This window comes from Salmo trutta, chromosome 5 (genome assembly GCF_901001165.1).
Source record: "Salmo trutta chromosome 5, fSalTru1.1, whole genome shotgun sequence".
NCBI lineage: Eukaryota > Metazoa > Chordata > Actinopteri > Salmoniformes > Salmonidae > Salmo > Salmo trutta.
In genome coordinates, this window is record NC_042961.1 from 260331 (window position 1) to 332419 (window position 72089).

The window sequence follows — 72089 nt, forward strand, 5'->3', positions numbered from 1 at the left end:
GTAGAGGTGGTGGTGGTGTGTAGAGTAGTGGTGGTGTGTAGAGTAGGTGGGGGTGTGTAGAGTAGTGGTGGTGTGTAGAGTGGTGGTGGTGTGTAGAGTAGTGGTGGTGTGTAGAGTAGTGGTGGTGTGTAGATTAGTGGTGTGTAGAGTAGTGGTGGTGTGTAGAGTAGTGGTGATGTGTAGAGTAGTAGTAGGGGTGTGTAGAGTAGTGGTGGTGGTGTGTAGAGTAGTGGTGGTGTGTAGAGTAGTGGTGGTGTGTAGAGTAGTGGTGGTGTGTAGAGTAGTGGTGGTGTGTAGAGTAGTGGTGGTGTGTAGAGTAGTGGTGGTGTTTAGAGTAGTGGTGGTGTGTAGTAGTGGTGGTGTTTAGAGTAGTGGTGGTGTGTAGAGTAGTGGTGATGTGTAGAGTAGTGGTGGTGGTGTGTAGAGTAGTGGTGGTGTGTAGAGTAGTGGTGGTGTGTAGAGTAGTGGTGGTGTGTAGAGTAGTGGTGGTGTGTAGAGTAGTGGTGGTGTGTAGAGTTGTAGTGATGTGTAGAGTAGTGGTGGTGGTGTGTAGAGTAGTGGTGGTGTGTAGAGTAGTGGTGGTGTGTAGAGTAGTGGTGGTGTGTAGAGTAGTGGTGGTGTATAGATTAGTGGTGTGTAGAGTAGTGGTGGTGTTTAGAGTAGTGGTGATGTGTAGAGTAGTGGTGATGTGTAGAGTAGTGGTGGTGTAGAGTAGTGGTGGTGTGTAGAGTAGTGGTGGTGTGTAGAGTAGTGGTGGTGTGTAGAGTAGTGGTGGTGGTGTGTAGATTAGTGGTGGTGTGTAGAGTAGTGGTGGTGTGTAGAGTAGTGGTGGTGTGTAGAGTAGTGGTGGTGTGTAGAGTAGTGGTGGTGTGTAGAGTAGTGGTGGTGTGTAGAGTAGTGGTGGTGTGTAGAGTAGTGGTGTGGTGTGTAGTGGTGGTGGTGGTGTGTAGAGTAGTGGTGGTGTGTAGAGTTGTAGTGGTGGTGTGTAGTAGTGGTGATGTGTAGAGTAGTGGTGGTGGTGTGTAGAGTAGTGGTGGTGTGTAGAGTAGTGGTGGTGTTGTAGTAGTGGTGTGTAGAGTAGCGGTGGTGTGTAGAGTAGTGGTGGTGTGTAGAGTAGTGGTGGTGGTGTGTAGAGTAGTAGTGGTGGGTGTGTAGAGTAGTGGTGGTGGTGTGTAGAGTAGTGGTGGTGTGTAGAGTAGTGGTGGTGTGTAGAGTAGTGGTGGTGGTGTGTAGAGTAGTAGTGGTGGTGTAGAGTAGTGGTGGTGTGTAGAGTAGTGGTGGTGTGCAGAGTAGTGGTGGTGGTGTGTAGAGTAGTGGTGTGGTGTAGAGTAGTGGTGGTGTGTAGCGTAGTGGTGTGTGTAGATTAGTGGTGGTGTGTAGGTAGTGGTGGTGTTTTTAGAGTAGTGGTGGTGTGTGTAGAGTACGTGTGGTGTGTAGATAGTGGTGGTGTGTAGAGTAGTGTGGTGTTGTAGAGTAGTGGTGGTGTGTAGAGTAGTGGTGGTGTGTAGAGTAGTGGTGGTGTGTAGATTAGTGGTGGTGTGTAGATTAGTGGTGGTGTGTAGAGTAGTGGTGGTGTGTAGATTAGTGGTGGTGTGTAGAGTAGTGGTGGTGTTGTAGTGGTGGTGTGTAGAGTAGTGGTGGTGTGTAGAGTAGTGGTGGTGTGTAGAGTAGTGGTGGTGTGTAGATTAGTGGTGGTGGTGTGTAGAGTAGTGGTGGGTTGGTAGAGTAGTGGTGGTGGTGTGTAGAGTAGTGGTGGTGGTGTGTAGAGTAGTGGTGGGTGTGTAGAGTAGTGGTGGTGGTGTGTAGAGTAGTGGTGGTGGTGTGTAGAGTAGTGGTGGTGTGTAGAGTAGTGGTGGTGGTGTAGAGTAGTGGTGGTGGGTAGAGTAGTGGTGGTGTGTAGAGTAGTGGTGGTGTGTAGATTAGTGGTGGTGTGTAGAGTAGTGGTGGTGTTTAGAGTAGTGGTGGTGTGTAGAGTAGTGGTGGTGTGTAGAGTAGTGGTGGTGTGTAGATTAGTGGTGGTGTGTAGAGTAGTGGTGGTGTGTAGAGTAGTGGTGGTGTGTAGATTAGTGGTGGTGTGTAGAGTAGTGGTGGTGTGTAGAGTAGTAGTGGTGGTGTAGAGTAGTGGTGGTGGTGTGGATAGTAGTGGGGGTGTGTAGAGGTACTCATGGTGGTGTTGTGTAGAGTAGTGGTGGTGTGTAGATTAGTGGTGGTGTGTAGAGTAGTGGTGGTGTTTAGAGTAGTGGTGGTGTGTAGAGTAGTGGTGGTGTGCAGAGTAGTGGTGGTGGTGTGTAGAGTAGTGGTGGTGGTGTGTAGATTAGTGGGGGTGTGTAGAGTAGTGGTGGTGTGTAGAGTAGTGGTGGTGGTGTGTAGAGTAGTGGTGGTGTGTAGAGTAGTGGTGGTGTGTAGAGTAGTGGTGGTGTGTAGAGTAGTGGTGGTGTGTAGTAGTGGTGGTGGTGTGTAGAGTAGTGGTGGTGTGTAGAGTAGTGGTGGTGGTGTTGTAGTGGTGGTGTGTAGATTAATGGTGTGTAGAGTAGTGGTGGTGTATTAGTGGTGGTGTGTAGATTAATGGTGTGTAGAGTAGTGGTGGTGTTTATAGTAGTGGTGGTGTTTAGAGTAGTGGTGATGTGGGCACTGCCACTACTGCATTGAGACATTTAAAATCGCATCATTAAATATAATTATAGCATCTCATCAGCACATCATTAAATATAATTATAGGATCTCTATGTTCACAAGTCTCTCTCATGCGTTTCTTCCTCTTTCTCTCCCCATATCCCCCCTCTCTCTCTTTCTCTCCCCATATCCCCCCCACAAAAGGGGAGTTCTCATGTTCTTACAAGAATAGCTTACTCTGGGGTCTGTGGACAGGGTATGCTCACTCTGTGGTCTGGGGACAGGGTATGCTCACTCTGTGGTCTGAGAACAGGGTATGCTCACTCTGTGGTCTGGGGACAGGGTATGCTCACTCTGGTGTCTGGGGACAGGGTATGCTCACTCTGTGGTCTGGGGACAGGGTATGCTCACTCTGTGGTCTGGGGACAGGGTATGCTCACTCTGTGGTCTGGGGACAGCGTATGCTCACTCTGTGGTCTGGGGACAGGGTATGCTCACTGTGGTCTGGGGACAGGGTATGCTCACTCTGTGGTCTGGGGACAGGATATGCTCACTCTGTGGTCTGGGGACAGGGTATGCTCACTCTGGGGTCTGGGGACAGGGTATGCTGACTCTGGGGTCTGGGGACAGAGTATGCTCACTCTGTGGTCTGGGGACAGGGTATACTGACTCTGGGGTCTGGGGACAGGGTATGCTCACTCTGTGGTCTGGGGACAGGGTATGCTCACTCTGTGGTCTGGGGACAGGGTATGCTGACTCTGTGGTCTGGGGACAGGGTATGCTCACTCTGTGGTCTGGGGACAGGGTATGCTCACTCTGTGGTCTGGGGACAGGGTATGCTGTGATTCCCCTCTCCGTCTCTTCCCCTGTTTCATTTTCTCCTTCTCTTATTTCAGGTCTTTTCCTTCTTCCTCAGTAATGGTAGCATTGATGTCTTCCTCACTGCCTCTCAACCTCTGTCATGTTACTCTTCCTCACTGTCTCTCAACCTCTGTCATGTTACTCTTCCTCACTGCCTCTCAACCTCTGTCATGTTACTCTTCCTCACTGTCTCTCAACCTCTGTCATGTTGCTCTTCCTCACTGTCTCTCAACCTCTGTCATGTTGCTCTTCCTCACCGTCTCTCAACCTCTGTCATGTTGCTCTTCCTCACTGTCTCTCAACCTCTGTCATGTTGCTCTTCCTCACTGTCTCTCAACCTCTGTCATGTTACTCTTCCTCACTGTCTCTCAACCTCTGTCATGTTGCTCTTCCTCACGGTCTCTCAACCTCTGTCATGTTGCTCTTCCCTGCCTGCCGTATTCCTCCTGTCTGTCCTAGCAGACGTTGGTAGGAGGGGCTTGGACATGCAATACCCCTGTCTCCTTCTCTTTCTCCAGTGTCTTTTTCTTTCCAACCAGATCGTTCTGTTTTTCCTCAGTAGATGTACTGTAGAATGGATGCATTCTTCTCCAAAGGGCAGCCTGAGGTTGTAAGGCAGGCATACTGTACCTGGCCCCAAGTCAGACCAGACCTACCCCACATCAGACCAGAGCTACCCCAGGCCAGACCAGAGCTACCCAAGGCCAGACCAGAGCGACCCCAGGCCAGACCAGAGCTACCCTAGGCCAGACCAGAGCTACCCTAGGCCAGACCAGAGCTACCCCACGCCAGACCAGAGCTACCCCAGGCCAGAACAGAGCTACCCCAGACCAGACCAGAGCTACCCCAGGCCAGACCAGAGCTACCCCAGGCCAGACCAGAGCTACCCCAGGCCTGACCAGAGCTACCCCAGACCAGACCAGAGCTACCCCAGTCCAGACCAGTCCTACCCCACGCCAGAGAACCATACCCGGCCGACAAAGAAATAGAAAACATAGATTTCCCACCCTAGTCACAAGCTGACCTAACCAAATAGAGAATAAAAGGGATCTCTAACATCAGGGCATGACAGACATAAAACAATATAGAGGTATGATAGATATCTTTTTTTATATTTCAGTATACCTATTTTCATATTAATTTGAAATTTATTTTATGAAGATTTCTCACAAAAAACAAGCGTGAAATGTCAACAGAGCACTGAGCGTATATCAAGCTTTTTATTTTCAAAGTCATTCACATTTAATTCAACTCGTGTCATGCTAATTTAGCTTTTTGCGACTTGCGGAAACAGCTTTGAAGACGACAACCACAACATTTAAAATCCTCAAAAGTTGTTACCTGCACCACTATCTCAACAGAGACAGTGCTTATTATGGGATGTATTAGGTTATATTATTATTATGGGATGTATTAGGTTATATTACCATTTTTTTTTACAATTTTTTTATTTAAACTTTATTTACATTTTACATTTTAGTCATTTAGCAGACGCTCTTATCCAGAGCGACTTACATTTCATACATTTTTTTTTCTTTCCGTACTGGCCCCCCGTGGGAATCGAACCCACAACCCTGGCGTTGCAAACACCATGCTCTACCAACTGAGCTTAACTGACTTGCCATTAAATAGGCAAGTCAGTTAAGAACAAATTCTTATTTACAATGACGGCCTAGTTTATGAAATCTGACTTCTTGGCTATGATGTTAATGATAGGTCAGAGAAAAACCACACTGAACCATTCAGAACATGAAGAATCATATTTGTCTTGGTCAAATGTATTTCATAACATATCATCACCAGAGAACAAGGTAAAACCTCCCAGACAGACAACATACACACAACACATTTACAGCCTGTTTTATCCCACCAGGAACACTGTTTTGGCTGGACAAATAAAGAGAAACTGGAGGGCTCCACACACAGGACTGAAGAATTGGTTTCTCAACGCTTCTTACTGTATTGCCTTCCATGGAACTGGGGTCTCAATCTTTCCAAAGTTCTTGGTCTGATTGCAATCTCCAGATGGATCGCTTGCAGTGGTCTGGTTTTCAATGAAGAGAAAAAACTAAAAGGTCCAAACGACAAATATCGCAAGCAGTAATCAGATATGCAGTATGACATTTTCTTTCTCGGAATCCAGAGAACATACGCACGCACGCATGCACGCACGCACGCACGCACGCACCAAGTCATACGCCTTTTCCTCAAACAATCCTTCACTGTTCCCTCAAGTCTAGTAATTGGCTTCACCCAGACACCAACCCACGAGGCCTCGTCACAAATAATCAAAAAGTCCATTGATATTCAAGCAGTCATACAGACTGACTGACTGACTACTATACAGGCATCACATGGGCTTCCAGATCCACAGTGTGACTGATTCATTGACTGACTGACTGACTGACTGACTGATTACTATACAGGCATCTCATGGGCTTCCAGATCCACAGTGTGACTGATTCATTGACTGACTGAAGTTGGCTCCCATCATCTGTGTGTGATTTCAAGTTCAGGTCTTTTTCCACATTTATCTGAATATGGGCTCAACATGAAAGAGCCTGCAGAACAAACGGCCAAATGGGTTTTGGATCATATAAATAATCCTGAGGCTTGCCTTTTAAATAAATATCTGATTCACTCAATATTAGCTCTCCAAGAGGCCTGTTTATTGTTGGACTGCCTGGGGGGTTCAATTGAGTAAGAAACCACTGTCATTATCGCCAAATCAAAGGCGTGTGATTTCAAAGGGAGCTTGACAGAGACTGCGACCGCACTTAACAAATAAATAGTCCCTCCCGTGTGTGTGTGTGTGTGTGTGTGTGCGTGCGTGCGTGTCTGCGTGTGTGCGTGTGTGCGTGTGTGCGTGCGTGCGTGTGTGTGTGTGTGTGTGTGTGTGTGAAAGTGTCAGAGATGGGGGGGGGGGCTCAGCAGAACATTCTGGAAGTGATGACGTCAATGTGCTTGGAAAGCAGAACAAAATCCCTCCATAAAGAGATAATGGATTGAGAAATTGTCTGGAAAACAAACCAAGACTCCAAACATAAGAGTGATATCTGAGGCAGGATGAACACTTCCGTAGACTTGGGTTTAGTTTGTGCACTAGGCACTTACCTACTTGTTTGAACGGTCATTTAACCTATTATAACCTAGAACCTAATATACTGAACAAAAAAAATAGCAACATGCAACAATTTATATAATTTTACCGAGTTACAGTTCATATAAGGAAATTAGTCAATTGAAAAAAATGAATTAGGTCCTAATCTATGGATTTCACATGACTGGGCAGGGGTGGGCCTGGGATGGCATAGGCCCACCCACTGAGGAGCCTGGCCCAGCCAATCAGAATTAGTTTTTACCCACAAAAGGGCTTTATTACAGACAGAAATTCTTTTCAGCTACAAATATACATATATATATAGTTGAAGTCAGAAGTTTACATTCACTTAGGTTGGAGTCATTAAAACTCGTTTTTCAACCACTCCACACATTTCTTGTTAACAAACTAGAGTTTTGGCAAGTTGGTTAGGACATCTACTTTGTACATGACACAAGTAATTTTTCCAACAATTGTTTACAGACAGATTATTTCACTTATAATTCACTGTATCACAATTCCAGTGGGTCAGAAGTTTTCATACACCAAGTTGACTGTGCCTTTAAACAGCTTGGAAAATTCCAGAAAATTATGTCATGGCTTTAGGAGCTTCTGATAGGCTAATTGACATCATTTGAGTCAATTGGAGGTGTGCCTGTGGATGTATTTCAAGGCCTACCTTCAAACTCAGTGCCTCTTTGCTTGACATCATGGAAAAATCAAAAGAAATCAGCCCAAAAATTGTAGACCTCCACAAGCCTGGTTCATCCTTGGGAACAATTTCCAAACTCCTGAAGGTCCACGTTCATCTGTACAAACAATAGTACGCAAGTATCAACACCATGGGACCACGCAACCATCATACCGCTCAGGAAGGAGACGCGTTCTGTCTCTTAGAGATGAGCGTAGTTTGGTGTGAAAAGTGCAAATGAATCCCAGAACAACAGCAAAGGACCTTGTGAAGATGCTGGAGGAAACAGGTACAAAAGTATCTTTATCCGCAGTAAAACGAGTCCTATATCGACATAACCTGAAAGGCCGCTCAGCAAGGAAGAAGCCACTGCTCTAAAACCGCCATAAAAAAGCCAGACTACGGTTTGCAACTGCACATGGGAACAAAGATTGTACTTTTTGGAGAAATGTGCTCAGGCCTGATTAAACAAAAATATAACTATTTGGCCATAATGACCATCGTTATGTTTAGAGGAAAAAGGGGGAGGCTTGCAAGCTGAAGAACAACATCCCAACTGTGAAGCACAGGGGTGGCAGCATCATGTTGTGGGGGTGCTTTGCTGCAGGAGGGACTGGTGCACTTCACAAAATAGATGGCATCATGAGGTAGGAAAATGATGTGGATATATTGAAGCAACATCTCAAGACATAAGTCAGGAAGTTAAAGCTTGGTCGCAAATGGGTCTTCCAAATGGACCATGACCACAAGCATGGTTCCAAAGTTGTGGCAAAATGGCTTAAGGACAACAAAGTCAAGGTATTGGAGTGGCCATCACAAAGCCCTGACCTCAATCCTAAAGAAAATGTGTGGGCAGAACTGAAAAAGCGTGTGCGAGCAAGGAGGCCTACAAACCTGACTCAGTTACACACCAGCTCAATCAGGAGGAATGGGCCAACATTTACCCAACTTATTGTGTGAGGTTTGTGGAAGGCTACCCGAAACGTTTGACCCAAGTTAAACAATTTAAAGGCAATGCTACCAAATAATAATTGAGTGTATGTTAACTTATGACCCACTGGGAATGTGATGAAAGAAATAAAAGCTGAAATAAATAATTCTCTCTACTATTATTATGACATTTCACATTCTAAAATAAAGTGGTGATCCTAACTGACCCAAAACAGGGAATTTTTACTGGCATTAAATGTCAGGAATTGTGAAAAACGAAGTAAATGTATTTAGCTAAGGTATATGTAAACTTCTGACTTCAACTGTATATTATACTCCCTTTTTCTCCCCAATTTTGATCTTGTCTCATCGCTGCAACTCCCCAACAAGCTCTGGAGGTGAAGGTTGAGTCATGAGTCACTTATCTCAATATATGGCTTCATGTCTCAATATTTGGCTCCTTGTCTCAATATATGGCTTCTTGTCTCAATATATGGCTTCTTGTCTCAATATATGGCTCCTTGTCTCAATATATGGCTTCTTGTCTCAATATATGGCTTCTTGTCTCAATATATGGCTTCTTGTAATAATATATGTCTTCTTGTCTCAATATATGGCACCTTGTCTCAATATATGGCTTCTTGTCTCAATATTTTTTATTTTTTATTTTTTTATTTCACCTTTATTTAACCAGGTAGGCAAGTTGAGAACAAGTTCTCATTTACAATTGCGACCTGGCCAAGATAAAGCAAAGCAGTTAGACAACATACAACAACACGGAGTTACACATGGAGTAAAACAACATACAATCAATGATGCAGTAGAAAAAAATAAGACTATATACAATGTGAGAAAATTATGTGAGATAAGGGAGGTAAAGGCAAAAAAAATGCCATGGTGGCAAAGTAAATAAAGTATAGCAAGAAAAACACTGGAATGGTAGATTTGTAGTTTGAAGAAAGTTCAAAGTTAAAATATAAATAATATGGTGCAAAGGAGCAAAATAAATTAAATAAATAAATACAGTAGGGTAAGAGGTAGTAGTTTGGGCTAAATTATAGATGGGCTATGTACAGGTGCAGTGATCTGTGAGCTGCTCTGACAGCTGGTGCTTAAAGCTAGTGAGGGAGATAAGTGTTTCCAGTTTCAGAGATTTTTGTAGTTCGTTCCAGTCATTGGCAGCAGAGAACTGGAAGGAGAGACGACCAAAGGAGGAGTTGGCTTTAGGGGTGACCAGAGAGATATACCTGCTGGAGCGCGTGCTACAGGTGGGTGCTGCTATGGTGACCAGTGAGCGGAGATAAGGGGGGACTTTACCTAGCAGGGTCTTGTAGATGATTGTAGCCAATGTGTTTGGCGACGATTATGAAGCGAAGGCCAGCCAACGAGAGCGTACAGGTCGCAGTGGTGGGTAGTATATGGGGCTTTGGTGACAAAACGGATGGCACTGTGATAGACTGCATCCAGCTTGTTGAGTAGGGTATTGGAGGCTATTTTGTAAATGAAATCGCCGAAGTCGCGGATTGGTAGGATGGTCAGTTTTACGAGGGTATGTGTGGCAGCATGAGTGAAGGATGCTTTGTTGCGAAATAGGAAGCCAATTCTAGATTTCACTTTGGATTGGAGATGATTGATGTGAGTCTGGAAGGAGAGTTTACAGTCTAACCAGACACCTAGGTATTTGTAGTTGTCCACAAATTCTAAGTTAGAACCGTCCAGAGAAGTTATGCTGGACAGGCGGGCAGGTGCAGGCAGCGATCGGTTGAAGAGCATGCATTTAGTTTTACTTGTGTTTAGGAGCAGTTGGAGACCACGGAAGGAGAGTTGAATGGCATTGAAGCTCGTCTGGAGGGTTGTTAACACAGTGTCCAAAGAAGGGCCAGAAGTATACAGAATGGTGTCGTCTGCGTAGAGGTGGATCAGAGATTCACCAGCAGCAAGAGCGACATCATTTATGTATACAGAGAAAAGAGTTGGCCCAAGAATTGAACCCTGTGGTACCCCCATAGAGACTGAAAGAGGTCCAGACAGTAGGCCCTCCGATTTGACACACTGAACTCTGTCAGAGAAGTAGTTGGTGAACCAGGCGACGCAATCGTTTGAGAAACCAAGGCTACTGAGTCTGCCTATGAGGATGTGGTGATTAACAGAGTCAAAAGCTTTGTCCAGGTCAATGAATACGGCAGCACAGTATTGTTTCTTATCGATGGCGGTTACGATGTCGTTTAGGACCTTGAGCGTGGCTGAGGTGCACCCATGACCAGCTCTGAAACCAGATTGCATAGCGGAGAGGGTGCGGTGGGATTCGAAATAGTCGGTAATCTGTTTGTTGACTTGGCTTTTGAAGACCTTAGAAAGGCAGGGTAGGATGGATATAGGTCTGTAGCAATTTGGGTCAAGAGTGTCACCTCCTTTGAAGAGGGGGATGACAGCAGCTGCTTTCCAATCTATGGGAATCTCAGACGACACGAAAGAGAGGTTGAACAGGCTAGTAATAGGGGTTGCAATAATTTCGGCAGATAATTTTAGAAAGAAAGGGTCCAGATTGTCAAGCCCAGCTGATTTGTAGGGGTCCAGATTTTGCAGCTCTTTCAGAACATCAGCTGAATGGATTTGGGAGAAGGAGAAATGGGGGAGGCTTGGGCGAGTAGCTGTGGGGGGTGCAGTGCTGTTGAATGCAGTAGGGGTAGTTAGGTGGAAAGCATGGCCAGCCGTAGAAAAATGCTTATTGAAATTCTCAATTATAGTGGGCTTATCGGTGGTGACAGAGTTTCCTATCCTCAGTGCAGTGGGCAGTTGGGAGGAGGTGTTCTTATTCTCCATGGACTTTACAATGTCCCAGAACTTTTTAGAGTTGGAGTTGCACGAAGCAAATTTCTGTTTGAAAAAGCTAGCCTTGGCGTTTCTAACTGCCTGTGTGTATTGGTTTCTAACTTCCCTAAAAAGTTGCATATCGCGGGGGCAGTTCGATGCTAATGCAGAACGCCACAGGATATTTTTGTGTTGGTTAAGGGCAGTCAGGTCTGGGGAGAACCAAGGGCTATATCTGTTCCTGGTTCTAAATTTCTTGAAAGGGGCATGCTTATTTAAGATGGAGAGGAAGGCATTTAAAAAAAATAACCAGGCATCCTCTACTGACGGGATGAGGTCAATATCCTTCCAGGATACCAGGGCCAGGTCGATTAGAAAGGCTTGCTCGTTGAAATGTTTCAGGGAGCGTTTGACAGTGATGAGTGGAGGTCGTTTGACCGCTGACCCATTACGGGTGCAGGCAATGAGGCAGTGATCGCTGAGATCTTGGTTGAAAACAGCAGAGGTGTATTTAGAGGGCATGTTGGTTATGATGATATCTATGAGGGTGCCAGTGTTTGCGGCTTTGGGGTTGTACCTGGTGGGTTCATTAATAATTTGTGTGAGATTGAGGGCATCAAGCTTGGATTGTAGAATGGCTGGGGTGTTAAGCATGTCCCAGTTTAGGTCACCTAGTAGCACGAGCTCTGAAGATAGATGGGGGGCAATCAGTTCACATATGGTGTCCAGAGCACAGCTAGGGGCCGAGGGGGGTCTATAGCAGGCGGCAACGGTGAGAGACTTGTTTTTGGAGAAGTGGATTTTTAAAAGTAGAAGTTCAAATTGTTTGGGTACAGACCTGGATAGCAGGACAGAACTCTGCAGGCTATCTCTGCAGTAGATTGCAACACCGCCCCCTTTGGTCGTTCTATCTTGTCTGAAAACGTTGTAGTTAGGGATGAAGATTTCACAGTTTTTGGTGGACTTCCTAAGCCAAGATTCAGACACAGCTAGGACATCCGGGTTGGCAGAGTGTGCTAAAGCAGTGAATAAAACAAACTTAGGGAGGAGGCTTCTAATGTTAACATGCATGAAACCAAGGTTATTACGGTTACAGAAGTCATCAAAAGAGAGCGCCTGGGGAGTAGGAGTGGAGCCAGGCACTGCAGGGCCTGGATTCACCTCTACATCCCCAGAGGAGCAGAGAAGAATAAGTATGAGGGTACGGCTAAAAGCTATAAGAATTGGTCGTCTGTGACGTCCAGAATAGAGAGAAAAAGGAGCAGGTTTCTGGAGGCGATAAAATAGCTTCAAGGTATAATGTACAGACAAAGGTATGGTGGGATGTGAGTACAGAGGAGGTAAACCTAGGTATTTAGTGATTATGAGAGAGATATTGTCTCTAGAAACATCATTGAAACCAGAAGATGTCATAGCATGTGTGGGTGGAGGAACTGAGAGGTTGGATAAGGTATAATGAGCAGGGCTAGAGGCTCTACAGTGAAATAAGCCAATAAACACTAACCAGAACAGCAATGGACAATGCATATTGACATTAAGGAGAGGCATGCTTAGCCGAGTGATCAAAGGGTCCAGTGAGATTCAGACAGCTAGCTGAGCCATAGGTAGCAAGCTGGTGGAAGATGGAGGGAGGTCTGTTTTTAGCCACCTCGTGCGTTTCCGTCTGTGGGTTAGTGGGGTTCCGTGTGGAAGGGGGGACCTGTCCAAGTTGGCAAAATAGTTAGTTATAGTGGCCCAAGAAAAGTGTCCGATAGACCTATTCAGATCGCAGCCGAAAGGACAACTAACGATTAGCCGGCCGCAGATGGGCGATCAGGTTACGTCGCGACGGAGGGGCCAGTTGGATAACTCCCTCGGGCAGATAACGTCGGTGGTCCAGTCGTGAAGACCCGATGGGGCTCCGCATCGGCAGTAAAACGGGTCAGGATAGGTGAGTTGTAGCCCAGGAGACACTTCAGCTGGCTAGCTCAGGAATAGCCCAGGAGTGGTTGACAGGACTCTTCAGCTGGCTAGCTGGCTAGCTCCGTAATAATGTGTGTTAATTCCGTGACTGACGTTGCCAATAGTCACAAAGGTAGCAGCTAGTTAGCTGCAAGATCCAGGTGTAAATGTCCAGAGCCTGCGGTAGAAATCGGGGAAAGGAGAGAGAATAGGTCCGATATGCTCTGGTCTGAGTCGCGCTGTACAAAACCTGGTGATAGCTTTTCGAGCTAATGGATAGCTGAGGACAGCTAACCGTGGCTAGCTGAACTTCAACGTTAGCCAGTGAAAATGGCTAACCTCTGGCTAGCTTCTGTTGTGGAATTCAGATGAGGTAAATAATACTTTCTTTTTTTAAATTGGTGAGGCGGGTTGCAGGAGAGTGCTTTGAGGTTGAATATTTAGAATAAAAAATGTAAAAAGATAAGTGAAGAAAAAATATGTAAATATATATATACACGGGACAAGACAGGACGTCTGAACTGCTACGCCATCTTGGATATATGGCTTCATGTCTCAATAAATGGCTTCTTGTCTCAATATATGGCTTCTTGTCTCAATATATGGCTTCTTGTCTCAATATATGGCTTCTTGTCTCAATGCTTCTATACATCCTTCCCTGTCCTTCAATTTCACCTTTACCCTCTGAACCTTTATCCTCTGATCCTTTACCCTCTGATCCTTTACCCTCTGAACTTTTACCCTCTGAACCTTAGCGTGTGTGTAGCTCCTTACCCGACACCCTAGACAACTTACAAATTGCATACCGCCCCCAATAGATCCACAGATGTCACAATCGCCATTACCTAGCCTATCAAATCAAATCAAATTTTATTTGTCACATACACATGGTTAGCAGATGTTAATGCGCGTGTAGCGAAATGCTTGTGCTTCTAGTTCCGACCATGCAGTTATATCTAACAAGTAATCTAACCTAACAATTTCACAACAACTACCTTATACACACTCTTGTCCTATCTGGACAAGAGGAATACCTATGTAAGAATGCTGTTCATTGACTACAGCTCAGCCTTCAAACATCATAGTCCCTCCAAGCGCATCATTAAGCTCGGGACCCTGGTTCTGAACCCCGCCCTATGCAACTGGGTCCTGGACTTCCTGACAGGCCGCACCCAGGTGGTGAAGGTAGGCAACAACACCTCCACTATGCTGATCCTCAACACAGGGGTCCCACAAGGGTGTGTCCCACTAAGCCCAAACCAGATGGGATGGCATATCACAGCAGAATGCTGTGGTAGTCATGCTGGTTAAGTGTGCTTTGAATTCTTAACAAATCACTGATAGTGTCACCAGCAAAGCAACCCCACACCATCACACCTCCTCCTCCAGGCTTCACAGTGGGAACCACAAATGTGGTGATTATTCGTTCACCTACTCTGCGTCTTGCAAAGACACGGTGGTTGGAACCAAAAATTTCAAATTTGGACTCATCAGACCAAAGGACAGATTTCCACTGGTTTAATGTCCATTGCTCGTGTTTCTTGGCCCAAGCAAGTCTCTTCTTCTTATTGGTGTCCTTTTATAGTGGTTTCTTTGCAGCAATTCGACCATGAAGGCTTGATTCACACAGTCTCCTCTGAATAGTTGATGTTGAGATGTGTCTGTTACTTGAACTCTGTGAAGCAATTATTTGCGCTGCAATCTGAGGTGCAGTTAACTCTAATGAACTTTTCCTCTGCAGCAGAGTTAACTCTGGGTCTTCCATTCCTGTGGTGGTCCTCATGAGAGCCAGTTTTGTCATAGCGCGTGATGGTTTTTGCGACTGCACTTGAAGAAACGTTCAAAGTTCTTAATATTTTTCAGATTGACTAACCATGTCTTAAAGTAATGATGGACTGTTGTTTCTCTTTGCTTATTTTGCCATAATATGGACTTGGTCTTTTGCCAAATAGAGCTATCTTCTGTATAGCACCCCTACCTTGTCAAAATGAAATAAATTCCACAAATTAACTTTTAACAAGGCACACCTGCTATTTGAAAAGCATTCCAGGCGACTACCTCATAAAGCTGGTTGAGAGAATGCCAAGAGTGTGCAAAGCTGTCATCAAGGCAAAGCGTGGCCAGTTTAAAGAATCTAAAATCTTTTTTGGTTACTACATGATTCCCTATGTGTTATTTCATGGTTATGATGTCTTAACTATTATTCTACAATGTACAAAATAGTAAAATAAAGAGAAACCCTGAAATGAGTAGATGTGTCCAAGCTTTTGACTGGTACTGTATACTGTATACTGTATATTTATACTCCAGACTCCAACCTTGCTCGTACTAATACTTATATATTTCTTAATTCCATTCTTTTACTTTTTAGATTTGTGTGTATTGTTAGATGTTACTGCACTGTTGGAGCTAGGAACAAAAGTGTTTCACTAAACCCGCAATAACATCTGCTAAGTATGTGTATGTGACCAGTGAAATGTGATTTCACTCCCTTCCAGGATATAGGAATGGGAAATAAAGTGTATAGCATGTGTGTGTTTTGAGAGGGGTCTCACCAGTGTTAGTATATACGTGTGTGTGTGTGTGTGTGTGTGTGTGTGTGTGTGTGTGTGTGTGTGTGTGTGTGTGTGTGTGTGTGTGTGTGTGTGTGTGTGTGTGTGTGTGAATATACGAGGTGTGTGTGGAGATGAGCTGTGCATGCCAGTGGGGAGAGCAGGTGCAGCTGTCTCAATAGCACCATGTCCCAGAATGTAGAGAATATCCTGACCCCCACCAACCTCATGCCATCTCAGCTTTCCCACCCACCTCTTTGCTCTTCTCCCTCCATATAACTAAAAACAGGCACATCTCTTGGTGCCAAAGATCAGCAGGGGTCCTCTGGAGCAAGGGTCAAAGGGCAAGACTGGGTTTGGCTTAATTACCAACAGGGAGGAGTCCACGGTGAAGTTCCTCCACAGTTTAACATATCAGCTACAGTATACACATCATGTGATATCCAAGTAGCTGACAGAATAAAGGAAACCCCAACATAAAGGGTCTTAATAGATCGTTGGGCCTCAACGAGCCGTCAGAACAGCTTTCTGGAACTCTGTTAGAGGGAAACAGCATTGGAAAACGCTGTCTCAGGCGCCGCTCCAGAATCTCCCATAAGTGTTCGATTGGGTTGAGATCTGGTGACTGAGACGGCCATGGTATATGGTTTACATCGTTTTCATGTTCACCATTCATTGACCCCTCGTGTTCTGTGGATGGGGGGCATTGTCATCCACTCCCATCAGGGTTTAAATGATTCAACATAGGTTGAAGGTCCCTCAGAATGGCTGTGTATTTACTGGTGTTAATCTTTCCCTCTAAGGGGCTGAGCAGGCCAGGAAAATGAACCCAGGCCATAACAGTGCCTCCAGAACACCCATTATTTTGGCCCTACCTGTAGGTGGTGTTCCCCTGCTCAGATGTGCTGATGCCTGTCAGATCTTACAACACCTGGATAGGTATTTTACATATCAGTTAACCACATCATATGTTATAGCATTCTGGTGCCAGACGGCACAGCCGATGACGTGGCGCGCAACCATTCGTTGAGCAGGGGAACACGACTCATGTGATGCACACACTAAAAACCAATTGTTCTGTATAGTGCCAAACAAGGGTTCTTTGGCTTGTAATCATAGCGGAACCCTTTTTGATGCTATTTGGAACCTTTTTTTGAAGGTTCTATAAAGAACACTTTCATAAGATTCTAAGAAGAACCATAAAAAACAAGGTTCCACATTTCCACTGATGTTTCAGGCCTAAGTCTAGATAATACCCTTTTGGTTCCAGGTAGAACACTCTTGGGTTCCATGTAGAACACTTTCCACAGAGTGTTCTACATGGAAGCCAAAAGGGTTCTACCTGAAACTAAAAAGGGTTCTTCTATGGGGACAGTCAAAGAACCCATTTGGAACCCTTTTTTCTAAGAGTGTGTGATATTCCTTGTGTACCATTTTCCAGGTCATTGTTCATAAGGGCAATTTGTTTTGAATTACTCAGGTGACTTACCTGGCTTGAATAAAGGTCAAATAAATGTGGAATACGTTTTTTTATTTAACTAGGCAAGTCAGTTAAGAACAAATTCTTATTTATAATGACGGCCTACTAGGGACAGTGTGTTAACTGCCTTGTTCAAGGGCAGAACGATAGATTATTTAATTGTCAGCTCGGGGATTCAACCCAGCAAACTTTCAGTTACTGGACCAATGTCTTAACCACTAGGCTACCTGCCACCCCAGTTGTATGGCTGTTATTTGGGCCTTCACATGTCATATAGCTCCCTCCTCTTTCACATGTCACATAGCTCCCTCCTCCTTCACATGTCACATAGCTCCCTCCTCCTTCACATGTCATATAGCTCCCTCCTCCTTCACATGTCACATAGCTCCCTCCTCCTTCACATGTCATATAGCTCCCTCCTACTTCACATGTCATATAGCTCCCTCCTCCTTCACATGTCATATAGCTCCCTCCTCCTTCACATGTCACATAGCTCCCTCCTCCTTCACATGTCATATAGCTCCCTCCTCCTTCACATGTCACATAGCTCCCTCCTCCTTCACATGTCATATAGCTCCCTCCTCCTTTACATGTCACATAGCTCCCTCCTCCTTCACATGTCATATAGCTCCCTCCTCCTTCACATGTCACATAGCTCCCTCCTCCTTTACATGTCACATAGCTCCCTCCTCCTTCACATGTCACATAGCTCCCTCCTCCTTCACATGTCACATAGCTCCCTCCTCCTTCACATGTCACATAGCTCCCTCCTCCTTCACATGTCATACAGCTCCCTCCTCCTTCACATGTCACATAGCTCCCTCCTCCTTCACATGTCACATAGCTCCATCCTCCTTCACATGTCATATAGCTCCCTCCTCCTTCACATGTCATATAGCTCCCTCCTCCTTCACATGTCACATAGCTCCCTCCTCCTTCACATGTCATATAGCTCCCTCCTCCTTCACATGTCACATAGCTCCCTCCATCTTCACATGTCATATAGCTCCCTCCACCTTCACATGTCATATAGCTCCCTCCTCCTTCACATGTCACATAGCTCCCTCCTCCTTCACATGTCACATACCTCCCTCCTCCTTCACATGTCACATAGCTCCCTCCTCCTTCACATGTCACATAGCTCCCACCTCCTTCACATGTCATATAGCTCCCTCCTCCTTCACATGTCATATAGCTCCCTCCTCCTTCACATGTCACATAGCTCCCTCCTCCTTCACATGTCATATAGCTCCCTCCTCCTTCACATGTCACATAGCTCCCTCCTCCTTCACATGTCACATAGCTCCCTGACGTGATGCAGTACAGTAACATCAGGTTAATGCTCTTTAGATCTCCTGACGTGATGCAGTACAGTAACATCAGGTTAATGCTCTTTAGATCTCCTGACGTGATGCAGTACGGTAACATCAGGTTAATGCTCTTTAGATCTCCTGACGTGATGCAGTACAGTAACATCAGGTTAATGCTCTTTAGATCTCCTGACATGATGCAGTACGGTAACATCAGGTTAATGCTCTTTAGATCTCCTGACATTTTTTTATTTTTTTTTATTTCACCTTTATTTAACCAGGTAGGCAAGTTGAGAACAAGTTCTCATTTACAATTGCGACCTGGCCAAGATAAAGCAAAGCAGTTCGACAACATACAAAAACACAGAGTTACACATGGAGTAAAACAACATACAATCAATGATGCAGTAGAAAAAAATAAGACTATATACAATGTGAGCAAATGATGTGAGATAAGGGAGGTAAAGGCAAAAAAATGCCATGGTGGCAAAGTAAATAAAGTATGGCAAGAAAAACACTGGAATGGTAGATTTGTAGTTTGAAGAAAGTTCAAAGTTAAAATATAAATAATATGGTGGAAAGGAGCAAAATAAATAAAATAAATAAATACAGTAGGGGAAGAGGTAGTAGTTTGGGCTAAATTAAAGATGGGCTATGTACAGGTGCAGAGATCTGTGAGCTGCTCTGACAGCTGGTGCTTAAAGCTAGTGAGGGAGATAAGTGTTTCCAGTTTTAGAGATTTTTGTAGTTCGTTCCAGTCATTGGCAGCTGAGAACTGGAAGGAGAGACGACCAAAGGAGGAGTTGGCTTTAGGGGTGACCAGAGAGATATACCTGCTGGAGCGCGTGCTACAGGTGGGTGCTGCTATGGTGACCAGTGAGCGGAGATAAGGGGGGACTTTACCTAGCAGGGTCTTGTAGATGACCTGGAGCCAATGTGTTTGGCGACGATTATGAAGTGAAGGCCAGCCAACGAGAGCATACAGGTCGCAGTGGTGGGTTGTATATGGGGCTTTGGTGACAAAACGGATGGCACTGTGATAGACTGCATCCAGCTTGTTGAGTAGGGTATTGGAGGCTATTTTGTAAATGACATCGCCGAAGTCGAGGATTGGTAGGATGGTCAGTTTTACGAGGGTATGTTTGGCAGCATGAGTGAAGGATGCTTTGTTGCGAAATAGGAAGCCAATTCTAGATTTCACTTTGGATTGGAGATGATTGATGTGAGTCTGGAAGGAGAGTTTACAGTCTAACCAGACACCTAGGTATTTGTAGTTGTCCACAAATTCTAAGTTAGAACCGTCCAGAGAAGTTATGCTGGACGGGCGGGCAGGTGCAGGCAGCGATCGGTTGAAGAGCATGCATTTAGTTTTACTTGTGTTTAGGAGCAGTTGGAGACCACGGAAGGAGAGTTGAATGGCATTGAAGCTCGTCTGGAGGGTTGTTAACACAGTGTCCAAAGAAGGGCCAGAAGTATACAGAATGGTGTCGTCTGCGTAGAGGTGGATCAGAGATTCACCAGCAGCAAGAGCGACATCATTTATGTATACAGAGAAAAGAGTTGGCCCAAGAATTGAACCCTGTGGTACCCCCATAGAGACTGCCAGAGGTCCAGACAGTAGGCCCTCCGATTTGACACACTGAACTCTGTCAGAGAAGTAGTTGGTGAACCAGGCGACGCAATCGTTTGAGAAACCAAGGCTACTAAGTCTGCCGATGAGGATGTGGTGATTAACAGAGTCAAAAGCTTTGGCCAGGTCAATGAATACGGCAGCACAGTATTGTTTCTTATCGATGGCGGTTACGATGTCGTTTAGGACCTTGAGCGTGGCTGAGGTGCACCCATGACCAGCTCTGAAACCAGATTGCATAGCGGAGAGGGTGCGGTGGGATTCGAAATAGTCGGTAATCTGTTGCAGTACATGATGCAGTATGGTAACATCAGGTTAATGCTCTTTAGATCTCCTGACGTGATGCAGTACAGTAACATCAGGTTAATGCTCTTTAGATCTCCTGACGTGATGCAGTACGGTAACATCAGGTTAATGCTCTTTAGATCTCCTGACGTGATGCAGTACGGTAACATCAGGTTAATGCTCTTTAGATCTCCTGACATGATGCGGTACGGTAACATCAGGTTAATGCTCTTTAGATCTCCTGACATGATGCAGTACAGACAACTCCTGCACTTCTTTCATCCCAAGTAAAGCACTGAGCTTTTGTTCATAAATCATTTTTTTATTTTTTATTTTACCAGGCAAGTCAGTTAAGAACAAATTCTTATTTTCAATGACGGCCTACCTAGGAACAGTGGGTTAACTACCTTGTTCAGGGGCGGAACGAGAGATTTGTACCTTGTCAGCTCGGGGATTCAATCTTGCAACCTTTCGGTTACTAGTCCAACGCTCTAACCATAGGCTACCTGCCGCCCCAACTATTATCTTAACTTCAGTCTAGAGGAGAGCGAGAGATAGAGAGAGGGGTTTAACACCTTACAGAGCACTAGTTCCTATGGTGATATAAACACCTTCCTGACCGAGTACTTTAACACCTTACAGAGCACTAGTTCCTATGGTGATATAAACACCTTCCTGACCCAGTAGTTTAACACCTTACAGAGCACTAGTTCTTATGGTGATATAAACACCTTCCTGACCCAGTAGTTTAACACCTTACAGAGCACTAGTTCCTATGGTGATATAAACACCTTCTTGACCCAGTAGTTTAACACCTTACAGAGCACTAGTTCCTATGGTGATATAAACACCTTCCTGACCCAGTAGTTTAACACCTTACAGAGCACTAGTTCCTATGGTGATATAAACACCTTCCTGACCCAGTAGGTTAACACCTTACAGAGCACTAGTTCCTATGGTGATATAAACACCTTCCTGACTCAGTAGGTTAACACCTTAAATAGCACTAGTTCCTGGTGATATAAACACCTTCCTGACCCAGTAGTTTAACACCTTACAGAGCACTAGTTCCTATGGTGATATAAACACCTTCCTGACTCAGTAGTTTAACACCTTACAGAGCACTAGTTCCTATGGTGATATAAACAACTTCCTGACCCAGTAGGTTAACACCTTACAGAGCACTAGTTCCTATGGTGATATAAACACCTTCCTGACCCAGTAGTTTTAACACCTTACAGAGCACTAGTTCCTGGTGATATAAACACCTTCCTGACCCAGTAGTTTCACACCTTACAGAGCACTAGTTCCTGGTGATATAAACACCTTCCTGACCCAGTAGTTTAACACCTTACATAGCACTAGTTCCTATGGTGATATAAACACCTTCCTGACCCAGTAGTTTAACACCTTACAGAGCACTAGTTCCTATGGTGATATTAACACCTTCCTGACCCAGTAGTTTAACACCTTACAGAGCACTAGTTCCTATGGTGATATAAACACCTTCCTGACCCAGTAGGTTAACACCTTAAATAGCACTAGTTCCTGGTGATATAAACACCTTCCTGACCCAGTAGTTTAACACCTTACAGAGCACTAGTTCCTATGGTGATATAAACACCTTCCTGACTCAGTAGTTTAACACCTTACAGAGCACTAGTTCCTATGGTGATATGAACACCTTCCTGACCCAGTAGGTTAACACCTTACAGAGCACTAGATCCTGGTGATATAAACACCTTCCTGACCCAGTAGGTTAACACCTTACAGAGCACTAGTTCCTGGTGATATAAACACCTTCCTGACTCAGTAGTTTAACACCTTACAGAGCACTAGTTCCTATGATGATTTAAACACCTTCCTGACCCAGTAGTTAAACACCTTACAGAGCACTAGTTCCTATGGTGATATAAACACCTTCCTGACCCAGTAGTTTAACACCTTACAGAGCACTAGTTCCTGGTGATATAAACACCTTCCTGACCCAGTGGTTTAACACCTTACAGAGCACTAGTTCCTATGGTGATATAAACACCTTCCTGACCCAGTAGGTTAACACCTTACAGAGCACTCGTTCCTATGGTGATATTAACACCTTCCTGACCCAGTAGTTTCACACCTTACAGAGCACTAGTTCCTGGTGATTTAAACACCTTCCTGACCCAGTAGTTTAACACCTTACAGAGCACTAGTTCCTGGTGATATAAACACCTTCCTGACTCAGTAGTTTAACACCTTACAGAGCACTAGTTCCTATGGTGATAGAAACACCTTCCTGACCCAGTAGTTTAACACCTTACAGAGCACTAGTTCCTGGTGATATGAACAGACGTTTTTGTACATTGATTGCAACGATGACATAATGACTTATGCGTCAATAATCATGCTGCTTATCTTTTTGAAAATCTTCAGAAAGTGATGCTAAGCAATGATACCATGTTGGATATAAAGTGTTTGTTCCAACCTCATATTAATTATCCTGCTCTTGTATCTTCCCCTGCCCCCTATACACCACGACGAGCCAGTAATGAGCCAGGAGTTCAGCTCCCCCCGTACACAGACCACCAGTCCTGAGGCCCTGCTATACAGGCTTTTAATGAACTGCTAGGACGAAGGCCAAGGTTTTCATTCCAGGTTTTCATTCCACTTCATTTAGCCTGTGTGTGATCCAGCTCATCTAGCTCGACGTGGGTATGGTATATTTTCAGATTTTATATATATATGTATTACCTAACCTCTCCACGTTCCCTTCTAACTTCAAATGGACAGAATCTGTCTGAAGTATCAAACATTCCTTTATTCAGAAACACTAATGAGCACAGAGTAGCCAAAATGTTATCCATTTCACACACACACACACACACCCACACACACACACACACACACACACACACACACACACACACACACACACACACACACACACACACACACACACACACACACACACACACACATACGCTCACGCAAACACAAGCACAAACACACACTTATACACACACTTATACACACACACTCACGCGCACACGCACACACACACACGCTCATGCACACACAACACTCACGCTCACGCACACACACCTCTACACCTGACTACTTTATTACCTTCCCAACGTTGCTGAGATAATTAGTTGATTACTTCACCACCATGGGGGATCCATGCTCTTTTCATCATGGAGGTGCGTGTAGAGTTGCATCACCTGATTGGAGCCCGGCGGCATCAGACACCCCTACCGGACACTCCCATCACTACAGAACGTACCAGGGGTCACCGTCAGAAACGGCACGATACTGTACTGAGAGGAGCAGGCATGAGACAGTCTGTACCAGGGAGAGACTGACTAACGCCAGGCGAACACAGTCTGCAAGACTTTAAGAATCCTAACATCACTGAGCATCTCACATTAAACAACGGTCTTTCCTGTAGTTTGTTGTGTTGTTGCCGACGTAGTGGTGCGCACACTAAACGATGGGACTCAGACAGGAAGTCACACACTACATGATTATTCACTTGGTTAACATAGCTACGATAAGCTGTGGCTCAAAGCAGCCTTATAAACGTTCAGTCAGACATTCACACAGCCAATCATAGCTGAAATATCCAGCCAATACATTTTTATTTGAAAAACATTGCTTGTGAGCTTCAAACATTTGACACTGGCTTTGGTTAAAGGAAAGTAGAAACACATACCAGTAGTAGTCATTAGTCCTGTTCTAGTCTATATATTCATACCAGTAGTCCTGCTCTAGTCTATATATTCATACCAGTAGTAGTCATTAGTCCTGCTCTAGTCGATATATTCATACCAGTAGTAGTCATTAGTCCTGCTCTAGTCTATATATTCATACCAGTAGTAGTCATTAGTCCTGTTCTAGTCTATATATTCATACCAGTAGTAGTCATTAGTCCTGTTCTAGTCTATATATTCATACTAGTAGTAGTCATTAGTCCTGCTCTAGTCTATATATTCATACTAGTAGTAGTCATTAGTCCTGTTCTAGTCTATATATTCATACCAGTAGTAGTCATTAGTCCTGTTCTAGTCTATATATTCATACCAGTAGTAGTCATTAGTCCTGTTCTAGTCTATATATTCATACCAGTAGTAGTCATTAGTCCTGTTCTAGTCTATATATTCATACTAGTAGTAGTCATTAGTCCTGCTCTAGTCTATATATTCATACTAGTAGTAGTCATTAGTCCTGCTCTAGTCTATATATTCATACCAGTAGTAGTCATTAGTCCTGTTCTAGTCTATATATTCATACCAGTAGTAGTCATTAGTCCTGCTCTAGTCTATGTATTAATACCAGTAGTAGTCATTAGTCCTGTTCTAGTCTATATATTCATACCAGTAGTAGTCATTAGTCCTGTTCTAGTCTATATATTCATACCAGTAGTAGTCATTAGTCCTGTTCTAGTCTATATATTCATACCAGTAGTCCTGCTCTAGTCTATATATTCATACCAGTAGTCCTGTTCTAGTCTATATATTCATACTAGTAGTCCTGTTCTAGTCTATATATTCATACCAGTAGTCCTGTTCTAGTCTATATATTCATACCAGTAGTAGTCATTAGTCCTGCTCTAGTCTATATATTCATACCAGTAGTAGTCATTAGTCCTGCTCTAGTCTATATATTCATACCAGTAGTAGTCATTAGTCCTGTTCTAGTCTATATATTCATACCAGTAGTCCTGTTCTAGTCTATATATTCATACTAGTAGTAGTCATTAGTCCTGCTCTAGTCTATATATTCATACCAGCAGTAGTCATTAGTCCTGTTCTAGTCTATATATTCATACCAGTAGTAGTCATTAGTCCTGCTCTAGTCTATATATTCATACCAGTAGTAGTCATTAGTCCTGCTCTAGTCTATATATTCATACCAGTAGTCCTGTTCTAGTCTATATATTCATACCAGTAGTCCTGCTCTAGTCTATATATTCATACCAGTAGTAGTCATTAGTCCTGCTCTAGTCTATATATTCATACCAGTAGTAGTCATTAGTCCTGTTCTAGTCTATATATTCATACCAGTAGTAGTCATTAGTCCTGTTCTAGTCTATATATTCATACCAGTAGTAGTCATTAGTCCTGTTCTAGTCTATATATTCATACCAGTAGTAGTCATTAGTCCTGTTCTAGTCTATATATTCATACCAGTAGTAGTCATTAGTCCTGTTCTAGTCTATATATTCATACCAGTAGTAGTCATTAGTCCTGTTCTAGTCTATATATTCATACCAGTAGTAGTCATTAGTCCTGTTCTAGTCTATATATTCATACTAGTAGTAGTCATTAGTCCTGCTCTAGTCTATATATTCATACCAGTAGTAGTCATTAGTCCTGTTCTAGTCTATATATTCATACTAGTAGTAGTCATTAGTCCTGCTCTAGTCTATATATTCATACAAGTAGTTGTCATTAGTCCTGTTCTAGTCTATATATTCATACCAGTAGTCCTGTTCTAGTCTATATATTCATACCAGTAGTAGTCATTAGTCCTGTTCTAGTCTATATATTCATACCAGTAGTAGTCATTAGTCCTGTTCTAGTCTATATATTCATACCAGTAGTCCTGTTCTAGTCTATATATTCATACCAGTATTAGTCATTAGTCCTGTTCTAGTCTATATATTCATACTAGTAGTAGTCATTAGTCCTGTTCTAGTCTATATATTCATACCAGTAGTAGTCATTAGTCCTGTTCTAGTCTATATATTCATACTAGTAGTAGTCATTAGTCCTGCTCTAGTCTATATATTCATACAAGTAGTTGTCATTAGTCCTGTTCTAGTCTATATATTCATACCAGTAGTCCTGTTCTAGTCTATATATTCATACCAGTAGTAGTCATTAGTCCTGTTCTAGTCTATATATTCATACCAGTAGTAGTCATTAGTCCTGTTCTAGTCTATATATTCATACCAGTAGTCCTGTTCTAGTCTATATATTCATACCAGTATTAGTCATTAGTCCTGTTCTAGTCTATATATTCATACTAGTAGTAGTCATTAGTCCTGTTCTAGTCTATATATTCATACCAGTAGTCCTGCTCTAGTCTATATATTCATACCAGTAGTAGTCATTAGTCCTCCTCTAGTCTATATATTCATACCAGTAGTAGTCAGTAGTCCTACTCTAGTCTATATATTCATACCAGTAGTCCTGTTCTAGTCTATATATTCATACCAGTAGTCCTGTTCTAGTCTATATATTCATACCAGTAGTCCTGTTCTAGTCTATATATTCATACCAGTAGTCCTGCTCTAGTCTATATATTCATACCAGTAGTAGTCATTAGTCCTCCTCTAGTCTATATTTTCATACCAGTAGTAGTCAGTAGTCCTACTCTAGTCTATATATTCATACCAGTAGTCCTGTTCTAGTCTATATATTCATACCAGTAGTCCTGTTCTAGTCTATATATTCATACCAGTATTAGTCATTAGTCCTGTTCTAGTCTATATATTCATACTAGTAGTAGTCATTAGTCCTGTTCTAGTCTATATATTCATACCAGTAGTCCTGGTCTAGTCTATATATTCATACCAGTAGTAGTCATTAGTCCTCCTCTAGTCTATATATTCATACCAGTAGTAGTCAGTAGTCCTACTCTAGTTTATATATTCATACCAGTAGTCCTGCTCTAGTCTATATATTCATACCAGTAGTAGTCATTAGTCCTGTTCTAGTCTATATATTCATACCAGTAGTAGTCATTAGTCCTGTTCTAGTCTATATATTCATACCAGTAGTAGTCATTAGTCCTGTTCTAGTCTATATATTCATACCAGTAGTAGTCATTAGTCCTGTTCTAGTCTATATATTCATACCAGTAGTAGTCATTAGTCCTGCTCTAGTCTATATATTCATACTAGTAGTAGTCATCAGTCCTGTTCTAGTCTATATATTCATACCAGTAGTAGTCATTAGTCCTGCTCTAGTCTATATATTCATACCAGTAGTAGTCATTAGTCCTGTTCTAGTCTATATATTCATACCAGTAGTAGTCATTAGTCCTGTTCTAGTCTATATATTCATACCAGTAGTAGTCATTAGTCCTGTTCTAGTCTATATATTCATACCAGTAGTCCTGTTCTAGTCTATATATGCATACCAGTAGTAGTCATTAGTCCTGGTCTAGTCTATATATTCATACCAGTAGTAGTCATTAGTCCTGTTCTAGTCTATATATTCATACCAGTAGTAGTCATTAGTCCTGCTCTAGTCTATATATTCATACTAGTAGTAGTCATTAGTCCTGCTCTAGTCTTTATATTCCTACCAGTATTAGTCATTAGTCCTGCTCTAGTCTATATATTCATACCAGTAGTAGTCATTAGTCCTGTTCTAGTCTATATATTCATACCAGTAGTAGTCATTAGTCCTGTTCTAGTCTATATATTCATACCAGTATTAGTCATTAGTCCTGCTCTAGTCTATATATTCATACCAGTAGTAGTCATTAGTCCTGTTCTAGTCTATATATTCATACTAGTAGTCCTGTTCTAGTCTATATATTCATACCAGTAGTAGTCATTAGTCCTGCTCTAGTCTATATATTCATACCAGTATTAGTCATTAGTCCTGCTCTAGTCTATATATTCATACCAGTAGTAGTCATTAGTCCTGTTCTAGTCTATATATTCATACCAGTAGTAGTCATTAGTCCTCCTCTAGTCTATATATTCATACCAGTAGTAGTCATTAGTCCTGCTCTAGTCTATATATTCATACCAGTAGTAGTCATTAGTCCTGTTCTAGTCTATATATTCATACCAGTAGTCCTGTTCTAGTCTATATATTCATACCAGTAGTCCTGCTCTAGTCTATATATTCATACCAGTAGTAGTCATTAGTCCTGCTCTAGTCTATATATTCATACCAGTAGTAGTCATTAGTCCTGCTCTAGTCTATATATTCTGGTTGATGTGAAACAACGTCATCATCTCTCTGGCTTCTTCTCTAATTGACCTCTAATTGGCTGTTGCTGATTACTGTTCTCAAAATGTGTAGTTGCACATCTAACACCTCAAGAGCATTCCAGATTTTCTGCAAATAAAATCAAATATGTTTAAAATATCAGGACGTCTGGGACGGCTGAAAGATTATGTCTCTGATCTGCTCACATTCAACAGCGTCGGTGACGGCCGCGGGCCCCGAGTCGGCAACGACATGCGGCTTTAGTCTCCGATCTCAAAGCCTTGCCTGGGATAGCTATATTAGGGCCCAAATTGTGTAGTGTACACACGGCTTAACCTTATTGCAACCCTCTGTTCTTTGTCAGTGGAGGGGAAGGGAGAGGAACGAGACATAACACATAGAAACAACATATTGGTTTAGCCACCACCAACTTCATGGTGATGAATGTGTGAATAAGTGTCTAGTCTGCATGTCAGAGAACGAACAACCCAACTCAGCTCAAAATCAATCAGCAGAGAGAGAGAGAGAGAGAGAGAGAGAGAGAGAGAGAGAGAGAGAGAGAGAGCTCAGATACAACAACCGTTACACGGAGTCTGGCTTGTTTCGTTTGTGTGTGTGTGTGTGTGTGTGTGTGTGTGTGTGTGTGTGTGTGTGTGTGTGTGTGTGTGTGTGTGTGTGTGTGTGGTGTGTGTGTGTGTGTGTGTGTGTGTGTGTGTGTGTGTGTGTTTCTGTGTGAAATATGCGTGTTGACCTGCATAGTGCCATTTTACAAGCAATAAACCAGGCCCTGGTGCTACCCACCACTTTCCACTGTGAAGAGACAGAGCGGAGACTCTGACACATTTTACAAGCCTCAGGAAAGCTACCATTCATAAAACATTATTGCGCTTCAGTTGAGCTATAATCACAGCTGTGGTGTGGTGTAGAATGATGTCAGCTGGCACCTCTGTTTTCAGACCAGATGAATTAGCAATACAGCAATATGGACCTCTTTACCATAGTGGTGTAGAATGATCAGTTAGCCAGACCTCTTTACCATAGTGGTGTAGAATGATCAGTTAGCCAGACCTCTTTACCATAGTGGTGTAGAATGATCAGTTAGCCAGACCTCTTTACCATAGTGGTGTAGAATGATCAGTTAGCCAGACCTCTTTACCATAGTGGTGTAGAATGATCAGTTAGCCAGACCTCTTTACCATAGTGGTGTACAACGATCAGTTAGCCAGACCTCTTTACCATAGTGGTGTATAATGATCAGTTAGCCAGACCTCTTTACCACAGTGGTGTAGAATGATCAGTTAGCCAGACCTCTTTACCATAGTGGTGTATAATGATCAGTTAGCCAGACCTCTTTACCATAGTGGTGTAGAATGATCAGTTAGCCAGACCTCTTTACCATAGTGGTGTATAATGATCAGTTAGCCAGACCTCTTTACCACAGTGGTGTAGAATGATCAGTTAGCCGGACCTCTTTACCATAGTGGTGTATAATGATCAGTTAGCCAGACCTCTTTACCATAGTGGTGTAGAACGATCAGTTAGCCAGACCTCTTTACCATAGTGGTGTAGAATGATCAGTTAGCCGGACCTCTTTATCATAGTGGTGTAGATGTTTTTTTTTTACATTTCCTCATCTCCCATCTAATGCAACTAGACCCGATGCTCCTCCCTCTTTTTCCCCTGCCCCGCTACAAAGTTTCTCCTGCGGTCACTGAGTCCGAGGTGCTAAAGGGTCTCTTTAAACTACACCCTTTCTTCTTTAAGGTTGCTGCTTCTATAATCACCATAATGTCAGACTTTTTTAACCTGTCTCTTCTCTCTGGGGAGGTCCCCATTGCTTGGAAGGCAGCCACGTTTCGTCCTTTATTTAAAGGGTGAGATCAAGCTGATCCTAACTGTTATAGGCCTATTTCTATTTTGCCCTGTTTATCAAAAGTGTTGGAAAAACTTGACAATAATCAACTGACTGGCTTTCTTGATGTCTATAGTATTCTCTCTGGCATGCAATCTGGTTTCCGTTCAGGTTATGGATGTGTCACTGCAACCTTAAAGGTCCTCAATAATGTCACCATTGCCCTTGATTCTAAGCTATTTTTATTGACTTGATACAATAGACCATTCCTTTCTTGTCGGCGTATTGGTGTCTCTGAGGGACTTTGGCCTGGATTGCTAACTACCTCTCTCAAAGAGTGCAGTGTATAATGTCAGAACATCTGCTGTCTCATCCACTGCCTGTCATCAAGGTTGTACCCCAAGGCTCAATCCTAGGCCCCACGCTCTTCTCAATTTACATCAACAACATAGCTCAGGCAGTAGGAAGCTCTCTTATCCATTTATATGCAGATGATAGAGTCTTATATTTGGCTGGCCCCTCCCCGGATTTTGTGTTAAACGCTCTACAACAAAGCTTTCTTAGTGTCCAACAAGCTTTCTGCCCTTAACCTTGTTCGGAACACCTTCAAAACTAACGTCATGTGGTTTGGTAAGAATAATGCCCCTCTTCCCACAGGTGTGATTATTACCTCTGAGGGTTTAGAGCCTCAGAGCTGCAGGCTAAAGTTAAATATAGACTTGGTTTCCTCTATGTAATCACTCCTCTTTCACCCCAGCTGCCAAACTAACCCTGATTCAGATGACCATCCTACCCATGCTAGATTACGGAGACATAATTTATAGGTCGGCAGGTAAGGGTGCTCTCGAGCGGCTAGATGTTCTTTACCATTCGGCCATCAGATGTGGGGGGTGCTTCCTCTGCTGTTTCCTGAAGTCCATGATCATCTCCTTTGTTTTCTTGACATTGAGTGTGAGGTTATTTTCCTGACACCACACTCCGAGGGCCCTCACCTCCTCCCTGTAGGCCGTCTCATCGTTGTTGGTAATCAAGCCTACCACTGTAGTGTCGTCTGCAAACTTGATGATTGAGTTGGAGGCGTGCATGGCCACGCAGTCATGGGTGAACAGGGAGTACAGGAAAGGGCTGAGAACGCACCCTTGTGGGGCCACAGTGTTGAGGATCAGCGGGGTAGAGATGTTGTTTCCTACCCTCACCACCTGGGGGCGGCCCATCAGAAAGTCCAGGACCCAGTTGCACAGGGTGGAGTTGAGACCCAGGGTCTTGAGCTTAATGACAAGTTTGGAGGGTACTATGGGTTAAATGCTGAGCTGTAGTCGATTAACAGCATTCTTACATAGGTATGCCTCTTGTCCAGATGGGTTAGGGCAGTGTGCAGTGTGATTGCGATTGCATCATCTATGAACCTATTGGGGCGGTAAGCAAATTGTAGTGGGTCTAGGGTATCTGGTAAGGTGGAGGTGATATGATCCTTGACTAGTCTCTCAAAGCATTTCATGATGACAGAAGTGAGTGCTATGGGGCGATAGTCGATTAGCTCAGTTACCTTAGCTTTCTTGGGAACAGGAACAATGGTGGCCCTCTTGAAGCTTGTGGGCACAGCGGACTGGGACAGGGATTGATTGAATATGTCCGTAAACACACCAGCCAACTGGTCTGCACATGCTCTGAGGATGCGGCTAGGGATGCCATCTGGGCCGGCAGCATTGCGAGGGTTAACACGTTTAAATGTTTTACTCACGTTGGCTGCAGTGAAGGAGAGCCCATAGGTTTTGGTAGCGGGCCATGTCAGTGGCACTGTATTGTCCTCAAAGTGAGCAAAGAAGTTGTTTAATTTGTCTGGGAGCAAGACGTCGGTGTCCATGACGGGGCTGGTTTTCTTTTTGTAATCCATGATTGGCTGTAGACCCTGTCACATACGTCTCGTGTTTGAGCCGTTGAATTGCGACTCTACTTTGTCTCTATACTGATGCTTAGCTTGTTTGATTGCCTTGCGGAGGGAATAGCTACACTGTTTGTATTCGGTCATGTTTCCGGTCGCCTTGCCATGATTAAAATCAGTGGTTCCGTGGAATCCGATTGGTCGGACCAGCGTTGAACAGACCTGAGCACGGGCGTTTCCTGTTTTAGTTTCTGTCTATAGGCTGGGAGCAACAAAATGGAGTCGTGGTCAGATTTGCCGAATGGAGGGCGGGTGAGGGCTTTGCATGTGTCATGAAAGTTAGAGAAGCAATGATCCAGAATGCTGCCAGCTCGAGTTGTGCATTCTATATGCTAATAAAATTTAGGGAGCCTTGTTTTCAGATTAGCTTTGTTAAAATCCCCAGCTACAATAAATGCAGCCTCAGGATATTTGGTTTCCAGTTTACATAGAGTGCAGTGAAGTTCTTTCAGGGCCATCGATGTGTCTGCTTGGGGGGGGGGGGGGGGGGGGGGGGGGTATTCATGGCTGTGATTATACCATTGTACATGTTTTGTGCTGCTACCATGTTGTGTTGCTATCATGTTGTGCTGCTACCATGTCATGTTTCTACCATGCTGTGTTGTCATGTGTTGCTGCCATGCTATGTTGTTGTCTTTCGGTCTCTCTTTATGTAGTGTTGTGTTGTCTCTCTTGTCATGATGTGTGTTTTGTCCTACATTTTTTATTTTATATTTTTAATCGCAGCCGACATCACCGCAGGAGGCCTTTTGCCTTTTGGTAGGCCCTCATTGTAAATAAGAATGTGTTCTTAACTGACTTGTCTAGTTATATTAAATAAAGGTTAACTAAAAATAAATAAATGAAGAAAAGATGTTTGCCTTGTTCAATGTTTAGTATCCAAGTGGAAATTATACAATATATTTTTTGGGCCCATGCTTTTAAAAATCATCTGTATCGATTTCAAATCACAAAGACAAAATATTAAAATATTAAAATATTAGATTGATAGAGTAGGACAACAACAGATAGAGAGATAGATGGAGAGTGAAAGAATGGAAAGACAAACATGAAAGAGTTGACATGAAAGAGAGTGACAGAGATCACCAGAGAAAGTGACAGAGATCACCAGAGAAAGTGACAGAGATCACCAGAGAAAGTTACAGAGTGACAGAGATCACCAGAGAAAGTGACAGTGACAGAGGTCACCAGAGAAAGTGACAGAGACAGAGATCACCAGAGAAAGTGACAGAGATCACCAGAGAAAGTGACAGAGACAGAGATCACCAGAGAAAGTGACAGAGATGACCAGAGAAAGTGACAAAGACAGAGATCACCAGAGAAAGTGACAGAGACAGAGATCACCAGAGAAAGTGACAGAGATCACCAGAGAAAGTGACAGAGATCACCAGAGAAAGTGACAGAGACAGAGATCACCAGAGAAAGTGACAGAGACAGAGATCACCAGAGAAAGTGACAGAGATCACCAGAGAAAGTGACAGAGACAGAGATCAACAGAGAGAGAGAGAGAGAGAGAGAGAGACAAAGGGGGTCAAAGTCAAATTGAGGAGCTGATAAATTGACACCCCAAAAGCCATTGTGGCTGATGGATGGTCCCCTAATGGGAACAGTTTGCCCAGTCACCCAGCTGGGTTTCATGTGTTTTTGATTACTCCTCATCGTTTAGTTCCACAGAATTACATGGCAACTAATGGACTTTTAATGGTTATAGTTCTCTCTGCTCTTTAATGAGCACAGAGCTGCCTGAACCAGTGTGTGTGTGTGTGTGTGTGTGTGTGTGTGTGTGTGTGTGTGTGCGTGCGTGCGTGCGTGCGTGTGTGCGTGTGTGTGTGTGTGTGTGTGTGTTTAATGAGCAAGCTGGCGTAGCTGCACCCGTTGGTTGGCGCTAATGACTGTTGGAAATTTGGCAACTGTCCAGTTTGGTGGTTATGTTATATTTATTTATTTCCTGCCTAGTTTACTACTTTGTTGTGTGAAAGTCTACCTGCTACTTGACAGTGTTGTTTTGGTGTGTGAAAGTCTACCTGCTACTTGACAGTGTTGTTTTGTTGTGTGAAAGTCTACCATGCTACTTGACAGTGTTGTTTTGTTGAGTGTTGTTTTGTTGTGTGAAAGTCTATCTGCAACTTGACAGTGTTGTTTTGTTGTGTGAAAGTCTACCTGCTACTTGACAGTGTTGTTTTGTTGTGTGAAAGTCTATCTGCAACTTGACAGTGTTGTTTTGTTGTGTGAAAGTCTATCTGCAACTTGACAGTGTTGTTTTGTTGTGTGAAAGTCTCCTTCCTACTTGACAGTGTTGTTTTGTTGTGTGAAAGTCTACCTGCAACCTGACAGTGTTGTTTTGTTGTGTGAAAGTCTACCTGCAACTTGACAGTGTTGTTTTGTTGTGTGAAAGTCTCCCTTCTACCTGACAGTGTTGTTTTGTTGTGTGAAAGTCTCCCTTCTACTTGACAGTGTTGTTTTGTTGTGTGATTTTGAAAAGAGTGGTCGTCCCAGAAGTCAAATAACTGTCATTACGGGGTTCATTTCTCTTGGTCTTGTGCTCGTCTTTCCTCTGTTCTGTGTGTTAACAAGCCATGCCAATGTCCCCCATCATCAGCAACTCCTCCAGGTCGAGGGTTATCTCTTTTTCAGACACATCTACACACACACACACACACACACACACACACACACACACACACACACACACACACACACATACATATATTGGTTGTCCAATTTATGACATGAAAAGTGCAGTTTGACAAGAGACTGTAGGATCTCAGGAGTCTATTTGGGTGATGGGGAGGAGGGGACTGGGTTCAAGCTCTAGTAACTGACCTTTCCCCACAGAGGTTATAGGCTTAGTAGACCTGTCTGTCTGTCTGTGTGTCTGTGTGTCTGTGTGTCTGTCTGTCTGTCTGTCTGTGTGTCTGTGTGTCTGTCTGTGTGTCTGTGTGTCTGTGTGTCTGTGTGTCTGTGTGTCTGTCTGTGTGTGTGTGTCTGTGTGTCTGTGTGTCTGTGTGTCTGTGTGTCTGTGTGTCTGTGTGTCTGTGTGTCTGTGTGTCTGTGTGTCTGTCTGTCTGTCTGTCTGTCTGTCTGTCTGTCTGTCTGTCTGTGTGTCTGTGTGTCTGTGTGTCTGTCTGTCTGTGTGTCTGTCTGTGCGTTTACAGCTGCTTTCTAATGAGAGTCAGTTTACTGGACCTAATTAAGCAGAAAATGACCACATACCTCTAATGCTAAACTAGTTGTGTGTGTGTGTACGTGTGTGTATGTGTGTGTGTGTGTGTGTGTGTGTGTGTGTGTGTGTGTGTGTGTGTGTGTGTGGACCCCAAACAGAGCATCCCAACACATAGGCAGTCGGACACTCAACACCAGCCTAAAACAAGGCGTTCCACCTAGCGCCACTGTCAACACTGTCCCTCCGCAACAGGATCTTTCTCCTGTCAAAGGTTCCTGTGTAAATGTTGTATTGTTGTATTGTCACTATAATATAGTGGCTTTTACATTTTGAAAATATAAATCCTTCAAATCCTTACAGGACCAAAACGTTTGCAATACAAGGAAAGATATACACTTGTAGGCAGTAGGGCAGCTGGTTGTTTTCCTGTAATTGACACACAACGTGACCTTTGACACACACCCTGACCTTTGAGCCTCTCCTTCACATTGTGACAGGTCTCAGAGCCTCTCCTTCACCTTGTGACAGGTCTCAGAGTCTCTCCTTCACATTGTGACAGGTCTCAGAGCCTCTCCTTCACCTTGTGACAGGTCTCAGAGCCTCTCCTTCACCTTGTAACAGGTCTCAGAGCCTCTCCTTCACCTTGTGACTGGTCTCAGAGCCTCTCCTTCACATTGTGACAGGTCTCAGAGCCTCTCCTTCACATTGTGACAGGACTCAGAGCCTCTGCTTCACATTGTAACACGTCTCAGAGCCTCTCCTTCACATTGTAACAGGTCTCAGAGCCTCTCCTTCACATTGTAACAGGTCTCAGAGCCTCTCCTTCACATTGTGACAGGTCTCAGAGCCTCTCCTTCACATTGTGACAGGTCTCATTGCCTCTCCTTCACATTGTGACAGGTCTCAGAGCCTCTCCTTCACATTGTGACAGGTCTCAGAGCCTCTCCTTCACCTTGTAACAGGTCTCAGAGCCTCTCCTTCACATTGTGACAGGTCTCAGAGCCTCTCCTTCACATTGTGACAGGTCTCATTGCCTCTCCTTCACATTGTGACAGGTCTCAGAGCCTCTCCTTCACCTTGTGACAGGTCTCAGAGCCTCTCCTTCACATTGTGACAGGTCTCAGAGCCTCTCCTTCACCTTGTGACAGGTCTCAGAGCCTCTCCTTCACATTGTGACAGGTCTCAGAGCCTCTCCTTCACATTGTGACAGGTCTCAGAGCCTCTCCTTCACATTGTGACAGGTCTCATTGCCTCTCCTTCACATTGTGACAGGTCTCAGAGCCTCTCCTTCACCTTGTAACAGGTCTCAGAGCCTCTCCTTCACATTGTGACAGGTCTCAGAGCCTCTCCTTCACATTGTGACAGGTCTCAGAGCCTCTCCTTCACATTGTGACAGGTCTCATTGCCTCTCCTTCACATTGTGACAGGTCTCAGAGCCTCTCCTTCACCTTGTAACAGGTCTCAGAGCCTCTCCTTCACCTTGTAACAGGTCTCATTGCCTCTCCTTCACATTGTGACAGGTCTCAGAGCCTCTCCTTCACCTTGTAACAGGTCTCTGAGCTTCTCCTTCACATTGTGACAGGTCTCAGAGCAGGAACTTGTCTGCCTGTGTAGCCTGGAGATGAAACTCTGGGTTGACTCCTGTCCTCTGCTTTGTTTTTCTTTTAACATCTCTGTCTCTCTCTCTGAGTGTATACCTGAGCTCTAACAGACAGACTCACCTGAGGCAGGACCTCTCTCCTTTCTCTCTCTCTCTCTCTCTCTCTCTCTCTCTCTCTCCTCTCTCTCTCTCTCTCTCTCTCTCTCGCTCTCCTCTCTCTCTCTCTCTCTCTCTCTGTGTGTGTGTGTGTTGTGTGTGTGTGTGTTGTGTGTGGTGTGTGTGTGTATATGTGTGTGTGTGTGTGCGTGCGTGCGTGCGTGTGTGTGCGTGCGTGTGTGTGCATGCGTGCGTGCGCATACTGGATACATGCAGGTGACTACTAGCTTACACGTCTGGGTTATAAAGACATGACTGCTGAGTTAGACAGGAGAGGGAAGACCTCGGCCACAAGCATCATCATGTTTCACCACAGGTTAAACCATTACAGCACCGTATACATGTTCTCAGAGAGAAGGAAAAGGTGCTCCAGGTGTTTTAACTGTTACAGGAGAGGATGGAGGGAGAGAGAGAGGAGAGAGAGATAGAGAGAGATAGAGAGAGGAGAGAGGAGAGAGAGAGAGAGAGAGAGAGAGAGAGAGAGGAGAGAGAGGAGAGAGAGAGAGAGGAAAGAGGAGAGAGAAGAGAGAGAGAGAGGAGAGAGAGGAGAGGAGAGAGAGAGGAGGAGAGGGAGAGAGAGAGAGAGAGAGAGAGAGAGAGAGAGAGAGAGAGAGAGAGAGAGAGAGAGAGAGAGAGAGAGAGAGATGACAGTGAGAGAAGCAGGTAGAAAGTATAACTTTCTATGTACTGTTTACATTTCCAAGCTCAGTTAAAAGGGTTTGGTGTGGGAGGAATTTAGCCTGTAGACATCTGAGATTTACAAGTTATAACATATTTGGAATGTCCTTACTTCACTTAGCACATAATCCTGTTTTGAGACAGAGCTACTGTGTAGGGTGAGGGAGCTGATAGAGAAAGAGAGGGAGAGGGGTGGAAAGGGAGAAAGTGGGGAGAGAGGGAGAGAGAGAGAGAGAGAGAGAGAGAGAGAGAGAGAGAGAGAAAGAGAGAGAGAGACAGAGACAGAGACAGAGACAGAGACAGAGACTACTGTAGAGGGCAGCAAGAGACCATAGAGGATAGTAGTGTTGAGACTATCCAATACCAACACATACTGTTAAATCAGGTTGTGAGTTAAAGAGAGGAGGAGAGGAAAGGAAAGAGGAGAGGAGGAGAGGAGAAGAGAGAAGGAGAGGAGGAGTAGTGGAGGAGGAAGGGAAAGGAGAGAAGAGGAGGAGTGGGGAGGAGGAGGAGAGGAAAAAGGAGGAAAGGGGGAGAGGAGAAGAGAGGAGGGGAGGAGGAGGAAGGGAAAGGAGAGGAAAGGAGGAGAGGGCTGAAACCTGAGCCCAGTGTTTGTGAGCTCAGGGACAGACGAGGGGCTTTAGACAGGAATGATAAGGCTGTGAAACATTGTGGAGCTGAAACACAAACGGCCCTGAGTTTAGTGTCCCTGACAAAGACATACTATCATTTTACATGATGTTCCTGTGAGTGGGAATGAGAATGTGTGTTAGAGCAATAAATCACTGTAACAACAAGACATAGAATGGGGTGGCAGGTGATTCCAGACCCCTCCTGTCTCTCTATACAGCAGAGGGGCAGAGAGAGAGAGAGAGAGAGAGAGAGAGAGAGAGAGAGAGAGAGAGAGAGAGAGAGAGGGGATAATACAGAGGAGATTTCAAAAGAGTCAGAGAGATAAACAACGCCACAATGGAGATTTAGGAAATGAATGTTGAACGCATATCACATCTGTTCCATATCATAATCAATTATAGTGGAATACTAATCTATGAGATACAGTATAGACACAGTGTCAAAATATTCACACCCCTTGGAATTTTTCACATTTGATTGTGTTATTTTCATTTTTATTGTGTTTCAAAGTGGGATTGAAATGGATTAAATTGTCATTTTTTATCAACAATCTACTCAAAAAAGTTTATGATGATTTTTTACGACTTACCTTCCTCTGTCCTCCATACATACAACATCTGTAAGGTCCCTCAGTCAAGTATTGAATTTCAAGCACAGATTCAACTACAAAGACCAGGGAGCTTGTCGGAAGCCTCATGAAGAAGGGCGGTGATTGGTAGATGGGTAACAATAACAAATCAGACATTGAATATCTCTTTAAGTATGGTGAAGTTAATAATTATGCTGTGGATGATGTATTAAACCACCCAGACACCTCAAAGATACAGTCGTCTTTCTGAACTGAGATGCAGGACAGGAAGGAAACTGCTCAGGGATTTTACCATGAGGCCATTAGTGATTTTAAAAGTTACAGAGTTCAATGGCTGTGATGGGAGGAAACTGAGGATGGTTCAACAATATTTTAGTGACTCCACAATGATGACTTAAATGACAGAGAGAAAAGAAGAATGCAAATATACAGAATAAAAATATTCCAAAACATGCATCTTGTATGCAACAGGGCTCTAAAGTACTACTGCAAAACAACACGGCAAAGTATTATACTTTTTGTCCTAAATGCAAAGACTTATGTTTGGGGCAAATCCAACACAACACATCACTGAGTAACTGCCTCCTTATTTTCAAGCATGGTGGTGGCTGCATCATGGTATGGGTATGCTTGACATCAGCAAATACTGGGGAGTTTTTCAGGATAAAAAGAAACAGGATGGAGCTAAGCACAAGCACAATTCTAGAGGAAAACCTGCTTCAGTTTGCTTTACACCAGACGTTGGGAGAGGAATTCACCTTTCAGCAGGACAATAACCTACAACACAAAGCCAAATCTACACTGGGTTGCTTACCAAGAAGACGGTGAATGTTCCTGAAAATCTATGGCAACACTTGAACTTTGATTTATAGCCATTATCCCCAGCATCTTGACAGATCTTGAAGAATTATGAAAAGTATAATGGGCTAATATTGTACAATCCAGGTGTGTAAAGCTCTTAGGAGACTTGCCCTAGAAGACTCACAGCTGTAATCACTACCAAAGGTGTTTGCAAGTCACTACATGTTGTAACTCTGAACGTTGCATGATTCCATGCCAAATTAATTTAAACATAAAAATGGTTTGACTGTATTCAATGCAAACATTCACACGTCTGTTTAGTCTTGCCAAAAGTTTAAGGTTGCTCCTAAAATGTTCCTACCGCAGAGAAAGACATGGGTTGGGAACAGAGTAAAAACACTCTGTTCTAGAATCCTTAGTTGCTAAGTTGACCTATAGTCATTGATTCTTGACGAATATAACTCATAATTGCCTCATGAGCTTAGTTCAACTAACATATAACCTTGTTTTACTCCAATGTTTACAAACAATGTAAATGCAAACAAACACTGTATAGCCTCAAAACATTGTTCAAACTATCATTTCATATCATGTTCAGTACTCATACTATAGCTGCTTCTGGGCAGAGTCAGACCCACATAAACATCAGCCATAAACAGAGTCAGACCCACATAAACATCAGCCATAAACAGAGTCAGACCCACCTAAACATCAGCCATAAACAGAGTCAGACCCACCCAAACATCAGCCATAAACAGAGTCAGACCCACCTAAACATCAGCCATAAACAGAGTCAGACCCACCTAAACATCAGCCATAAACAGAGTCAGACCCAGAGACAGACCCAGAGTCAGACCCAGAGTCAGACCCAGAGACAGACCCAGAGTCAGACCCAGAGACAGACCCAGAGTCAGACCCAGAGACAGACCCAGAGACATGGGCCATAAATAACATTTGGTATGTCAGTGTCAGTGGGTATGGGAAATGCACATGGTTTTTAATAGTTTTTCTTCGTGACCTATCAGAAGGACAGGATGTCTGTGATGTCGTGCCAACACCTTCATCATCATCCTGACCAAACATCCAATGTCCTTCTCCAGCCAACTTTAAGCTACAGTTTGGGATTCAAAGAAAGAAAAAATCACTAAAAATGGTAGCCCAGCCACTTGTTCAGCTGTAAATGCTGAGGGGATTGGGCTAGGGAACTGGAAATGTGACCACTCACAAATTTATACACAGCTCTCTAGATACAAGGACTGACAATACAAGACATGACATTGAACAGATTCCCAGATCCCAGAATTACAAAGACAATTGAACGGGTTCCCAGATCCCAGACCGTACAGTAGCTTTAAAAGCATGGTAAACCCAGCCCTTCCAACCATCGCCCCTCCAACACTAGCCCCATCGTTACCTAGCCCCTCCAACACTAGCCCCATCGTTACCTAGCCCCTTTAGCCCTAGCCCCTCCATTCCTAGCTCCAGCTTAACCTAGCCCCTACAACCCTAGCCCATCGTTACCTAGCCCCTCCAACCCTAGCCCCTCCAGCACCAGCCCCTCCAGCCCTAGCCCCATCGTCACCTAGCCCCTCCATCCCTAGCCCCTCCAACCCTAGCCCCATCATTACCTAGCCCCTCCAGCCCCTCCAGCCCTAGCCCCTCCAGCCCTAGCCCCTCCAGCCCTAGCCCCATCATGACCTAGCCCCTCCAGCCCCTCCAGCCCCTCCAGCCCCTCCAGCCCCTCCAGCCATAGCCCCATCATGACCTAGCCCCTCCAGCCCCTCCAGCCCTAGCCCCATCATGACCTAGCCCCTCCAGCCCCTCCAGCCCTAGCCCCTCCAGCCCCTCCAGCCCCTCCAGCCCTAGCCCCTCCAGCCCTAGCCCCTCCAGCCCTAGCCCCATCATGACCTAGCCCTCCAGCCCCTCCAGCCCTAGCCCCTCCAACCCTAGCCCCTCCAGCCCCTCCAGCCCTAGCCCCTCCAACCCTAGCCCCATCATGACCTAGCCCCTCCAACCCTAGCCCCTCCAGCCCTAGCCCCTCCAGCCCTAGCCCCATCGTTACCTAGCCCCTCCAGCCCCTCCAACCCTAGCCCCATCATGACCTAGCCCCTCCAGCCCCTCCAGCCATAGCCCCATTGTAACCAGTAAGTATATATAGTGACCCATAAGTTAGTGCATAATAAACTGATGTACCAATCCCGGGGACTTGTTAAACATCTCAATGTAAGATTCAGGGCTATTAACGGACTGTGAAATAAAGACGTGGGCCATAAACCCCAGGCCAAGGAGACAACTGGTGCTCCCCAACCTGCCAAAGGGACTGATCATATAATAGAGGACAACTGGTGCTCCCCAACCTGCCAAAGGGACTGATCATATAATAGAGGACAACTGGTGCTCCCCAACCTGCCAAAGGGACTGATCATATAATAGAGGACAACTGGTGCTCCCCAACCTGCCAAAGGGACTGATCATATAATAGAGGACAACTGGTGCTCCCCAACCTGCCAAAGGGACTGATCATATAATAGAGGACAACTGGTGCTCCCCAACCTGCCAAAGGGACTGATCATATAATAGAGGACAACTGGTGCTCCCCAACCTGCCAAAGGGACTGATCATATAATAGAGGACAACTGGTGCTCCCCAACCTGCCAAAGGGACTGATCATATAATAGAGGACAACTGGTGCTCCCCAACCTGCCAAAGGGACTGATCATATAATAGAGGACAACTGGTGCTCCCCAACCTGCCAAAGGGACTGATCATATAATAGAGGGGAAAGACACACGTGTGCACGGAACACCCAGCTAACACATGACGTTCTGAGAACCATATGTTTGTTAGAGCTTGGTAAGAGTGTGCTTGTCCAATGGTTATTTTGTGGGAATTTCATTACTTCAGCATAACTTTTTCTGCAGTTTTCCTCATGGTTCTATTTAAAGTCACTTTCTGAAAACGTTCAGAGAACATTAAGAAACAACGTTCATCTGTGGGAATTTCAGTACTTTAATGTAACGTTTTCTGCAGGGTTCCTCATGGTTTCCATAACAACTACAAGAAAATGTTCAAAGAATGTTCTAAGAATTGTATTTAAAAACGAATACATTCTGTTTGTAGTGCCAACAAAACTCTTTCTATCCTCCATCTTGTTAAGTGTGTTCAGGTGTGTTTGCCGCGCCCACTGATTGGCCACACCTGATCTTAATGAGCGCTTGTTTCCTTTGCAATGGGAATAGACTCGTTTATTTTACGTTTTAATAGACTCAAACGAACAGCTTTGCATGAGTAAAAAAAAACATGGCATCCTAGCTCCATCCTGTAGGCGCATTTAACTAATTCCATGGACAAAGAACAGAATATCAGAGGTTCAGATCTCACTGACACCGTGCCACAATAAATGTGTTTGCATGATTAATGCCTCAGCAAATGAATTTCCATGTGTCCTGTCAGTGCTTGGATTTGAAAACAGTTAAACTAAGCTAGAGTTTTATTAAGTCTTATTGAAACATGTTCTCACAATGTTATTTAATTACCTTCAAATAACCTATAATATCAGTTCTTAGAATGTTAATTAAACCTCCCAGGAAACTTTCAGGGAACCATAGTAAAACGTTCTCATAACCTCGCTAGAAACATAGTAAAACATTCTCAGAACCTCCCTGGAACCATAGTAAAACATTCTCAGAACCTCCCTGGAACCATAGTAAAACATTCTCAGAACCTCCCTGCAAAGTAAAAATGTACCTTTCCAGAACAAGTGACATTTTCACTTCCGTTCTCAGAATGTTTATTTTTATTTTTTATTTAACCTTTATTTAACAGCTTTGTATGCGTAACAGCTTCGTATGAGTAAAACAACATGGCATCCTAGGTCCATCTTGGTGGCGCAGTTGCCTAATTCCATGCACAGAGAACAGAAGATCAGAGGTTCATATATCACTGACACTGTGCCACAATAAAACAATAAATGTGTTTGCATGATTAATGCCTCAGCAGATGAATTTCCATGTGTCCTGTCAGTGCTTGGCTTTCAAAACAGTTCAACTAAGCTAGCAGTTTTATTAAAGTCTTATCTCACTGCGCCACTCGGGAGGCCCGGTTCCAGGGAGGTCTTGAGAACGTTTTACTATGGTGCCAGGGAGGTTCTGAGAATGTTTTACTATGGTTCCAGGGAGGTTCTGAGAACGTTTTACTATAGTGCCAGGGAGGTTCTGAGAACGTTTTACTATGGTTCCAGGGAGGTTCTGAGAACGTTTTACTATGGTTCCAGGGAGGTTCCGAGAACGTTTTACTATGGTTCCAGGGAGAATCTGAGAACGTTTTACTATGGTTCCAGGAAGGTTCTGAGAACGTTTTACTATGGTTCCAGGGAGGTCTTGAGAACGTTTTACTATAGTGCCAGGGAGGTTCTGAGAACGTTTTACTATAGTGCCAGGGAGGTTCTGAGAACGTTTTATTATTGTTCCATGGAGGTTCTGAGAACATTTTACTATGGTTCCAGGGAGGTTCTGAGAACGTTTTACTATGGTTCCAGGGAGGTTCTGAGAACGTTTTACTATGGTTCCAGGGAGAATCTGAGAACGTTTTACTATGGTTCCAGGAAGGTTCTGAGAATGTTTTACTATGGTGCCAGGGAGGTTCTGAGAATGTTTTACTATGGTTCCAGGGAGGTTCTGAGAATGTTTTACTATGGTTCCAGGGAGGTTTTGAGAACGTTTTACTATGGTTCCAGGGAGGTTCTGAGAACGTTTTACTATGGTTCCCTGAAAGTTTCCTAGGAGATTTTATTAACATTCTGGGAATGGAAATTATATGATATTTGAAGGTAATTAAATAACGTTGTGAGAACATGTTTCAATAAGAATTTCAATAACACTTCTAGCTTAGTTTAACTGTTTAAAAACATTCAGTTTTACCTGTCAGTAAACTTATGGCTTAGCTACCAGAACCAATGGAAAACCAAAAACGTACATTCCCACAACTTCCAAATAACCACATGTGCTAGCTGGGCATACACACACACCCGCACACGCACACACGTTTAACACAGACACACAGAAACAAACACAAACACACACACAGGCGCACACACACACACAGGCGCACACAGGCGCACACACACACACACACACACATACACACACAGGCACACACGCCCACAGACACACACACACACACACACACACACACACACACAGGCACACACAGGAGCACACACACATACACACACAAACACACACACACACACACACAGACACACACACACACACACACACACAGGCACACAGACGCACACACACACACACACGCACACACACTTGCACACACAGACGCACACACACATCATGCAGAAATAAACAAGACAAACGAAATGATGTAATATATTTACTCACAATAAATGAATAAAGAAAGAAAAGATTGAATTTGAGGAAGGCCAGATTAGCATATTTTCTTGGATCCGCTTTAGCTTACGTTGATGACTTCTCATTAGATAAAGGGTTAGCTTAGCGGCTCTAAACTGTGGTTGTACATCCTATAGTTTGATTTAATAATCTTCTCAGCTAATTTTAGATTGCATGATAACCAGCCATAACCGTGTTACAGTGTACGGTACATGCACTTGGAATGAGAGGTGGTACAGGTATCATGTTGTGATCAAGCGTCAGGCTGATATAGACACCAGTGTATTTTTTTCCATGTAAATATTGTTGGTTTATATTTGGCTTGTTTATATTTGATTTATATTTGACAGGTGACAAAAAAAACGTTTACGAAGTCTGTGTAAAATTCCGTTTTTAGATACGGTATTTCATTCAGACGTAATGGTGGTAAACTGAACCTCGTGTCCTAAGACGCTCCCATTTAAAAAGTCCTGTTAATGTTAGCGTCATACTAAACCAGAGTTTGAGTTACACTTGACTTTTGGGCTGGCCTTCAAATAGTAGGACTAGCTTGGTCACTTTCACATAAAAAAATACATTGATGTATATGGAACTTAGTCCATAAGTCTGTATTACACATAGGTATCACCAGTTAAGGTCCAGCTGTAACATGCTTCATAATACTCTAGAGCTGATGCAGAAACAAATACTAAACTAAAGGAAAATGTCATGTCAGACGCTTTTTCTTCAGTACTGGAAGAGTTGAATCTTCAAACTTGAGATACTAATTGAAGATCATAACTCAAAGAAAAATGGACATTATATCCTGGGGTAGGATTTGGCCGTAATGTTGAGGTGAACTATGAGATGACCTTTAGCTTGGATCCTTCCAACCTGCCTGTACTGACTGACTTTCTCCCAACCCATATGTTCTACTGACTAACCTCTCATTTCTCCCACACCTTCTCACTCTCCTCTGTAACACTTCCTCTGTGGGCCCGGGCTCTGCACTGACCCTGCAAAGTAGGTAGACAGACACACAGACACACAAGACAGACACACAGACAAATATACAGACAAATATACAGACAGACAGACAGACAGACAGACAGACAGACAGACAGACAGACAGACAGACAGACAGACAGACAGACAGACAGACAGACAGACAGACAGACAGACAGACAGACAGACAGACAGACAGACAGACAGACAGACAGACAGAAGGTCCCCTCTCCAGACTCTCCCCACGGTGTTTGTCACCTTTTCGGCTCTTCCGTATTGCGTTCAGAACTGAGTCAGACCTGGGTTCAAATATTACTTTCTCTTTCCAACACTTTGAGCGTTTGATTGAGTCTGCCTGAATAGAGCAGGGTTTTCACTTTCAGCACTATCCGACTGGTTCCAAGGTGCCAGGCAAGCTCAATGAAGCACAACTAAAGTATTAGAACTAAAATAAAGACTACTGAAACCCTGATGTGCACTGGGTATAGACTGAGTATAGGGCTCTGATCTAAACCCTCTGGCGCGGTCGAGGATCACGTCTGGCATAGCCTGTCTGCTACCAAGTCCCCCTCACCTACGAAGGCACAAGATGGATGTGATTAAATGCACTGCTATTAGTGTCCAGACGCTGCTATTTCACACTGTCTTAGGTTCCTCTGGCGGCCATTTTAGGTCTGTAACCGCAGCAGGAGATAAGTGCTGCGGGTCCTGGGTTTCATTGCCCCTGCACAGTTTAGCACTGGATAGCATTAGCTGTTAATGGCCCTTGTAACTAAAAGGGGTGATGCAGACGGCCCGGATTGAGCCCATAAAACCACGGAGGAGACATTTGGCGAAGTAAGGGTGCTGAGATACTAGAAGAGGGATAGATAAGAACTATAAATGAAATCACAGCACATAAAACTAGCCTCCCTGAGGTCCAGATCTGATGTCAGGGAATAAAGTTGGAGAGGGTTTTCTACTGACCTCAACTTGTTGTTGAAGTGCTTCCCACTGGGAACAAACTGGTTGACTCAACGTTGTTTCCATGTCATTTCAATGAAATTAAGTTGAAACAACATGGAATAGACGTTGAATTGATGTCTGTGCCCAGTGGGTTGTCATAGAGGTAATAGGCCGTTTCTGTCTACTACTTACTAAAACGACATACTGTGTACTAATAATACGACATATGTATTTTCTACTACTTACTAAAACGACATACTGTGTACTAATAATCCGACATGTATTTTCTACTACTTACTAAAACGACATACTGTGTACTAATAGTATATGTATTTTCTACTACTTACTAAAACGACATACTGTGTACTAATAGTACTACATATCTGTCTTGTCTATACTTACTAAAATGACATACATTTCACATTTACATTTTAGTCATTTAGCAGACGCTCTTATCCAGAGCGACTTACAGTAGTGAGTGAATACATTTCATTTCATGCATTTTTTAAAAAATTTTTGTACTGTGTACTAATAGTACTACATATCTGTCTTGTCTACTACTTACTGAAACAACATACAGTGTAATAATAGTACTACACATGTATTTTCTACTACTTTCTAAAATGACAAACTGTGTACTAATAGTACTACATATTATTTAGAACGTAATGTTTAGAAAAGACTAAAACAATACTTAACAAATTTCACCATACCAGGCTCACCCATCCTAAGAATGCAGCATCAAATACGTAATTGCGTCGATTCCCGCCGCTTCTTTGTTTTGTTAAAGCGCGTCCCCTTATCTCATTATCAACTGTTGTCAAACACACTTGAGTCTGGAAAGACCGTTCTCTTCCTTGGTCAGTGTTACTAGATAGTTGCTGGGTCAGTGAGTGTTACTAGGTGGTTGCTGGGTCGGTCAGTGTTACTAGGTGGTTGCTAGGTCAGTCAGTGTTACTAGGTGGTTGCTAGGTCGGTCAGTGTTACTAGGTGGTTGCTGGGTCGGTCAGTGTTACTAGATGGTTGCTGGGTCAGTCAGTGTTACTAGGTGGTTGCTAGGTCAGTCAGTGTTACTAGGTGGTTGCTGGGTCAGTCAGTGTTACTAGGTGGTTGCTGGGTCAGTCAGTGTTACTAGGTGGTTGCTGGGTCAGTCAGTGTTACTAGGTGGTTGCTGGGTCAGTCAGTGTTACTAGGTGGTTGCTGGGTCAGTCAGTGTTACTAGATGGTTGCTGGGTCAGTCAGTGTTACTAGGTGGTTGCTGGGTCAGTCAGTGTTACTAGATAGTTGCTGGGTCAGTCAGTGTTACTAGGTGGTTGCTGGGTCAGTCAGTGTTACTAGGTGGTTGCTGGGTCAGTCAGTGTTACTAGATAGTTGCTGGGTCAGTCAGTGTTACTAGATGGTTGCTGGGTCAGTCAGTGTTACTAGATAGTTGCTGGGTTAGCAGGCTGAATGGACACAGTCAGGAGCTGGGTGTTAAAGAGACAAGTCAGATATGGGCTGGTGTGAACCATCTGAGCCTCAGTACTTAGTGGCATGGAGGATCTGGGTGTAAGTAGGAGCAGAGTGATCCAGGCTAAAGGTGATGGAGGATCTGGATGTAAGTAGATTCAGAGTGATCCAGGCTAAAGGTGATGGAGGATCTGGGTGTAAGTAGAATCAGAGTGATCCAAGCTAAAGGTGATGGAGGATCTGGATGTAAGTAGCATCAGAGTGATCCAAGCTAAAGGTGATGACTATAGATGTAGTCTTCTCATACCAGCAGTGGTGGAAAAGTATCCAATTGTCATACATGAGTAAAAGTAAAGATAATTGCTCAAATATATGTAAGTATCTATACGTAAAAGTATAAATAATTTCATATTCCTTACATTAAGCAAACCCGATGGCACAATTACGGATAGCCAGGGGCACAGTCCAACACTCAAATATTATATACAAACCAAGCATTTGTTATTATTTTATTCAGGAATTTAGTGAAGTAAAAGTAGTCAAAAATATAAATATTAAAGTAAAATACAAATACCCCCAAAACCGACTTAAGTAGTAAGTAGTAATAAGTAGTAGTAGTATTTAAAGTATTTTTACTTAAGTACTGTACACCACTGCATACCAGACCCTGTGCATGTTGGGAAATATAAGGGTCAAGTTTACATTTGACCTCTCAGTCATTTAGCAGACGCTCTTATCCAGAGTGACTAACAATCAGCGAGAGACTGCTACATTACACGTGAAACGGTCCTTTTCATGTTGATGAACCCTGGCACCTGCAGCACAGATTTGGTTCTATTTTTAACATTTTGACGGGCAGCTCAGGCCAGAGCGTGTACGTGTGTGTGGACGGGCTGGCCAATCGCAGCCAATACCTGCATGCAAAACACACATTCCTAGGCTTCTCTGTATGGACGGCAAGCACGCTTCACTAGTGTGTGTGTGTGAGTGTGCGTGTGCGTGTGTGTGTGTGTGTGTGTGTGTGTGTGTGTGTGTGTGTGTGTGTGTGTGTGTGTGTGTGTGTGTGTGTGTGTGTGTGTGTGTGTGAGTGTGTGTGCGTGCGTGTTCCTCAAGCATTTCATCCTGTACTGTAATTGACGTTCTTTGGCTTGGATAAAGGGCAGAGCCCGAGCGGCTGGCCCCACAATGTGTTCTCAACAATGTTCCACCTGTTTTATGGTTGTGGACTGACCCTTTCATCTATACTTCCTGCTGGAAAACAGTCAAATCTTATTAGAGACTGTGACAAGGTTGTATAATTAATTGCTCGTCTTCTAATAAAAATGATTTGAGACGGTACCAGTATTGTACAGTATAGTAACGTTCCTCTTGGGGGGGCGCTATATTCTGTAAATCTTGGGCTGTATGTATCAAACGTCTTAGAGTAGGAGTGCTGCCTTTTAGCTATTAGGGAATAAGATTTTATGGACAGGGTGGACCTGATCCTAGACCAGCACACCTCCTCTGAGACATAAGGTGATGGCGCTGTAAGATTTCACAGTATCAATGCCTGGATGAGTCCTCTTTATTGACTTATAGAGTTGTTTTCCTTCCATGTGTTTATTTGTCTGAGAATCTCCCTCTTTTATTTGTCTTCTTATCTAAAATCAAATTTCAAATCAAATTTATTTATATAGCCCTTCTTACATCAGCTGATATCTCAAAGTGCTGTACAGAAACCCAGCCTAAAACCCCAAACAGCAAGCAATGCAGGTGTAGAAGCACAGTGGCTAGGAAAAACTCCCTAGAAACGCCAGAACCTAGGAAGAAACCTAGAGAGGAACCAGGCTATGAGGGGTGGCCAGTCCTCTTCTGGCTGTGCCGGGTGGAGATTATAACAGAACATGGCCAAGACGTTCAAATGTTCATAAATGACCAGCATGGTCAAATAATAATAATAATCACAGTTGTCGAGGGTGTAACAAGTCAGCACCTCAAGAGTAAATGTCAGTTGGCTTTTCATAGCCGATCTCTGTTTTCATTTCTGTAATGTTTCAATAATGAATTTGGATCCACACTGAAAGGCAAATCAAATGACCTAGATGAGTTTAGGGGTCATGTAGATGGACTCCAGATTGGCTGCTGTTTGTCTGAAAGAAGTGATCAGAGATAGAGGAAAATGTCCTGCCTCCCCTCATACAGTTTCAGTGTTTTCTCCAGGGATTCCAGGTCCAATATTCCTGCTCTCCTCTCCTCTCCTGGACTGGACCTTTTTAAAGTCCTGCTTACGTCGACAAAACAACAGAGCTTTAAATCAGCCCTGGAAAAAAAACATGTTGTGACACTTTCTAGTTTCCAGGACAGATGTGGAATAATTTAATGGCTGGTCTCAACAAAGAGGACATTTTGTTTAATTTAGTGAAATTATAATGGAGACATTAAAATAAATCTTTAGCTGAACTTCTATTTACCCCAGTTTGGTTTGGGTTTCAGTTCTCTAGTGTGTGTGTGTGTGTGTATGTGTGTGTGTGTGTGTGTGTGTGTGTGTGTGTGTGTGTGTGTGTGTGTGTGTGTGTCGGGGGTGGGGGGAGATAGGGTCCCTGATTTATGCCTGAATGTTTCTCTCTGAACCATTAATAAAATCCCCTAACAGTTTTTGTACTAAAAGCACTTTTCCATTTCCATTAGTTGACATTAGAAACCTCAGACGCGAAGTGTAACTGTACGGGCTGATGTGTGGAGGATAAAAGTTGAACCTGCCATTGTGTTTTACATTGACGGAGAAATATAGGTCTCACATACACAGTATTAAATTAATGTATGACTGTAAACGCTAAGCCGATATGTAAAGCAATACGCAGTGCGTATCATACTGTATTATAAAGAATAGGAAATATTTACACTATCATATTTGCATTAGGTGTCTTTCAAGGTAGAACAGACAAACTAAAAGTCATGAAAACTGAACTAGTCTTTCCACTCACAGGGGATGTGATAATCTCTGATCCATCTGACCTCAGTAGTTGACTACATCACAGCTGTGTTGGTTTAGCTTTGAAAGGTCCAGTGATGTGGTCTTTGTATAATTACTGTGCTCTGAACTCAATCTGTGTGTTCTTCAGGTTCATCTTTCACCCCCAGGAGATGGACGGTGAGCCTTTAGATAGGTGGTGTTAGTGTTGTCATCAAAGCTCTTCTCTTTAATTTAAGGAGGTTGAGTAATACGTAAATGAGTGTGTTTATTGGCCCTGTCAGTGTTTTCCCTCGTCCATGACAGGTTAAGAATAGCACACAAGCTCTGTGAGAGATGGGTTCAGAGTTATGAGTAAACACGCTCATTGTGGTGATGGGGAACTATGGCTGTGGCTCTGTCTTGAATTCAATAAGACAGTCATTGACAGTCACAGGCTTAGGGACAGACAGACAATCATCCCTCTCTTTCCCATGCTTCATCCCTCTCTCCCTCTCTCTTTCCTTATCTCCTTCCCCCTTCTGTCCCTCTCCCTCTCTCTCTGCTCACCCGAACCACAGTCATCCCATTCTTCTCCCTCTCATCTCTCTCCTTGTTCAGTGTTGGCCATCAATGGGTCCCGGTGTGTGAGGCGTGGCATGGCGGGAGGCTTGCTAAGCCTACTCTGTCAGCACAGGATTCCAGTGGACACACACTCCCTCTTTAATCCTCCCAGTCATCTGCCTGTTCATCACGAACCCTGTCCAACTCTACCTGGCCTCAGATAAATTCAGACCAGTCTACCATCTCAACTCCTAGCCTCAGACCAACACAGGCCAGTCTACCATCTCAACTCCTAGCCTCAGATCAACTCAGACCAGTCTACCATCTCAACTCCTAGCCTCAGATCAACCCAGAACAGTTTACCATCTCAACTCCAAGCCTCAGATCAACACAGACCAGTCTACCATCTCAACTCCAAGCCTCAGTTCAACTCAGATCAGTCTACCATCTCAACTCCGAGCCTCAAATCAACTCAGACCAGTCTACCATCTCAACTCCAAGCCTCAGATCAACACAGACCAGTCTACCATCTCAACTCCTAGCCTCAGATCAACACAGACCAGTCTACCATCTCAACTCCTAGCCTCAGATCCACCCAGACCAGTCTACCATCTCAACTCGTATCCTCAGATCAACCCAGATCAGTCTACCATCTCAACTCCTAGCCTCAGATCAACCCAGACCAGTCTACCATCTCAACTCCTAGCCTCAGATCAACTCAGACCAGTCTACCATCTCAACTCCTAGCCTCAGATCAACCCAGACCAGTCTACCATCTCAACTCCTAGCCTCAGATCAACTCAGACCAGTCTACCATCTCAACTCCAAGCCTCAGTTCAACTCAGATCAGTCTACCATCTCAACTCCTAGCCTCAGATCAACTCAGACCAGTCTACCATCTCAACTCCTAGCCTCAGATCAACTCAGACCAGTCTACCATCTCAACTCCTATCCTCAGATCAACCCAGATCAGTCTACCATCTCAACTCCTAGCCTCAGATCAACACAGACCAGTCTACCATCTCAACTCCTAGCCTCAGATCCACCCAGACCAGTCTACCATCTCAACTCCTATCCTCAGATCAACCCAGATCAGTCTACCATCTCAACTCCTAGCCTCAGATCAACCCAGACCAGTCTACCATCTCAACTCCAAGCCTCAGATCAACCCAGACCAGTCTACCATCTCACCTCCTATCCTCAGATCAACCCAGAACAGTCTAACATCTCAACTCCTAGCCTCAGATCAACCCAGACCAGTCTACCATCTCAACTCCTAGCCTCAGATCAACACAGAACAGTTTACCATCTCAACTCCAAGCCTCAGATCCACCCAGACCAGTCTACCATCTCAACTCCTAGCCTCAGTTCAATTCAGATCAGTCTACCATCTCACCTCCTATCCTCAGATCAACACAGAACAGTCTAACATCTCAACTCCTAGCCTCAGATCAACACAGACCAGTCTACCATCTCAACTTCTAGCCTCAGATCAACTCAGACCAGTCTACCATCTCAACTCCTAGCCTCAGATCAACACAGAACAGTCTAACATCTCAACTCCTAGCCTCAGTTCAACTCAGACCAGTCTACCATCTCAACTCCTAGCCTCAGATCAACACAGACCAGTCTACCATCTCAACTCCTAGCCTCAGATCAACCCAGAACAGTTTACCATCTCAACTCCTAGCCTCAGATCAACCCAGAACAGTTTACCATCTCAACTCCTAGCCTCAGATCAACACAGAACAGTCTAACATCTCAACTCCAAGCCTCAGATCAACACAGACCAGTCTACCATCTCAACTCCTAGCCTCAGATCAACCCAGAACAGTTTACCATCTCAACTCTTAGCCTCAGATCAACACAGAACAGTCTAACATCTCAACTCCTAGCCTCAGTTCAACTCAGACCAGTCTACCGTCTCAACTCCTAGCCTCAGATCAACCCAGAACAGTCTACCAGTCCCAGCTCTCTTAGCCCAGACATTTTGTAGCTCACCCCAGCTCAGCCCAGCACAAGCTTTGTTCAGTAGAATGGAGTCCAGCCCTAAAGGCCAACCCAGCCCCACCCCAGGCCAGAGTATGAGTAACACACAGGTGTGCTACACTCTTAGAAAAAAGGTGCTATCTAGAACCTAAAACGGTTCTCCAGCTGTCCCCATAGGAGAACCCTTTGAAAAACCTTTTTGATTCCAGAGAGAGTTCTACATAGAACCCCAAATAGTTCTACCTGGAACCAAAAAGGGTTCTCCTATGGGGACAACCACAGAACCCTTTAGGAGTGTATTATCTGTCTCTCTCCCAATCAGGTGGTCAACACTAGCTAGGGGTAGAGTGTTGTGGTGAGCTACAGGAAATGAACACTGACAAGGTAAATAAATAAGCAACATGTTTCAACACACACTGCACACGAACGATGAATCAACAACTCAAACTACCCCATACCCAATAATACACACTCTCTAACACACACACACACACACACACACACACACACACACACACACACACACACACACACACACACATCTACTGGTGTAGAAATACTGGTGTATCTACTGGTGTAGAAATACTGGTGTATTTACTGGTGTAGAAATACTGGTGTATCTACTGGTGTATCTACTGGTGTAGAAATACTGGTGTAGAAATACTGGTGTATCTACTGGTGTAGAAATACTGGTGTAGAAATACTGGTGTATCTACTGGTGTAGAAATACTGGTGTATCTACTGGTGTAGAAATACTTGAAAATAAAGCAGTTTTATGTTATGGAAAAGGTATCCTTCTATCTCTGCTCCTGTCTGGTCCCTCTCCTAATCAGAGGTGAGGTTGTGTGTGTGCAACACCCTACATACATGCGTGAAGGATGGACATCTGACTCATTAGGCCTGAATGCACACTATACAACAGGCTACAGTACTACAGAACCTAAACCACAGTTTGCATTCAACTGACCCGAGGAAGATAAACACACCAGACTGCTTTCTAATGAACGTGATCAATAGACTCCACATGCAAAAGAGCAAAGGTCAATTCTGGTGTGAAACGGTGAGACAGTATCCTGGACAATAATAGATAGCCGACGCGTGATAGATGAGGCTGATCAACACTAAGTGCTATACCACACAAGCCAAAGCTACTAAATCTCACACTTCCCCTACAGTTGTCATTTTCCCTGCAGAAGCAGCAATGTCAACACTCGTCACCGGTAGTAAATCACCTAAATGCACTGATATGCAGAAATACATCCCCGTTCCTAATGAACTCTTGAGCGTTTGATTATTTATTTATCTTTAATGCTAAGTGAGACCCCATCTGGAGAGGAGACTACTTTAGGGTGCTGTAGACACACACACATACCCTACCCACCCCCCATCTGAAGACAGCAGCTGTCTGGAATACTCTAGAAAGGAAGTTGTCTGTGTCCAGGTCAGCTTGCCCTCCTCTTTGCTGGTGCATTTCCTGTTTAGACGAGGAGTCTGTGGCTACATCCCAAATGGCACCCTATTCCCTATATAGTGCCTACTTTTAACCAGGGCCCTATGGGTGGTCATCACAAGTAGTGCACTATATAGGGAATAGGGTGCCGTTTGGGATGAGGCATAATGATTTTTACTGGCTGAGCACAGGAACATTATTCAGTCAGGAGGTACAGCAGACCCAGTAGTCCTCTCCTTCAGACACTGTCAGGACAATGCCAGAAGTCATTATAAACCACAAGAATAATTCCACTGGGGTTACAGTAAACTGTACATTTGGTCACACACACTTGTTGGAGTGAGAAATAGAAAGGGAGGGCAGAGAGGGAAAGAGAGAGAAGCAAAAAGAGAGAGAGACAGAGAGAGAGACAGAGAGGTATAGAGAGATCATTGGTGATTTAGGGATACTATTTGGAGTATGCTAACCAGGGTCTTACTTAATCCAACAAGGATATCACTAAGCTGTACCCACCCAACAAGGATATTACTAAGCTGTACCCACCCAACAAGGATATTACTAAGCTGTACCCACTCAACAAGGATATTACTAAGCTGTACCCACTCAACAAGGATATCACTAAGCTGTACCCACCCAACAAGGCCATTACTAAGCTGTACCCACCTAACAAGGATATTACTAAGCTGTACCCACTCAACAAGGATATCACTAAGCTGTACCCACCCAACAAGGATATTACTAAGCTGTACCCACTCAACAAGGATATCACTAAGCTGTACCCACCCAACAAGGCCATTACTAAGCTGTACCCACCTAACAAGGATATTACTAAGCTGTACCCACCCAACAAGGCCATTACTAAGCTGTACCCACCTAACAAGGATATTACTAAGCTGTACCCACTCAACAAGGATATCACTAAGCTGTACCCACTCAACAAGGGTATAACTAAGCTGTACCCACCCAACAAGGATATGACTAAGCTGTACCCACCCAACAAGGATATCACTAAGCTGTACCCACCCAACAAGGATATTACTAAGCTGTACCCACCCAACAAGGATATGACTAAGCTGTACCTATCAACAACAAGTATCAACGAGTATTGCTGACTCCATAGAGTATTATCTAGGTAGTCATATGAGGAGGTTAATATGTTATTACTGGACTATCCCTTTAAGACCTATTAGATCTGGCCTTGGCAAACACTTCTATTTGGGCAGTGGACAGGGGCTGAGAGAGAGAGAGAGAGAGAGAGAGAGAGAGAGAGAGAGAGAGAGAGAGAGAGAGAGAGAGAGAGAGAGAGAGAGATTATATCTGAACTGCTGCCATGTCATGAACATCTCCCATAACTCTCTTTCCGGAGAGAACAGCTCTCCTTGCGTTTCACCCTCTTCTCCTCATCCCCCCTATACCCCTGTCCATTCCTCTTCACTGTTTATTTTCAGTCCTAACCAAACACATACCCTGAAAGCCCGTGAAGTCATTTTTTCATAAAGTTACACCTCTGCAGCACCAGATGACCGCTTGGCCCACACTTAAAAGCTGCCACGGTGATTAACGGTTAAGGGCAGCCGGCCAGCAGAGGATAGCTCTGGATAGTACGGCTACCTCAATTTGTAAGAGTGGCTCGGTATGACAAAGTGACGGGGGGAGCAGGAGCCAACTGACGTAGGAACACATTTCATTCCGCCAACTGTAATTCATTAATTATTTTTGCTTCCCTGACAGGTCGGAGAAGCTATTTTAACGTCTCCTCTTTTCAGCATAAATGAACTGAGTGACTAGCTAGGTCGTAAAGATCTGAGGTAAGTTTTGGAGGCTGGTGTTGGTTCTGGAAACGTACAGTCCTCCCCTGGTTGACATTTTGAACCCCCATAAAGCCTTGGCAGCCGGAGGACGGTACTTGGGTCTGGGCAGGTGGCCTGTGAGGGGTGATTACTAGAACGGACATTCCCATTCAAGTCCATGCCTGTACAACTCTCTCTGGGCAGGTGTGAGGTGCTATTTTTACTTGAATTTTATTTTTTGTTATTTAATCTTTATTTAACTAGGCAAGTAAGTTAAGAACAAATTCTTATTTACAATGACGGCCTATAGTATTTTATATGTTGTATATAGTATATTGGAATCAAGTCAATGTTCCATGATGGCTGGACCGGCAGCCATTTTGATTGTACCCATAGATGTAGTTCAGGAGTCAACCTGTGCTGGGCAGGTGGCCTCTGAGTGGGTATGGCATAGAGTTAGAATGAATAGAACGGACATCAATGTTACATGATGGCTGAAACGGAGACCATATTGGGTGTACACATAGAAGTACACTTTTGTATATTCCTCATTGTCTGTGCAGGCTATGCTACCTCCAAGACCAGCCACCAGATAGCAGCAGGCATCTGCTCTATCCAACACACTGTGCACTAAAGATGCCTGCTTGTTATAAATGTGTCTTTGTACAGTACAGCTATAGTTTCTGCCAGGTTTCTAGCTTGGGAAGCAGTCTGTTTGTGCCATCATGCCACTCCTTGTAATGCCAGACAAAGAATTGGAATGATAGCACAAACAGATCTGGGACCAGGCTACCAGGTTCATAAACAGTGAACCAAATTTGGTCCGGGATTCAATCTGATCATGGGTAATAGGCAATGTTCCCGCGTGGTGGAGACTGCATTCACAGTAAACACTGCATATACCGGCTCAATTGAAAATTGCCTTTATAAAATGCCTATAACCCGCGATGAATCCCGGCCTTGGTTTCTTTAAAGTTGTAATCTCTGTTTTCACACACTGTGAGACCTTTACATTTTTGTTTGTAAACTGGTGGGTTTTGGGCAAAACTGTTTCCCAGATAACTGTGGCACTACAAAATGCTTTAAAGATCGTACACCGAGCGTGTCCTTACACCCCTACCGTGTCTTGTGTGACCCAGACACCAGTCGTATTGTGTTTGATAGTAATATAAACCATCCCCATGTCCTCTGAGCCATGTGTGAATGTGGGTTTTCCCCTCTTTCTCCTTAAACTACATCTCACCCCTAGAGAGCGTGTTTCAGGCTGTTGTCAGTGTGTCTCCTTCCTGCTGATGTAAAGTTCTGCTGGTGATTTACACGCTCGCAGATATAAGCCTGTCACACACACCTGTCTTAAGTCACATGCTTTTGACTTCTCTACAGTGTGTGGGGTGTGTGTGTCTCTGTGTGTGTCTATGTGTGTGTGTGTGTGTGTCTCTGTGTGTGTCTGTGTGTGTCTGTGTGTGTCTGTGTGTCTGTGTGTATGTGTGTCTGTGTGTATGTGTGTCTGTGTCTCTGTGTGTGTCTGTGTCTGTGTCTCTGTGTGTGTCTTTGTGTGTCTGTGTGTGTCTGTGTGTCTGTGTGTCTCTGTGTGTGTCTGTGTGTCAGTGTGTGTGTCTGTGTGTCTCTGTGTGTCTCTGTGTCTCTGTGTGTGTCTCTGTGTCTGTGTGTCTGTGTCTCTGTGTGTCTCTGTGTCTCTGTGTGTGTCTCTGTGTCTGTGTCTCTGTGTGTCACTGTGTGTGTCTGTGTGTGTGTCTCTGTGTGTGTGTGTGTCTCTGTGTGTCTCTGTGTCTCTGTGTGTGTGTGTCTCTGTGTGTGTCTCTGTGTCTGTGTCTCTGTGTGTCACTGTGTGTGTCTGTGTGTCTCTGTGTGTGTGTCTCTGTGTGTGTGTCTGTGTGTGTGTCTGTGTGTCGGGGGGGAGTGTGTGTGTGTCTGTGTGTGTGTGTCGTGGGGAGTGTGTGTGGGGGGGAGTGTGTGTGTGTGTGTCTGTGTATGTGTGTGCGTGTGTGTGTGTCGGTGGGGAGTGTTTGTGTGTGTGTGTGTGTGGCGGGGGGGGGGGGGGGGGTTCAGTCATGCAGAAACTCTCACACAGTACAGACACCAGATTTTCACAAAGTTATAAATAGAAAACAGCTAATAAACATTTATGGAGCCGTCGTAAATTTCCGTTCCGTATAAACTCTTGACAATAAGTTCCGTTATTCCCACAATGTCATTTGAATGCCCTTTGGTGCCGGCTCCATTACTCATCCCACTGTGATACAACACAGGCCTCTCATTGTTCATCGCCGTCGGCGACAGGTCGCCTCCACCAATCATTGGTCATCGCCGTCAGCGACGGTCGGCCTCAACCAATCAGCCGACACGATGGAGCCGGGTCTGACTTCCTGGTGACCCCGTTTGTCCCCTCCGTGACATCATAAAGCCCCCTGTGAATTGAACTGTGTGGAGTGTGAAAGGAAGGGAAATGTTCCTGAGAGGATCAGCTTTACGGCGGTACCAGAGTCATTATTGTTGCCGTGGTTATCGATTGGTCAGAGTGACATGAGAATACTGTATTTTGTTGTCATGGTCGAATTGAAAATGGAAAATGTTTGTCTTGATAGCATATAAAGACCTGTAATTTATTAATACAGAACGTGCATACTGCGTTTGATTGATGATAATGAACCTATCCTCACTTCTGAGGGATATATCTGATAGACACACATTGCTTTTATAAATATCTGAGGTATAATGTTCCATCTAAAATAATGTAGGTCCAGTATAGTTGTTGACAACATATATGGTCAGACTAACATGTATTTCTATGTCAATATTAGCATTGTTGACGTCCCTGCAACGTATGCTTCACGTCCACACAGTGTCCTGTATGAAACAGTAAACCCTTCACTGTTGACGTCCCTGCACGTATGCTTCACGTCCACACAGTGTCCTGTATGAAACAGTAAACCCTTCACTGTTGACGTCCCTGCAACGTATGCTTCACGTCCACACAGTGTCCTGTATGAAACAGTAAACCCTTCACTGTTGACGTCCCTGCAACGTATGCTTCACGTCCACACAGTGTCCTGTATGAAACAGTAAACCCTTCACTGTTGACGTCCCTGCAACGTATGCTTCACGTCCACACAGTGTCCTGTATGAAACAGTAAACCCTTCACTGTTGACGTCCCTGCAACGTATGCTTCACGTCCACACAGTGTCCTGTATGAAACAGTAAACCCTTCACTGTTGACGTCCCTGCAACGTATGCTTCACGTCCACACAGTGTCCTGTATGAAACAGTAAACCCTTCACTGTTGACGTCCCTGCAACGTATGCTTCACGTCCACACAGTGTCCTGTATGAAACAGTAAACCCTTCACTGTTGACGTCCCTGCAACGTATGCTTCACGTCCACACAGTGTCCTGTATGAAACAGTAAACCCTTCACTGTTGACGTCCCTGCAACGTATGCTTCACGTCCACACAGTGTCCTGTATGAAACAGTAAACCCTTCACTGTTGACGTCCCTGCAACGTATGCTTCACGTCCACACAGTGTCCTGTATGAAACAGTAAACCCTTCACTGTTGACGTCCCTGCAACGTATGCTTCACGTCCACACAGTGTCCTGTATGAAACAGTAAACCCTTCACTGTTGACGTCCCTGCAACGTATGCTTCACGTCCACACAGTGTCCTGTATGAAACAGTAAACCCTTCACTGTTGACGTCCCTGCAACGTATGCTTCACGTCCACACAGTGTCCTGTATGAAACAGTAAACCCTTCACTGTTGACGTCCCTGCAACGTATGCTTCACGTCCACACAGTGTCCTGTATGAAACAGTAAACCCTTCACTGTTGACGTCCCTGCAACGTATGCTTCACGTCCACACAGTGTCCTGTATGAAACAGTAAACCCTTCACTGTTGACGTCCCTGCAACGTATGCTTCACGTCCACACAGTGTCCTGTATGAAACAGTAAACCCTTCACTGTTGACGTCCCTGCAACGTATGCTTCACGTCCACACAGTGTCCTGTATGAAACAGTAAACCCTTCACTGTTGACGTCCCTGCAACGTATGCTTCACGTCCACACAGTGTCCTGTATGAAACAGTAAACCCTTCACTGTTGACGTCCCTGCAACGTATGCTTCACGTCCACACAGTGTCCTGTATGAAACAGTAAACCCTTCACTGTTGACGTCCCTGCAACGTATGCTTCACGTCCACACAGTGTCCTGTATGAAACAGTAAACCCTTCACTGTTGACGTCCCTGCAACGTATGCTTCACGTCCACACAGTGTCCTGTATGATACAGTAAACCGTCACTGTTGACGTCCCTGCAACGTATGCTTCACGTCCACACAGTGTCCTGTATGAAACAGTAAACCCTTCACTGTTGACGTCCCTGCAACGTATGCTTCACGTCCACACAGTGTCCTGTATGAAACAGTAAACCCTTCACTGTTGACGTCCCTGCAACGTATGCTTCACGTCCACACAGTGTCCTGTATGAAACAGTAAACCCTTCACTGTTGACGTCCCTGCAACGTATGCTTCACGTCCACACAGTGTCCTGTATGAAACAGTAAACCCTTCACTGTTGACGTCCCTGCAACGTATGCTTCACGTCCACACAGTGTCCTGTATGAAACAGTAACCCTTCACTGTTGACGTCCCTGCAACGTATGCTTCACGTCCACACAGTGTCCTGTATGAAACAGTAAACCCTTCACTGTTGACGTCCCTGCAACGTATGCTTCACGTCCACACAGTGTCCTGTATGAAACAGTAAACCCTTCACTGTTGACGTCCCTGCAACGTATGCTTCACGTCCACACAGTGTCCTGTATGAAACAGTAAACCCTTCACTGTTGACGTCCCTGCAACGTATGCTTCACGTCCACACAGTGTCCTGTATGAAACAGTAAACCCTTCACTGTTGACGTCCCTGCAACGTATGCTTCACGTCCACACAGTGTCCTGTATGAAACAGTAAACCCTTCACTGTTGACGTCCCTGCAACGTATGCTTCCGTCCACCACAGTGTCCTGTATGAAACAGTAAACCCTTCACTGTTGACGTCCCTGCAACGTATGCTTCACGTCCACACAGTGTCCTGTATGAAACAGTAAACCCTTCACTGTTGACGTCCCTGCAACGTATGCTTCACGTCCACACAGTGTCCTGTATGAAACAGTAAACCCTTCACTGTTGACGTCCCTGCAACGTATGCTTCACGTCCACACAGTGTCCTGTATGAAACAGTAAACCCTTCACTGTTGACGTCCCTGCAACGTATGCTTCACGTCCACACAGTGTCCTGTATGAAACAGTAAACCCTTCACTGTTGACGTCCCTGCAACGTATGCTTCACGTCCACACAGTGTCCTGTATGAAACAGTAAACCCTTCACTGTTGACGTCCCTGCAACGTATGCTTCACGTCCACACAGTGTCCTGTATGAAACAGTAAACCCTTCACTGTTGACGTCCCCTGCAACGTATGCTTCACGTCCACACAGTGTCCTGTATGAAACAGTAAACCCTTCACTGTTGACGTCCCTGCAACGTATGCTTCACGTCCACACAGTGTCCTGTATGAAACAGTAAACCCTTCACTGTTGACGTCCCTGCAACGTATGCTTCACGTCCACACAGTGTCCTGTATGAAACAGTAAACCCTTCACTGTTGACGTCCCTGCAACGTATGCTTCACGTCCACACAGTGTCCTGTATGAAACAGTAAACCCTTCACTGTTGACGTCCCTGCAACGTATGCTTCACGTCCACCCAGTGTCCTGTATGAACAGTAAACCCTTCACTGTTGACGTCCCTGCAACGTATGCTTCACGTCCACACAGTGTCCTGTATGAAACAGTAAACCCTTCACTGTTGACGTCCCTGCAACGTATGCTTCACGTCCACACAGTGTCCTGTATGAAACAGTAAACCCTTCACTGTTGACGTCCCTGCAACGTATGCTTCACGTCCCACAGTGTCCTGTATGAAACAGTAAACCCTTCACTGTTGACGTCCCTGCAACGTATGCTTCACGTCCACACAGTGTCCTGTATGAAACAGTAAACCCTTCACTGTTGACGGTCCCTGCAACGTATGCTTCACGTCCACACAGTGTCCTGTATGAAACAGTAAACCCTTCACTGTTGACGTCCCTGCAACGTATGCTTCACGTCCACACAGTGTCCTGTATGAAACAGTAAACCCTTCACTGTTGACGTCCCTGCAACGTATGCTTCACGTCCACACAGTGTCCTGTATGAAACAGTAAACCCTTCACTGTTGACGTCCCTGCAACGTATGCTTCACGTCCACACAGTGTCCTGTATGAAACAGTAAACCCTTCACTGTTGACGTCCCTGCAACGTATGCTTCACGTCCACACAGTGTCCTGTATGAAACAGTAAACCCTTCACTGTTGACGTCCCTGCAACGTATGCTTCACGTCCACACAGTGTCCTGTATGAAACAGTAAACCCTTCACTGTTGACGTCCCTGCAACGTATGCTTCACGTCCACACAGTGTCCTGTATGAAACAGTAAACCCTTCACTGTTGACGTCCCTGCAACGTATGCTTCACGTCCACACAGTGTCCTGTATGAAACAGTAAACCCTTCACTGTTGACGTCCCTGCAACGTATGCTTCACGTCCACACAGTGTCCTGTATGAAACAGTAAACCCTTCACTGTTGACGTCCCTGCAACGTATGCTTCACGTCCACACAGTGTCCTGTATGAAACAGTAACCCTTCACACCCTTCACTGTTGACGTCCCTGCGAACGTATGCTTCACGTCCACACAGTGCTCCGGTATGAAACAGTAAACCATTCACTGTTGACGTCCCTGCACACGTTGCTTCACGTCCACACAGTGTCCTGTATGAAACAGTAAACCCCTTCACTGTTGACGTCCCTGCAACGTATGCTTCACGTTCCACACAGTGCCTGTAATGAAACAGTAAACCCCTTCACTGTTGACGTCCCTGCAACGTATGCTTTCACGTCCACACAAGTGTCCTGTATGAAACAGTAAACCCTTCACTGTTGACGTCCCTGCAACGTATGCTTCACGTCCACACAGTGTCCTGTATGAAACAGTAAACCCTTCACTGTTGACGTCCCTGCAACGTATGCTTCACGTCCACACAGTGTCCTGTATGAAACAGTAAACCCTTCACTGTTGACGTCCCTGCTTCCTTTTAAAAGTCACACTATGTTCCCTGTCCTCTACACAGACAACAGGAGCAAAGGACTGTGGGTATGTTGTTCCCTGGATGGTTGCTGCTTGTAACAGTCATGAGCGGTGATGGACTGTGTGTGTGTGTGTGTGTGTGTGTGTGTGTGTGTGTGTGTGTGTGTGTGTGCACGTGCACATGTGTGTTTGCGAATATGCGTAAATGTGTATTAGTGTGTGTGTGTATTAGTGTGCATGTGTATTAGTGTGCGTGTGTATTAGTGTGTGTGTGTATTAGCGTTGTGTGTATTAGTGTGCGTGTGTATTAGTGTGTGTGTGTATTAGTATGTGTGTGTATTTGTGTGCATGTGTTTTTTGTGTGTGTGTATTAGTGTGCGTGTGTATTAGTGTGCGTGTGTGTTAGTGTGTGTGTGTATTAGTATGTGTGTGGATTTGTGTGCGTGTGTGTTAGTGTGTGTGTGTATTAGTGTGTGTGTGTATTAGTGTGTGTGTGTGTATTAGTGTGTGTGTGTATTAGTGTGTGTGTGTGTATTAGCGTTGTGTGTATTTGTGTGTGTGTGTGTGTGTGTATTAATGTGTGTGTGTGCACGTGCACATGTGTGTTTGCGAATATGCGTATATGTGTATTAGTGTGTGTATTAGTGTGCATGTGTATTAGTGTGTGTGTGTATTAGCGTTGTGTGTATTAGTGTGTGTGTGTATTAGCGTTGTGTGTATTAGTGTGCGTGTGTATTAGTGTGTGTATTAGTATGTGTGTGTATTAGTGTGCGTGTGTATTTGTGTGCGTGTGTGTTAGTGTGTGTGTGTATTAGTATGTGTGTGTGTATTAGTGTGTGTGTGCATTCGTGTCTGTGTGTGTGTGTGTGTGTGTGTATTAGTGTGTGTGTGTATGTGTGTGCGTGTGTGTTAGTGTGTGTGTGTATTAGTGTGTGTGTGTGTATTAGTGTGTGTGTGCATTCGTGTCTGTGTGTGTGTGTGTGTGTGTGTATTAGTGTGTGTGTGTATTAGTGTGTGTGTGTATTAGTGTGTGTGTATTATCGTTGTGTGTATTTGTGTGTGTGTGTGTATTAGTGTGTGTGTGTATTAGCGTTGTGTGTATGTGTGTGTGTATTACTATGCATGCGTATTAGTGTGTGTGTGTGTGTGTGTATTAGCGTTGTGTGTGTATTTGTGTGTGTGTGTATTGGCGTTGTGTGTATGTGTGTGTGTGGGAATGTGTGTGTGTGTGTATTAGTGTGTGTGTGTGTATTAGCGTTGTGTGTATGTGTGTGTGTGTATTAGTATGTGTGTGTATTAGCGTTGCGTGTATGTGTGTGTGTGTATTAGCGTTGTGTGTGTATTTGTGTGTGTGTGTATTGGCGTTGTGTGTATGTGTGTGTGTGGGAATGTGTGTGTGTGTGTGTGTGTATTAGTATGTGTGTGTATTAGCGTTGTGTGTATATGTGTGTGTGTATTAGTATGTGTGTGTATTAGCGTTGCGTGTATGTGTGTGTGTGTGTATTAGCGTTGTGTGTGTATTTGTGTGTGTGTGTATTGGCGTTGTGTGTATGTGTGTGTGTGGGAATGTGTGTGTGTGTGTGTGTGTATTAGTATGTGTGTGTATTAGCGTTGTGTGTATGTGTGTGTGTGTATTAGTATGTGTGTGTATTAGCGTTGTGTGTATGTGTGTGTGTGTGTATTAGTATGTGTGTGTATTAGCGTTGTGTGTATGTGTGTGTGTGTATTAGTATGTGTGTGTATTAGCGTTGCGTGTATGTGTGTGTGTGTGTATTACTATGCATGCGTGTAACAGTCCTGAACAGTGATGGAGTGTGTTATGTTTCCAAAGCTCATTAGCGTCTCAGTGGGTATCAGACCTCATCAATCTCAGGCCCAGTAAATAACCAACATGGTCCAAATAACCAGGTTTGGCTAATGATAGTGGATGTTGCCTTTGTTGCTAATGACGGCCATTAACCTCTGCAATGGCTAAATAATAGCATCTTAATTAATTTGTTTTAAAGGGAAAGTTTGTAGTGGAATTTAATTCTATTAATGGTTGGCCTACTGGGTAACAAGGTGCATCACGCCAGAGAGGGACGTCACTAACACACAGAGACATACAGGAAGACACACTAACACACAGAGACATACAGGAAGACACACTAACACACAGAGACATAGAGGAAGACACACTAACACACAGAGACATAGAGGAAGACACACTAACACACAGAGACATACAGGAAGACACATTAACACACAGAAACATAGAGGAAGACACAATAACACACAGAAACATAGAGGAAGACAGACGAACACACAGAGACATAGAGGAAGACACAATAACACACAGAGACACCTGTTTTTTTACGATGGCGTTTGCCAGGAAATACATGTATTTTACCTGGATGCTCTGATTTCGGTCAGTTTTGAGATCAAATTCAAATGTAAGATCTGTTGAGAGGTCATTGAAACAGTGTAATAAAATAAAGAAATACATTTTGGTTGGCAGGTGGACATACCGTACAGTGTAGGCTAAGCTAGCCATAGTTTCAAGAGGTCTTCAGGCAGGAGCAAACCACTCAGGTCAGGACAAATCAAGTTCACCCTCCTCCTCTCCAAACCACACAGGTCAGGACAAATCAAGTTCACCCTCCTCCTCTCCAAACCACACAGGTCAGGACAAATCAAGTTCACCCTCCTCTCCAAACCACTCAGGTCAGGACAAATCAAGTTCACCCTCCTCCTCTCCAAACCACACAGGTCAGGACAAATCAAGTTCACCCTCCTCCTCTCCAAACCACACAGGTCAGGACAAATCAAGTTCACCCTCCTCTCCAAACCACTCAGGTCTGGACAAATCAAGGAGTTCACCCTCCTCCTCTCCAAACCACTCAGGTCAGGACAGATCAAGTTCACCCTCCTCTCCAAACCACTCAGGTCAGGACAAATCAAGTTCACCCTCCTCCTCTCCAAACCACACAGGTCAGGACAAATCAAGTTCACCCTCCTCCTCTCCAAACCACACAGGTCAGGACAAATCAAGTTCACCCTCCTCCTCTCCAAACCACTCAGGTCAGGACAAATCAAGGAGTTCACCCTCCTCCTCTCCAAACCACTCAGGTCAGGACAGATCAAGTTCACCCTCCTCCTCTCCAAACCACTCAGGTCAGGACAAATCAAGTTCACCCTCCTCCTCTCCAAACCACTCAGGTCAGGACAGATCAAGGAGTTAATCTGGGAGTCTATACTATAATTCTGTACTATCATTCACAGTCAGCTCATTCAGCCTGTCTCTGTAATAACCTATCACAGTATTCCCAAAGGGATCAAGGTAGTCTAAGGAATAAGCTATCATCGTTCCATAGCCCACCTTCTCTGGATAACTCCTGTATCATTCTGAGGAGGAACATCTCCAGCACCCTCGGCTCCCCCTGCCGTAATGGCTTCCCTCTCCGGTCCTGTAACATCTCCAGCACCCTCGGCTCCCCCTGCCGTAATGGCTTCCCTCTCCGGTCCTGTAACATCTCCAGCACCCTCGGCTCCCCCTGCCGTAATGGCTTCCCTCTCCGGTCCTGTAACATCTCCAGCACCCTCCGCTCCCCCTGCCGTAATGGCTTCCCTCTCTGGTCCTGTAACATCTCCAGCACCCTCCGCTCCCCCTGGCGTAATGGCTTCCCTCTCCGGTCCTGTAACATCTCCAGCAACCTCGGCTCCCCCTGGCGTAATGGCTTCCCTCTCCGGTCCTGTAACATCTCCAGCACCCTCCACTCCCCCTGCCGTAATGGCTTCCCTCTCCGGTCCTCTAACATCTCCAGCACCTTCCGCTCCCCCTTCCGTAATGGCTTCCCTCTCCGGTCCTGTAACACCTCCAGCACCCTCGGCTCCCCCTGCCATAATGGCTTCCCTCTCCGGTCCTATAACATCTCCAGCACCCTCCGCTCCCCCTGCCGTAATGGCTTCCCTCTCCGGTCCTGTAACATCTCCAGCACCTTCCGCTCCCCCTGCCGTAATGGCTTCCCTCTCCGGTCCTGTAACATCTCCAGCACCCTCCGCTCCCCCTGCCGTAATGGCTTCCCTCTCCGGTCCTGTAACATCTCCAGCACCCTCCGCTCCCCCTGCCGTAATGGCTTCCCTTTCCGGTCCTGTAACATCTCCAGCACCCTCCGCTCCCCCTGCCGTAATGGCTTCCCTCTCTGGTCCTGTAACATCTCCAGCACCCTCCGCTCCCCCTGCCGTAATGGCTTCCCTCTCCGGTCCTGTAACATCTCCAGCACCCTCCGCTCCCCCTGCCGTAATGGCTTCCCTCTCCGGTCCTGTAACATCTCCAGCACCCTCCGCTCCCCCTGCCGTAATGGCTTCCCTCTCCGGTCCTGTAACCACTCCAGCACCCTCCGCTCCCCCTGCCGTAATGGCTTCCCTCTCCGGTCCTGTAACATCTCCAGCATCCTCGGCTCCCCCTGGCGTAATGGCTTCCCTCTCCGGTCCTGTAACATCTCCAGCACCCTCCGCTCCCCCTGCCATAATGGCTTCCCTCTCCAGTCCTGTAACATCTCCAGCACCCTCGCCTCCCCCTGCCATAATGGCTTCCCTCTCCGGTCCTGTAACATCTCCAGCACCCTCCGCTCCCCCTGCCATAATGGCTTCCCTCTCCGGTCCTGTAACATCTCCAGCACCCTCCGCTCCCCCTGCCGTAATGGCTTCCCTCTCCGGTCCTGTAACATCTCCAGCACCCTCGCCTCCCCCTGCCATAATGGCTTCCCTCTCCGGTCCTGTAACTTAACCAGATAAAGACGTTGTAATGGAGTAAACCCTGGAGCAGTCTGTCCGGACGGCAACACAACACAGCCTCAAGCCCAGCCCGGGAGAACTCACTCCCTGGCCGGGCTGTTCACTTCCTTCATCCCTCTCTCCTCTCCTCCGGATGGAAGGATGGAAGATGGATATATTGCCGGGGCCTGCGGAAACAGCATCCCAGTGACAGACTTTGATTTTGTAATACAATTACATCAGTGCTGACGGAGGTGGGTGAGTGTGTGTGTGTGTGTGTGTGTGTGTGTGTGTGTGTGTGTGTGTGTGTGTGTGTGTGTGTGTGTGTGTGTGTGTGTGTGTGTGTGTGTGTGTGTGTGTGTGTGTGTGTGTGTGTGTGTGTGTGTGTGTGTATCAATTAGAGAAGAGCAGAGCTTGAGATTTATTAGTGGGCCAGAAGTCTGAGATGAATCAGGTGATTGAATCAGAATAATATTGGTGGTAAATTAGACCTCTTGTTTACTTCAGAACAGGATGAGACAAAGAGATGAGTTGTGCTCTGACTGTCTAAGTCAATTCCTCTTGTTACAAAGGAATAGATGGCATGACATTCAGCCTTGGTGGAAGGTCTCTCTATATCTGGCAAGTAACAGCAGACTCATCTTGTTCTTCATATCATTCACTATTCCCTTCTTTTAGTATGTACCAACATTATTTTTTACTTTACAGTGTCATTACTACTGTATCATTCATTATATAACTACAGTATAATAACCCATGACTCATTACTACTGTATCATTCATTATATAACTACAGTATAATAACCCATGACTCATTACTACTGTATCATTCATTATATAACTACAGTATAATAACCCATGACTCATTACTACTGTATCATTCATTATATAACTACAGTATAATAACCCATGACTCATTACTACTGTATCATTCATTATATAACTACAGTATCCATGACTCATTACTGCTGTATCATTCATTATATAACTACAGTATAATAACCCATGACTCATTACTACTGTATCATTCATTATATAACTACAGTATAATAACCCATGACTCATTACTACTGTATCATTCATTATATAACTACAGTATAATAACCCATGACTCATTACTACTGTATCATTCATTATATAACTACAGTATAATAACCCATGACTCATTACTACTGTATCATTCATTATATAACTACAGTATCCATGACTCATTACTACTGTATCATTCATTATATAACTACAGTATAATAACCCATGACTCATTACTACTGTATCATTCATTATATAACTACAGTATCCATGACTCATTACTACTGTATCATTCATTATATAACTACAGTATAATAACCCATGACTCATTACTACTGTATCATTCATTATATAACTACAGTATCCATGACTCATTACTACTGTATCAATCATTATATAACTACAGTATAATAACCCATGACTCATTACTACTGTATCATTCATTATATAACTACAGTATAATGACCCATGACTCATTACTACTGTATCATTCATTATATAACTACAGTATAATAACCCATGACTCATTACTGCTGTATCATTCATTATATAACTACAGTATAATAACCCATGACTCATTACTACTGTATCATTCATTATATAACTACAGTATAATAACCCATGACTCATTACTACTGTATCATTCATTATATAACTACAGTATAATAACCCATGACTCATTACTACTGTATCATTCATTATATAACTACAGTATCCATGACTCATTACTACTGTATCATTCATTATATAACTACAGTATAATAACCCATGACTCATTACTACTGTATCATTCATTATATAACTACAGTATCCATGACTCATTACTACTGTATCATTCATTATATAACTACAGTATAATAACCCATGACTCATTACTACTGTATCATTCATTATATAACTACAGTATCCATGACTCATTACTACTGTATCAATCATTATATAACTACAGTATAATAACCCATGACTCATTACTACTGTATCATTCATTATATAACTACAGTATAATAACCCATGACTCATTACTACTGTATCATTCATTATATAACTACAGTATAATAACCCATGACTCATTATTACTGTATCATTCATTATATAACTACAGTACCCATGACTCATTACTGCTGTATCATTCATTATATAACTACAGTATAATAACCCATGACTCATTACTACTGTATCATTCATTATATAACTACAGTATAATAACCCATGACTCATTACTGCTGTATCATTCATTATATAACTACTGTATAATAACCCATGACTCATTACTGCTGTATCATTCATTATATAACTACAGTATAATAACCCATGACTCATTACTGCTGTATCATTCATTATATAACTACAGTATAATAACCCATGACTCATTACTGCTGTATCATTCATTCCCTGTAGCTCAGTTGGTAGAGCATGGTGTTTGCAACACCAGGGTTGTGGGTTCAATTCCCACGGGGGGCCAGCACAGAAAAAAAAAAAATGTATGAAATGTATGCATTCACTACTGTAAGTTGCTCTGGATAAGAGCGTCTGCTAAATGACTCAAAATATAACTACTGTATAATAACCCATGGCTCATTACTACTGTATCATTCATTATATAACTACAGTATAATAACCCATGACTCATTACTACTGTATCATTCATTATATAACTACAGTATAATTAAGCAATAAAGCACGAGGGGTTGTGGTATATGGTCAATATATCACGGCTAAGGGCTGTTGTTATTTACGACGCAACGCAGAGTGCCTGGATACAGCCCTTAGCCGTGATATATTGGCCATATATCACAAACCCCAGAGGTGTCAAATTGCTTTTATATCCTGGTTACTAACGTAATTAGAGCAGTAAAGATAAATGTTTTGTCATACCCGTGGTATACGGTCTATTATAAACTGGGTGTTTCGAGCCCTGAATGCTGATTGGCTGACAGCCGTGGTATATAAGACCGTATACCACGGGTATGACAAAACATTTATTTTTGCTGCTCTAATTACGTTGGTAAGCAGTTCATAATAGCAATAAGGCACTTTAGGGGTTT